Source organism: Panthera pardus, unplaced genomic scaffold, assembly GCF_024362965.1.
Source record: "Panthera pardus isolate Hobbes unplaced genomic scaffold, ASM2436296v1 HiC_scaffold_20, whole genome shotgun sequence".
NCBI lineage: Eukaryota > Metazoa > Chordata > Mammalia > Carnivora > Felidae > Panthera > Panthera pardus.
This window is the reverse complement of record NW_026526766.1, coordinates 6,835,823-6,899,050: the sequence shown is the minus strand read 5'-3', so window position 1 is coordinate 6,899,050 and position 63,228 is coordinate 6,835,823. Positions and strand designations below refer to the sequence as shown.

Genomic DNA, 63,228 nt, shown 5'->3' with positions numbered 1-63,228 from the left:
TATGCTGCCTTTTGGAAGAGACAGGGCATATGATATGTTTATACAGGCTTAGAATATTCCTAAAAGGATATGCTAGAAACACCTAATAGTGGATGTCTCTAGGGAGGGGACCTAGAGGAGAGAGAGAGAGAGAGAGAAAAGGAACTTCCTTTTCACTGAATATCCTTAGGTATTTTTTGAACATTTTTGCCAAGTATTTGCAGTATCTAATCCAAAAAGAAAACAAATTAAAACAGGTAGAAAACATAAAATAATAAAAAAGCTAAATGTGGCTAAATTAGGAGGACCAGGAACTGGATTCTTCAGCTCTTTGGGCTGTATCATATATACCGCATGCCATGGAAACATCCATGCAAGCGTGGTTGCTCTTCAGCTTCCAGTGCAGGATGTCTTATCTGGCGATCCCTGGCTGTCTCAGGGGTCCTACAACTCCTGGAATAATAGGCAACTTTTCCTTCATGTGCATATGTGCATTTTTCTGGGAAGACAGGCTGTCGTTTTTCTGAGTCAATCTGGAAGGGATAGAGTTAGTCAAACCAGGTTTTAGAATTACTGTCCCGCCCTCCAACCTGCCGTCAGTTCCTAGCACAGCAAAAAGAAGGGCCACCCGGCTTATCTGACAAAAGCAGCAAGTAAGGAAAAGGGGGCTCTTCTCTCCAGAACATTCATGCCCACTTATTAGAGCAAAGTGTCTCTCCAAGGGCAGCTGTATTCAATAACAAGTGAAAAAGACTTCCAAAGTCCTGTTCTGGGACATTAGTTTATGTGGACTCAGATCCATTTGCTAGGCCTACATTCTTTTGATACAGTGAGTTATTCATTAGCAAATGTGAATAACACTAGCAGATTGAGTTTCCAAAGTGAGTTGTTCATTAGCATTTGTGAGAAATGCCTGAAAAGCAGAAGAAAAAACAAAAACATCCAAGTATATGAAACAATCTGGATTATTTCAGCAAAGGTGCATTTTCAAATCACTGATTTTTTTTTTTAAAGCACAGACCCAGTCTCGAGACCCAAGAAATAATTGCTTTATATCTGCCTTCTCCAAAATCTTTCTCTGAAATGTCAACAATTTAGTTTTCTTACATACAGACGAGAAAAGTTTATCTTTCTAACTTTTACTCTGAATGTGTAACAGAGCTCAATGAACCGTGCTGGGCCCTTTCCTCATTTCTCATCAACTGCACAAAGATGAAGTTTATATTTTTTAAAAAGTTAATGAATGCACTAATTAATCTTAACGTCACTGAAAGTGACATCATGTGTCCCTATGTGATTGTAGAAACCACCCTATGCCAAGAAAGTTGATGTTGAATCTCATCAAGCCACTAGAGCTGCACTAATAAGATAGCCATATATAGCTATTTATGTTTAAATTACCTAAAACTAAATAAAACTTAAAATTCAGTTCCTCACTCACACTAGTCCCATGTAAAGTGCCCAATAGCCACATGTGGCTAGTGGCTACTGTATTGGACAAGGCAAGTAGGATATTTCCATCATCACAGAAACTTCTATTGAACAGTGTTGCTCTAGAGCTAACTTGACTTATTAAAGGAAATATGGTGGATACATCTGGAACGTAGGACATTCTACAGGACAACTGATCCAATTAGTCTACAACAAGTCAATGACATTGAAGAAGAAAAAAAGGAAAGAGTCAGGGGAAATGCTCTAGATTAAAAAATACTCCAGAAATCTGACAATCAAATGTAATACGTGGCCTTCATTGGGGCCTTGATTCAAACAAACCAACTTAAAGAGAATATTTGAGACTATTAGGAAAATTTGATTATGGTGTGGGCATCGGATGATACCAAGCAATTAATTTTGACAGGTATGGTAACATCTTTGTGTTTATGTAAGGCAAATTTCAACATTGTTTAGAGATGCATATTAAAGTATGTCGTAGCAGGGGTGTCTGGTTGGCTCAGTCAGTTAAGGGTTGGACTTCAGCTGAGGTCATGATCTCGTGGTTCGTGAGTTCAAGCCCTGCATCAGGCTCTGTGCTGACAGCGCAGAGCCTGGAGCCTGTTTCAGATTCTGTGCCTCCCTCTCTCTGCCCCTCCCCCCACTCGTGCTCTGTCTCTCTCGCTCTCAAAAATAAATATTAAAAAAATTAATAAAGTATGTACTAGTAAAATGATCTGATGTCTAAGATTTTATTTTCAAATACTCCAGCAAATGAAAAAAAGGAATGGATACAGCAAATGTAGCAAAATTTTCACAACTGTTAATCTGGGTGATGGATATATAGTGGTTATCATAATTCTATATTTTTGTGTATAAAAATATTCATAATAACAATTTAAAAATATTTAATATACACTTAAATAAGAAAAGCAATCACATCCTTATGTGAGCTTCCTTCTGTCCTAAAATAACTCGTCAAGAGGATTCTTAGTGGCATCACAATGAAATGCCCTACAGTAGAACTCGTACATACACTTAAAGAGATAACAGGTGGATCCATTTCCCTCAAATGCAGATAAGAAAATCATCGAGGTGTATAATACTTTCCAAATGATTCAGAGAGAAATCCACTTAAAAAAGCAGCACTGTATTACCAGAATAGCGGCCTTTGCGTAAATATACAAAACAGGAACTGGCAATTTGAGTATTTCTTTAAGTGCCCATACTTCTCCAGAATTTCCCCAAGTATCAGGAAAGCTTTCAAGGAAGGAATTAAATTGCAACTGCACAGCTTTTAACAATCTTGAAGTCATTTGGGATCTGAACTCACACATGGGATCTATTTCACAAACTTTATTAGAGTTTATGAGTCAGACTCATATGTTACTCTTTGGCTTCTACTTTGATTCACTGGCTTTTGTAGGCTCAGTACTTATTTAATACCACACAAACTCTTCCACAAGGACTGCCGTTGGGCATTCTGGACTACACAGTCCATATCCTTCCATTTTAAAGTAATTTCTTTTCAAGAAAAAGTAATTTGCTCCTCTGAGTTTCAGCTGACTAGTTCTATGTCCGTGGGGGCAGTAGACTAATTATGACCCAAAGCAGTTTCCAAGGAATTATATTTATTATCCAATATAAGAAAGTAGAAAAGAGTTTGATTTAGTTCCAAGACTTGTAAAATGTATCCACCGAACCTGGGCACGGGATTTAGGCCCCAAAGTCAGCAATGGCTAAGATGATGTCATTATATCCACCCCTTCTTCTCCTACCAAAATATACCTCTTTTCATTCCTTTTCACCCTCTTCTGTCTTTATCTAGTCCTACACCTTTCCTCTTATCCTTGTTTCCATTCATTCATTCCTCATGCATCTATCGACACATATGTATTGAATACCTACTGTATGCTAGGTACGGTTGTGGACAATGGAGGTACGAGGGTGAACAAGAAACAATCTATGCCTTTGTGGGCTTTATATTCTGGTGGGAGAAGACATATAATAAATAAGTGAACCTAAGATAATAACGGGGTGATAGATACTAGGAAGGAATTTGGGAGTTGGGGGTGAAAGAGAAGGTCATAGGTTAGAGAGGGAATAAGAACCTAATTTAGACCCAGTGGATAGATCGGCCTCTCTAAGGGCATGACATTTGATCTACGATCTAAAAAAATAAGCATGACCACTAGCCGGACTTTTAAGTACCAGAGAAAAAATATCCCAGTGCTGGGAGCAACAAATGTAAAGGGCCATGAGTCAGGGAGGGGATGGATATGTTTGAGAAACTGAAAGGAGGCCAATGAACATACTAAGAGAGATCTGGGCGGGGGGCAGAGGGGGTTAAGAAGTGACACCGAAGAGGTAGCCGGCATTAGATTACATGGGAACTCAAAGTTATAGCAGACAATGTGGCTACCTAATAGTCATAAGCCCTCTTCCTTGCTACTGGAGCACCGGTTTTGCTTGGGTGGCAATGCATCTAGCTCTGGGGAATGAATCATTTATTTAACCAGTTCGGGACAATGAGCTATAAGGGGAAGTCACTGGAAGCTTCTGAGAAATATATTTTTTAAATTTTAATGTTTGTATTTATTTTTGAGACAGAGAGAGACAGAGCACGAGCAGGGGAGGGGCAGAGAGAGAGGGAGACACAGAATCTGAAGCCGGCTCCAGGCTCTGAGCTGTCAGCACAGAGCCCGACGCGTGGCTCGAACTCACAGACCGTGAGATCATAACCTGAGCCGAAGTCCGACGCTTAACCGACTGAGCCACCCAGGCACTCCTGAGAAACATTTTTATGTCTCATAGTAGAGCCACAAGTAAGTAAAGCTGTTTGCCTCCTCCCTCTTCCTGCTTTGGCTGTTGTCGTGTTTCGATGTGACATACAGAGCTGTGGCAGCCATCCTGCCACCATGACAGGCCTGGGGATGAGGGTCAACAGACTTAGGATGGTGGAAAAGAATAGAAAGAACTGGAGTCCTTGATGACGTCGCCAAACTGCTAAACCAATCCTGAGAACACCCATCTTCATCCTTTTTCGCTAAAGAGAAAATAACTTTCCTTATGGTTTAAGTTTCCATTAGCTGGGGTTTCTGTTTCTGGGGTTGAAAGCATTTAAATGATAGAGCGGGGGTGTGACACGATCTGATTTATATACACGTATTTTTAAATCTCTTCGGCAACCGTGTGAAGAGATTTGTAAGGAGCAAAAATGGAACAGAGGCATGAAAGATTAGAGTACTAGTAGCGTGTAGTAATTCTGAGGAAGGATCCTGGTGTCCTGAGCTAGGGAGGAAGCATTACAGCCGGAGAGTAGACAGATTCCAGATGTGTTTGAGGGTAAAAATAACAAGATTTGCTGTTGGTTCAGAAATGGGAGGTGAAAGAGAGGGGATGAATGAAAGCCACCCTCTTTTGAAGTTGGTGGTGCTGCTGCTTATTGATATGGAGAAGATAGGAAGAAGTTTGGGGAAGGAATGGAATCAAGAGAGGTTTTTTTAGGGGAATGTTAAATTTAAGATGTGCATTCAAAGGGAGATGTCAAGTCAGCAAGTAGACAAATGAGTCTGAAATACTGAGGTTAGGTCAGGGCTTGAATTTCAATTAGTGAGTTGTCAATACACAGATGTTATTTAAAGCCACGGGAACAGACAAGGTCCTCCCCACTGGCCAAAAATTGAAGAACTTTAAAATTAGAGGTCATTTAGAAGGGGAAGAGACTGCCAAAGAGCCTGAGAAGTAGTGAGACAGGTAAGAGGAAAACCAATATTGAGCTTACTTTAAGCCAGGCACTGCTCAAAGCACTTTGTGCCTTCATGGAAACAAGGAGAATTTCTTCCTCCTTGTTTTCTCCTGTGGCTTTTCCTAACCCAAAAGGTTTAGGCACACTGCTTCTCAAATTTTATTTGTAATTATTAAGGTATACGCACTGAAAAATATTCAAACAGCTTAACACAGGAATGCTAAAAATGAAAAGCGAAGAAACTCAGAAACTTTCCTCCCCAGCCTGATCCACCATTAACAATTCTTGTTTACCCTTCAGGAATTTTCTAGTATATGTGCTGCCAAAGCGAGCACTACCCTCCAGGAATTTTCTATACACACGCACACAAATTGGATCCTTCTCTTGAAAGGTAGATGTAGATATACACACAAATATATATACATACATACATATATATATACATATATATATACATATATATATACGTATATACATACATACGTATATATATACATATATGTATATATATATATATGTATGTATATACGTATATATATAATACTGCAATTTTTTAAATTCATCACATTTTGGAGATTTCCTGTATCAGCACGTATATATCTACGTTTTAAAGACTGATAATATCGCGTTGTATCCATATACCATAATTTATTTAGGCTCCTCTATTGATGGGCAATTAGATTGTTTCCTGTTTTTTTTCTTGCCACACACACACACACACACACACACACACACACGGAATGTTGCAATAAACATCTTTATAGATAAATCATTGGATATTGGTACAAAAATAACAGTTGGGAGAATTCCCTGGTAGTGAAATTGCTGATTCAAAGCCCTTTAGTCACTGACATTGTCAAATTACTCTCTCCAAAAAGGTTACAGAAATCACATTCTCTTTGGACAAGCATTTCCTCGCATCTTGCCAACACTCGGTATTGACAAACTTCAAAGTCTGTGGATCTAGGAGATTGAAAAAATGGCGTCTCGTTTTTATTTGGGTCCCTGTAATCGCGGGTAGGGAGGGCAGCAGTGTGCGGTTGCTAGCCTTACACGCTTTGAAGTTAGACCCCCGGGGTGATCATAGCTTCTCTCCTTCAAATGTGTGACCCTGCGCCCCGTGGGTGTGTTTCCCCGTCTTCAGGACTAAATGAGATAACTTAGCAACACAAGGCTTCGTCCGCTATCACCTGCATTCGTCCTCATCAACCGCGCTTGCCCGGCTACTTCATCGTCGACGCGCTCCGCCTCCCAGCCAAGTTTCGCCAAACTCCTGTAGCTTGGAACTCGAAATGAGGGAAAACTTGGCTCTGCCTTTCAAAATCCTCCCCTATTTTCCGCCCACCCTCGCTTCAGAACTGCTACTTTGCAGACCAACGCAGAGGTAGGCGTTGCCGTCGGTAAACAACTTGCGAAGCGGACCCGGCACCTCTCGGCGTCCGGGACCCACGGTGCAGAGCGAAGGGAACGCTAGGCCACAACTAAACACTATGTCACCCGCAGCGCCCTTAGGGGGATGTTGGCATCGCTCAAAGGTTTCAGAGAGCACAGCCTTAAACACGAAGCCCTGACCCACCCCCTTCACGCACGCCCAGAACCTGCCCTCCCAGCCCCAACCCCCAAGCAGGAAGTGACGTAGCCAAGTCAGTCCGTCTTCTTCCGCCGTCCGCGGCCCAGGCCAGCGCGGGGTGTGCGTCGGCGTCGCGGCCAGCAGAGGGATTCTGGGTAACGGCCCCGGCAGGCTGGGGCGGCTGGCTCCGCGCAGCAGGTTCCGCTCACGCCAAGCCCGTTGGCAGTGGCGGCTCTAGGGCCGGGGGCAGCCGGACATGGAGCAGCCGTGGCCGCCGCCGGGACCTTGGAGCCTCCCTCGGGCCGAGGGTGAGGCCGAGGAAGAGAGTGACTTGGACGTGTCCCCCAGTTCTCCCCGCTGCCCGCAGCTGCCGGGCGGCGGCGCCCAGGTGAGAGGGGTCCCGCGTTCGGGGGCGGGATGGGGAGGGGCCGGCCTGGGGACCAGCGCGGCCCTGCCCCTGCGACCCTCCCTGTACCCTGTTCTGCGTCCCCATCTCACTCCCGGGGGTCAGGGGCTTGATGCCATCCCGCGGCTATTGTAGCATCTTCTGAGGGCTTCTGAGAAGGGCTGGCCGTGTATTCCCAATTTCCACCTCCACGCACACCTTTTCACCTTGGCTAATTTCTTCCCATCCTGGAAAGATGTTCCTCCCCCTTCCCCGCCCCCCCCCCCCCCCCGACAGCACCCAGATTTGGGGCGGCTAACGCTCTAACGTTGACCCTTTGTCTCCTCGTGCGTGTTTTTACCCGAGCACTTTATTCTCTTGAAGGCCCTAATACTTGTGCCCATTTAATAGTTAGGAACAGCGAAGGGTTGGTTGTGTTTCAATAATTCGCTGAGCTCCTGACTTTATACAAATTTAGGATCCAATTTCATTGACTTTGGACATCCGAATAAATTCCGTAAAACCTCGCTTTTGAGGGGGGTGTAAACCCGTCCCATTAATGTGACCATTTCCCCTCCAGTTAGGTTTTTAGTTTTGCTCCACATCAGTCTCCAGTGAAAACACATAGGCACACGTTTGCCCTTTTCTTCGGAGTTCTTCCTCAGATTCCCGGTGCTACTTGTGGGTTTCAATCCAGCCTTCTTTCCTCTGAAACTTACCCAAATGAGGTACCCTTTGGGATTTTTCTGAGTCCTGTCTTAGGGAGTGCTTACCTACTCATCACCTTATCCCGGTTTTTCTCCTAATCTGGGTGTTTTGGAAGAATATTTTAAGAACACAGACTAAACACGAATATGTCCGGAGAAACGGTTATGGATGTCTCTACTTTCCAGGCTTCTTGCAGAGTAGGGTCCCTAAGAGCTTAATTGAATTAACAGCTTTTCTCTAGGCACATCTTGCTGTTAGCAAAGATGAGTGATTTAAATCATTTGCTAATAAGTGTAAGGTCCTGTGCCCAGTACACTGGGTTAGTTGGCTTCAGGGAGAAAAATGCTGTTTCATAACCATAGACTGTACTTCGGCCAGCCAGTCTCTGGGAAAGTGCAAGGCATTTTTTAGGAGGACAGAATGAGAGTCGACAGGTTAGTAGTCACCCCCTAATTATGGATCGCTAGTGTCATCTGTATATACAAAATGGGTTATGTGAGCATATAATGAATGTGTTATGGAGGGGGAAAAATGAACAGCAGCTGCTCTTGTCAATTTTGAAGGCATATGGAGAGAAAATAAAAGGTCTCCAGCATTTCAGCGCCTTGTGGTTGAATCACAAAAGTAACCTGAGATAAACTCTGAACTTCGAGAATATCTGTGAGGGGCGCCTGGCTGGCTCAGTCGGAGGAGCATGCGACTCTTGATCTCTGGGTCGTGGGTTTGAGCCCCATGTTGGGTGTAGAGATTACCAAAAAGATAAACTTGAAAATATCTGTGTATTAACTCTTTACTTAGGCACTTGGAATTATAAGCTTATTTAGCTGGAGGTATTTTCTAAGTAAACAGGCTTACCTTCTTCATTAAACGTGATTTCTCTGAGACTCTGTAGCCAGTTAGTGGCAGAATTAAAACTGGCACCCACTTCTGCCTTCTACTACAGTGTTTTTTCCTACCTGCTGCACTTGCCATCCTGTGATGTCACACCACGAGGCTGAAACTACCTTTGGCGTTACGTTTTGCCAAGTGACTAATGCTAAGTTTGTCCACGTGTTTATAACCTACTTACTTGTCTTGCTGGCTTTAGGACTTAAGTTTTGGGATTGGGATATTTGGAAAGAATAAAATGTTAAATTCAAATTATAAGCATTTTATAATCTTTTCAAAAAACAGCTTCGGTTTAATTTTACCAGACATGGGGAATCTAGACATCGTAATGTCATATGTGATGTACAGTTCTGAGATCCAATTAAAGTAAAAAGCAATTGGGAATTTAGAGATCCTGTTTGAGCATTTTTAATTGTAAAGTGATGTTAGTAAACCTAACGCCAGCAGTTCCTTTTTTGAATTTATGTTCATGAAAATATAGTCATGTTTAATGTTCCCCTAAAACCTCAATATGTTCACAGGTAAAATATGACCTTTTTTTTTTTTTTTTTTTTTTTTTTTTTAAATCATCTCAATACATGTTGGATAGTTTGCTCAAATGCCAGATGTTGTCTGTATAGTCTGTGGAGAAGAATTTAAACATGAATCATTTTTAGAATTTGGAAATAAGATTTCTGTGTTTGATTTGAGACATGAATATTTGCTCCCACACAATTTGAAAATGCAGGGCATTTCCATTTGTCCATATGCCTTTCTTCGTATACTTTTGTCTTTTCTTATAAGATAAATTTTATAGCTTCATTTTCTCCTTTTCCTGGCTCCTGCTCAAGCATAGCTAGGCTACAGTTATTCTTGCTCCTATTTTCAGATAGCAAAATATGTATATCTATATATATTACTTGGTTGGTTAGGGTCTTGTGATACCTGGGCTTCAAGCCTACTAAATGAGTAAATAAAACACCGGAATAGCAACAACATCCACATTTGCTGCAGTAGAAATCTAAGACTCGGCTCCAAAGTAAAGACCTTGAGTGCTATTTGCCTCAAATATTTGTAAAAATATTTGCAAAACGTATTTGCCACCACTAGTCTGTTACAAGAAGTGAAGAATCATTTATTCATCTAAGACTTATGGAATTCTAGCCCCTCGAGAAGCTGATAGTTGAGTAGACAATTAAGCACAATGTTGTGTGAAAACACCACTAAGAAGTATGCAGACCTTGGGTGGGAAAGGAAGGATTAGAGAAGATGTAAGGAAGTGATGCCAGAATCTGGAATGGAGATGGGAGTTGGGGGGGTGAGGGGTTGCCACGGTGAAAGGGGTGGGCGGTGGAAAGAAGCAGCAAACGAGGGGGAGAATAACTGGAACTGAGTCTGGAGAGATGGTAGGAAGTGAGATCACGAAGGACTGCGCCACGCTGCAGAGTTTGTGCTTTATCCCAGGACCCTAAGAACGAGGAAAATGATCGGAGTTGGTTTTTGGCAAGATCACTCCAAGTCCGGTGTGGAGTGGAGAATGGCTTCGTGTGAGAAAGACTGTATTTATATAATTGAGGTATGAAATTATAAGGACTTGAGCAGTGGTGCAGATTAGGGAACAGATCGAAGTAAAATCGTTCGGAGTACGTAGTTTGAAATTGTTCTGCGTTTTGGCTGAGAAGTCTTAAAGAACGAACCTTCAGCTTTTGTTTTATAGAGCTGAGGTATATAAGGAATTAAACACTAAAGTGCCCTACATGTAGTGGTTCGGTAAACATTATGACTAATTCCTGTTGCTTATGAGTGGAACAGAGGCAGTCATCAGGGTGGACCAGTTTTGTTTTTTGTTTTTGTTTTTGTTTTTGATAGCTCTGCCTGTTTTGACTAGGATTAAGTTAAAGACTATCTGTGTGATAGCGAACAAAACCCTAAAGATCTGGTTTTCAGCATATTGTAAGGTGAGGAACTAGATTTAAGCTTTTGCTCCCAAATATTGTGCTGTTTCAGTACTACGAAGCTGTCAATCGAATGTTTCTTGAGCACCAGCTATGTGTAGAACATTGTGCTGATGATCAGGCTTTTTGCCTGATGGTTGTCAAGGAAGTGGTATATAGATTAATAAAGGAGCTTAGAATCTAGTTGATGAAGAGAAGACCTATAATATAAAAGTATAACTCTGCATACACAGAAGGCAGAATACCTGTGTGCCAGAAAAGACTACAGAAATCCTTGACTGCAAGAAAATAAAACTGTGCTGCACAAACATACCCGTGGCCGTCTTCGTTTCTTACAATATTGTTTTGTTTCCAGATGTATAGTCATGGAATTGAACTGGCTTGCCAAAAGCAGAAAGAGTTTGTCAAGAGCTCTGTGGCGTGCAAATGGAATCTCGCCGAAGCTCAGCAGAAACTTGGTAGCCTAGCCCTGCATAACTCGGAGTCCTTGGATCAGGAACATGCCAAAGCACAGACAGCGGTATCGGAGCTGAAGCAACGTGAAGAAGAGTGGAGGCAGAAAGAAGAGGCTCTCGTACAGAGAGAGAGAATGTGTCTGTGGAACATGGATGCCATTAGCAAGGATGTTTTTAATAAGGTACGACGTCTGATTGGGTCATGATGAAAGAAGAAATTGAGTGTTTGTACAGACCAGTTGTGCGCATTTGGTAGCAAAGCGGCAGATTGCTGTGAATGGTGTACGGTTTTGACAGTTTATGAAAAGCGTTGGCTACAGGAAACCTGTATCCCCGTAGCGTCGAACGGGGGCGGTCGTGAACGCGACTGTGTGGCGCGGACCCGAAGCATAGCACGCCGAATGTGAGTGTTGACTGGAATCAGACCGCCTCAGACCTCAGCTTTGTCACATGCTGCTGCTTGTGACCTTGGGCAAGTCACTTAACCTCTCTAAGCCTCAGTTTCCTCAGCAATGAAGGGTGGGTATGAAGACTAAATACGGTAATGTCTTAAAAGCCCACGGGACGGGGCCTGGCATGTGGTAAAGCTCAGATGTTACGAGAGCTCTCTGCTGTTTCTGTCGGCTTGCTGTCCGCTGCGTAATGCTGACGTGCAGATGCGGAGTCTGTGAACGAGTGTTTCACTGTTACTTCCTGGTGTGTGTTTAGTAAACCTCGGGTAGTAATCCAGATTTAGCACTACCAACATAACCGAGAGGACTGGTACGGTACTTTTGCCAAGTTAGTAGTCATTAAGGGTAGTGTTCTGTTTCGCCCTCGATTTCGTGGGCTTTATTCTTTGTCGCGTCTGAAGAAGAAATGGGCAGTGAAATGCATTTTTACTACTGTGCAAAATAGTACTTCTTTTTCTTTGTAAACTTAACTCACAGCTTCAGGGATAGACTGTTCTTTCTTGTGTAAGTCCATATTCACTTTATCTTTAACCATCGTTACTCTGTAGACTTCTCAGTCTGTAACACTCTTGGTTTCTGTCCTAGCATCCACTCTCAACCTACCCTCTTAAGCGCTTTTAATTTCCTTCCCTTGGACCAGCGCTAGTTCTGCCGCAGCAAGTAATACACACAGGTTAAATGTACACGACTAGCTCGATCAGTGCTTTATCACGTTGAGAAGAATTGTGAGTGCAACATGTTTATTACAAAAGACGAAACAAGGGCGCCTGAGTGGCTCAGTGGGTTAAGTGTCTGACTCTTGATTGCAGCTCAGGTCATGATCTCATGCTTGTGAGACGGAGCCCTTCGTTGGGCTCTGCGCTGGGCATGGAGCCTGCTTGGGCTTCTCTCTCTCTGTCTCTGTCTTTCTCTCTCTCTTTCCGTCTCGTTCTCTTCCTCCCCTTCTCCCTTCCCCCCTCCCCCACTACTCTCCCCTCAAAAAAAAAAAAAAATTAAAAACAGAACAACACACGAGTATGTGAAATAGAATTGAAAGGCTTCCTTCACTTCCAGTTTCATTTCCCAGAGATAACCACTGTTAACAGTAAGTTGTATCTTTCTAGACTTTTTATGTGCTCATGCCAGTATATATTTATTTACCCCTGAACACATACCAAGATCATTCTTTATCTGAATGATTCACTGTGTCTGTCTATATATATTGTTCCAAGGGGTGTGTCTTCTTAGCACTTACTTTATTTCTGGTTTGCATTTATACACCATAACTATTTAAAATATTTTTTTTCTTCCAGAGAGAATGGTCAAGGCAGTGTTTCTTTGTTTTATAAAGTTAATGTCTCCTAACACAGTGGTCACAAAGAAAACATTTTCATTTGTCTCTGCTTTTAATTGTTTTTGTTGTTGTTGTTGTTTGTTTTTGAACTTGGGTTATAACATAGCCTACATTTATACCACATTTTAATTAGGATTATCTTTATGTTCCAGTCATTTGCTCAAAATCGTACATTGATTTTGTCTGGGAGCTTGAGACTTGAGAGGACTGGTCTAGATCTGCGCTGTCCAACTCGATAGCCGCTAGCCACATGTACTATTGAGCGCTTGAAATGTGGCTAGTCCGAATTGAGATGTGCTGTAAGTGTAAAATACACACCAGATTCTGATGACTTAGTACAAAACCGAGTAAAATATTTCATGAATATTTTTTTGTCTTGCTTACATGTTGAAATGATCATGTGTTGGATATGTTGGTTTAAATAAATGGGTTACTAATTTCATCTGTCTCTTTTTGCTTTTTAATGTGGCTAAGAGAAAACTTTATATTTGTGACTTGGATTATATTTCTATTGGACAGTGCTGGTCTAGATAGCAGGATATGTAAAAGAAAAAATGCTCTTATTTTGAAATATGTAAATTTGTGTGCTTTCAGATTATAAACTGGCAGAGCTGGTTTGCAATTTTCTTTTTTGGCAGTGATGATCTCAAGGTTTAAATGTGATCACAGAATGTTCTGAGAAACTGTCCTGCCAGTTTTTCTGGCTAGATAAAAACTTCATCTTGATCTGCTTTATGACTTATTTAATTGAAAATAAGCACTTCCTTAATAGAATTTGCACTTGATTTCAGAATCAAATTGTTTGGCCTTTCCTAAGAAAAGTTTAAAACCAAGGGTCTATATTTTAGGTTTATGTCTTAGCCAAGAAGTTATATCAGATATACTTCATTCTCTATATGCTTTGAAAATCTAAGTTTATTTCCAGCAAGAACTCCGAAGATTAGACTAGAGCTGCAAATATTTAATAGCAATGAATAATGCAAATTTACATGCAATTCATGTAAAGGATCTCTCTGTGCTTTAATAGGGAATTTGTATGATTTCTAAAGTATTTATAATTTTCACACATACATCACTTTTTAAAACTGTCGAAACTAGTACAGAAAATTTTAACTTTTTAAATGAGTTTAACAGATAAATTTAATGATATAATATCAGTATAATACTGTACCATCTTGTTATAGTGTTTATAGGAAGGATTGCTAGGCATTCAGTATCTGAGAAAGATTCAGTTAGAATATAAAATCTGATTTTAACTTAAAGAATTTTTTTCTTAGAGTTTTATTAATCAAGATAAAAGAAAAGAAATAGAAGATGAAGATAAATCCAAATCATTTATGCAGAAATATGAACAAAAAATCAGACATTTTGGTAAGTGTGCTGCTTAGTTTTCCTTCTTTTATAAAGTGATACCATAAATATGTGTACAAAAAGTGTCTGTATTATAATGGGTACCAAAAAGAAGGTAAATGACAAAACTCCTTTTGGATAGCCACTTCTGGCACAGTTGTACAGCTCTTGTTTTAGACCCTTTTTTTGGATAATAAATAGATTGACAGCAAACTAAGTTGTGAAGAGAAGCAAAATTCAGTCTATTATATAATGCTGCCCTCTAAGACCTAGTCTTTGTTTACTCCACAGCATCTTTCTGTTTCCCAACTGGTCTTTGCTTTTTCTCTTTTTCCCTCTTTGCTTCCATTGGCATCTGATTAGCATTCGTTATTTTCAGGTTTGGGAATAGTTGCTGTATAAGTCACGCAGATCCTTCAGCTGCTATTCGGATAAGTACAGTAATAGAAATATGTCTACAGGGTACTGAAAACGAGTTTCCTCTATTGAAGAAAGACAGCGGGCTTGGGGTGATGTAGTGAAGACTTCGCACAGGAGGTGACATCTGAGCTAGACTGAAGAACACATAGGAGGAGGTCCCCGTGTAGATGAGGGAGCAGCAGCGAGTGCAGAGTTGGGAAATAACATGTTGCACTGCGTAAGCAGTGTGGTGCTGCTGGGGAGAGAGTGCTTCTGGGAAGTGTTAGTGGTTAAGGTTCAAGGTCTGTATTTTGATCCCAAGTCACATGTTAATTTAGTCAACATAGTTTTCATTTATAGTATGTTCATCTTATTAAGTGACATTTGGAAATATACTTCCAAAGGTGTTTTTTTTCCCCTAAGCGTTTAGAATTTCATTCATCCTTCAGTTACGTTAAAACGGTTGCTGCTACTTTGGATTTTTCCCCTTTTTCTGTAGTTCATTCATAAAGGATTCATTTTTCTCACTCTCTTTGTTTTAAAAAAAGAAAGGCTGTGTATTCGAATTAAGTAAAGAATAGAACTTGACGAAGCGAACAGGGTTTACTTTTTACAATTTTGTAAATGAGTCTTGGTTGTGACAGTGTGATTTGCCACTCCTGCCTGGAGTCCTTGCTTCCATGTACTAGAAGAGCATCTTTTAAGGTGCTCTCACCCAGATGGCCTTCTGTAAGCTTTGGAGCCATGGGAAGCCTAATGGTGCAACATGGTCCCCTCGTTTTTGCTGCAGACAGAGCACTTTAATAAGCAATTCTGTGTGGGAGAATGACCCAGCCTCACAGGGTATTGTAACCCATCTGGCACTACGACTCTTTAAGTCCTCAGCAAAACATTTAACCATTCCATAATACCTGCTTCTGGGTGGTGATGTTTATAGGACCAGTGAATTTCGTGAGCCTCTTGTCTTCATGTCTTTTGTTGTAGAATGAATTTCTGGGTCAAGAAATAATGTGATGTGGGCAATAACTCATTTAGTAGGACCACAGACGTATTAGTGGTGGAAGCATGGCACCACCATGCGCTGGTTTCTGCTACTGGCAAATTAGGTATTGAGAGGCTGTCCTGGAATATCCTTAATGGGAGATCCCGTGCCATTGAATCTCTGCATGATCTCAAGTCTGCCACCGAGAGTCCTGAATTTATACAATATTATGCACACAGGGAGATGGCTGAGGAAAAAAGCTGACTTGACCTCCATACGTAGAGGACTGATAAGGAGAGGTTTTGCCATTGCGTGTTGGGGCTTCCATCGTCTCATCCCGTAAGACTAATCAGAGCCTTATTGTCTCCAAAGTCAACCAGACCTCATAGCCACTCCCAGATTCACACTGTGCCTGTTTTTTGATGGAAATGCACGCTGCCTTTTTCCTTTGGAGGAGATGTCCTACTTGCCGCAGTTCCTTGGATCCCTAGAAATGTTACTAAGGTAGTAGGCTCCCAAATTTTCCATGTGTTTTTTCCTACTTTCTGGCCTGCATATATCTTACCAAGACATCTGGGATACCTGCCACTTCCTGCTCACCAAGTTCTGTCAGCATGACGTGGACCAGCTTGCAGGCATGCGGGATGGTGGGATGATGGAAGTCCCTGTGGACTGAATTGTGGCACAGAGCAGCCAGAGACCTTAGGCAGCTCAGTGAAAGTGTAATGCTGTTCCTGCTGGGTGCAAGCAGATGTTTCTGGTGTTCTATGCTTATTATGGTGGAGAGTGAAGGAAGCATTTGTCAGGATTATGACTACATTGATACACTTCTTCAAAGTGTATCACATCTGGAATAGCAGCTGTAATTAAAGTTTCCAGCGGAGGCTTTCCAAACTTGGCTTGCATTCCCAACTCTTGGAAGGCACGAGCCTGAGACACCGAGAGCTGTGAAGGGCTCCGGTGACCTGACACCAGTTACTGCCCTGCGGTTTCATGTGTGCCTCACATTAACATTTCCATTGTGCTGTTTGTTGACCATCTTACTTATGTGACTTTACCATCTAATGATAAATGGTACAACCATATCGTGGAGTATTTTGAAGCAATGAAATCTTGGATTTCCCTCCCTACAGTTGAATTTAATTTGTTAATTTAGTTAACTCGTGTTTTATAAATATACCAATTTAGCAGCAAAGTCTGTTTTCTTTTCAGTTTCCCGGAAGTTTTATTCCAAGTCCTGTGCGTCTCTGACCTCATTTTCTTTGTGATCATCAGAGCTGCTTTTTGATGATCTAACACGGTTTTTCATGGTACATCAGCTTTTCACTTCCAGCCAAAGTTAGCTGTGATTTAACATCTTTGAATCTATGTGGGATGTCGTCACTGGAATTTTTACTGAAAGATGTAAATGTTTGCATAAATACTCTGATGGGATTTTTCTCATTTGTATTGAAGGTAGATATTCCATTTCCTCAATGTAAGCGCTTACACATTGCTTTTCGAAACCACATTGATACCCTGTTTTTTGAAAAACATTTAGTATAAAAACTCCTGAATAGAATGTGGAGTGAAATGACTAGAAAACTAATATGCATGATATGATTCTAATTTTTTTTTAAATTTGTTCAGTGTTTATTTTTGAGAGAGAGAGCGAGCACAGGAGCAGGGGAGGGGGGGAGGGACAGCAAGAGAGGGAGACAGAATGAGCTGTCAGCACAGAGTCTGCTGTGGGGCTCAGACCCACGAACCGTGGGATCATGACCTGAGCCAAAGTTAGACATTTAACCAGCTGAGCCACCCAGGCACCTAATTTTATTTAAGTAATTAAAAATAAAGCCCTGGGACCCCTGGGTGGCTCAGGCAGGTGTCTGACTCTTGATCTCAGTTCGGGTATTGATCTCAGGGTCATGAGTTCAGGCCCTGCACGCTGGGCATGGAGCCTACTGAAAAAAAAATTCCAGAAAGAAATACATTAAAGTGTTAACATTAACATTAATCATCTCTTGTAGTAGGATTGCAGATGATTTTCTGGATTTTTCAAATTCTTCACAATGAATGTACATCATTTTTATAACATGAAAAAGAAGTATTTTTAAAGGGTTTATCCTAAGAATTCAAGGATGGCTTAACATTGGAAAATTTATTAACATGATTCACCATCTTAACAGCTTATAATAGTGTCACCACAAGACTTGGTGATCAGTTTGATGTGGGAGGAATGGAAGTGTCTAGAGGAATTTCTAGAATTCTTGAGTGGGTGACATGGAGCCTGTGAAGCACTGCAGCTGGCAGGGAGAGAAAAATGGGTTTGGTTCCAAATAAGAGGAGTTTATGTGCAAACGTGTAGGTAGAAATAGTTGTCTGGTGGCAGGTGACTGGAAATACAGGTGATCTGGGACTCGGGAAATACAGAAGAAGAGGTTATTTAACTTCCACTGAGAAATTCTCAACCTTGTTGGGATGTTTTCAGCAGCTAGAGACAGGAAAATCATTAGTGTGATGTGAAGGCTTCAGATCTGGTTTTCTGTAAGTATAACGCCAAGAGGAAAGGGAAATCAGTAAGGTCGTGTGTCTTGGGCAACCGTTTTAGGAATCCGGTGGAATATCAAGAGCTGGTGGATGGACTGGGATTTAGATGTTCAGGAAAATACATACGTGGAAGCACACAATTAAAGCACTCTAATTCATCAAGATAAGGTTTTTCGAGCATTCAGAGATTGGCCGGCCGGTTGAAATGACTATATTAGTCTTCTCCAAAGCATCTAATATTCGCTGAAAGAGGGAATTGTTCCCTTTTGTGTTGATACTGCCTAGTATGTACCCTCTTGTCAGGCACTGTCCCCAATGCTTCGTGTGTATTAACTCATTTAATTCTCAACAGAAACCCTCTGAATGAGATACTATTTTTAGCCCTATGTTACAGAAGAGGAAAAGGAGGCATAGAGCTAGCCAAGGCATAGGAGATGGTAAGGCCAGTATTCGGACCTAGGCCGTTTGTTTCTGAGTCTGCTTGTTTCAGTCACCACGAGAGATTGTGCTACTCATAGTTTGTTTACAAATTGTAAAATAACGTCACAGTGATTTCAGGTATGTTGTTCCACTAAAGCCCTGGAGTTTCTTGAAGTATTTTGTTCATAAAATGCCACACTCTTTCCACGAAGGTGTGTGTGGGCTCTTGTAACCTGACGTGTCAGTTTCATGATAATCGGTATGCATTTTTGAAATCAAGTGATGAGAGGTATTTCTCAGATAAAGAAAAGCTGTGGTCAACCTCAAGTATTTTGTCTTAGGCATTAAATGGATAGTTTAAAATTTTTAACATTCGATGACACCCTCATGATCCTATAAATGTCACTAACCATTTCGTATTATCCTTCCTGTAAAAGAAACCAAAATGGATAGGATTTGGGTGCCTCAGTAAGTCATGATGCTGCCATGGAGAAGTAAACAGAAGCAGTGCTCTCTGTGTGGATGGTGGATAGAGTTGAAATACCTCCTCAGGACTCTAACAAAGCTAACGCAAAACTGCTTCATAGGATTTATTTTATGGCTTCAGGTATAAGAAATAAGGATTATGCTTTCTTTAGATCTGACCCTCAGAAGTTATTAGACTCTTTAACTGTAGCTTGAGAAGTAGTTTTAAGTAACTTTCAAAATCATTGTTTCTCAGAATTTAAAATGCCCTACTCACTCCATCTGAAGCATTGGGAAAATACTTAATAAAACTCTTTACGAGAAAATGCTAAAATGCTTCCTCCCTCCTTTATTTAAATGAGAAACAGTAATCATTTCTTTTCAGTCGATTCCCATGTGTTGCTAAACGTGTGTTTGTCAAAAAGACATTTGTCCTCAGTTTTGTTCTTCTTTGTGTTCTAATGTGGAACTTTAACATACAGAAGTTCAATTTGTATCTAGAGGAAAGATGTCACTGCCAAACTATTGACACCACCTTCTAAAATTTCCAGAATGCTTCAGTGACATACAGACTTCTTTGGATGAGTCTTAAGAGTCTAAAGCTAATGTTGTTCTACTTAATTTATTCATGTGTAAAGCTTACTGGACAAAGTTAAAAGCTGAACGCTTTGTTGGTTCCATGATGGTATTGACTTTTTGGCCAAATTTCTTATTAATTTGGATAAAGATACAGATACACCTTTAGTAGTATTTGGATTAGCTTGATATTTTGAAGCAAAATGGCATCTGCTTTTAAATATGCTTCACTAATTTCTAAAAGGTTTTCTGTGTGTTATAAACATGACTAAATGGTTAAAGTACATTTACTATTATCATACTTGATTGGTTTTCTCTGCTGTCAACATTTGACTTTATCAGCTTAGACATTTTTTAATAAATTAGAGATGATGGGGTTTTTCACTTTTATTATGTCTTTGCTAAGTATAGTTTCTTGAGGTTTTGCTTTCTTCTCCATCTTTCTAATAGAAAAATTTGTATTCTGTGAGTAAATAATATTGAGTGTCTTGAAATCATTTGTACGTACTTCCGCCTAGGATGACCAGCCAGTTTGCCTGGAATTTCAGGCATTCCTCAGCTGCAGGATTTTTTTTACTTTAAACCAGTCGCCCTATTTTAACCTAATTATCTGAAATGAAACTTTCTGTGAATTTTGGAAGCTGTTTCCAATATATTGGGTATTGCTTTAAAAGAGTTTTATTCTTTCTTTGCTCTTTTACCATAACCTATTGCTGTAGTAATGTGAATTGTCTTTAAAGAGAATCATTTTAAAATACCATTTCTTTGTTTAGAAGAGTATTTGACAATTGTGATTTAATCCTTTTTTTATAGGTATGTTGAGTCGATGGGATGATAGTCAGAGATTTTTGTCTGACCATCCATACCTTGTATGTGAAGAAACTGCTAAATATCTTATTTTATGGTGTTTTCATCTAGAAGCTGAACAGGTATTGTGTAAACCTTGAGTTTCTGGGACCCTTAATTTAATTCTGATATGTTTTTTTGGTTTTTTGTTTTTTATGTTACTTCCTTTAAATGAAAACAGGAAGGTTATTAAATAGAATTATAATTTTTTGTTTTTAGACCTACTTGAGTTTACCGTGGGAACTTTTATAGTTGTTTTAGTTAGCATAAGGAAATTTTGCCAGTAGGCTTTTTTTGCTGCCTCATTTCTTTGTTCCAGTATACTCTAAACCTTTTTCTTTTTTAGCCTATTTGAAAATCATGTTTTAAAATCCACATAGTAAGCACAATGTCAAATATATTTCCAGAGGTATTTCTTGGTAATTTTAATGTCTGTTTTCAGAAAGGGGCTCTAATGGAACAAATAGCACATCAAGCTGTTGTGATGCAGTTTATTATGGAAATGGCCAAAAACTGTAATGTGGATCCAAGAGGGTGTTTTCGTTTATTTTTCCAGAAAGCCAAAGTAAGTAGCTATGTAATATTTTTAAATGGGAAGATTAAGGGGCGCGCCTGGGTGGCTCATTCAGTTGAGCATCCGACTTCAGCTCAGGTCATGATCTCACGGTGTGTGAGTTCGAGCCCCGCGTCGGGCTCGGTGCTGACAGCTCAGAGCCTGAAGCCTGCTTTGGATTCTGTCTCCCTCTTTCTCTGCCCCTCCCCAGCTCGCTCTCTCTCTCTCTCTCTCTCTCTCTCTCCCTCTCCCTCTCCCTCTCCCTCTCCCTCTCCCTCTCCCTCTCCCTCTCCCTCTCCCTCTCCCTCTCCCTCTCTGCCCCTCCCCAGCTCTCTGCCCCTCCCCAGCGCTCCCTCTCTCTCTCTTTCTCTCCCTCTCTTTCTCTCTCTCTCTCTCTCCCTCCCTCTCCCTCTCCCTCTCCCTCTCCCTCTCCCTCTCCCTCTCCCTCTCCCTCTCCCTCTCTGCCCCTCCCCGGCTCTCTGCCCCTCCCCAGCGCGCGCTCTCTCTCTCTCTCTCTCTCTCTCCCTCCCTCCCTCCCTCCCTCTCTCTCCCTCTCTCTCCCTCTCTCTCCCTCTCTCTCCCTCTCTCTCCCTCTCTCTCCCTCTCTCTCCCTCTCTCCCTCTCCCTCTCCCTCTCCCTCTCCCTCTCCCTCTCCCTCTCCCTCTCCCTCTCCCTCCCCCTCCCTCCCTCCCTCAAAAACAAATATTAAAAATAAATGAATGGGAAGATTAAGCCTTAGCTGAGACCTCTTTGGTCCATATACATTAAAGGAAGCCACCCAACCAGAATGCCACAGGCTAAACCCTATAGATTTTATACCGGGGGAAAAAATTACATTGCTGATCTCATGCTAATTTAGACTTAAGGGAGCTCTATAAGAGGCCAGTAAGTATTGACTGCCTACGAATGCAAGGACTGCAGCTTGAGATGATGCGAGTATAGTGTAGGTACGGTAATCCTCCATGTATAGAGCTCACAGTTTAACAAAAATAAAATAAAAGAACTCACAGTTAAAGAGAAATGACTTTTGTAATGGAAAAAAACAAGAAACAACCTAAAAATTCAACAACTAGAGGAATGGATAAAAACAATCTGTGGTACATAAAATATGCAGACATTAAAATTTAAGAATTTTTAATGATGTGAGGAAATGCTTTGCTGTAAATCAAAAGAAGTGATATGTATTGGCCATATTAAAGAAAAATAGACAAATCTTGAAAGATTAAATCCATTTCACACTCTCTACTAGATTAGTAATGATTGAAAAGTTGTACAAGAAGAACAATTAAGAATTCACATTCACTCTTGTAGAGGTATGAATTGGTGCAACCACTTTGGAAAACTTCCTAGTAAAGTTGAACAAGTGCTAAAACCCAGAAATTCTAGGTGTATATGCTAGAGAACAGGTTTCTCAGCATGTGGTCCAGGGACACCCAACAGTCTTCAAGACCTGGTTTTGGGAGGCCTAGAGTCAAAACCGTTTCCATAGTGACACTAAAATGTTATTTGATACAGAAACAGATGTGGGAATCCAGCTATCTTCTGTTAAGCCAGACTTGTCAGTAAATATTTTTGTTTCAGAAATACGGTTGTTTTGTTTTTTTTTTTATAAAAGTGTTATAAATGTTTACATGTAATGAATTTGTTATATTTTAGATAATTTTTAAATGCCTGGGTTTTAGTTTCTAACACAGTGAACATTGACAAATAATGGCCGACATAAACAGGAGCTCTTCAGGTTCCTCAGTCATTTTCAACAGTGTAAAGGGAGTGGGGGTCCTGAGAGCATAAAGTTTGAGAACTGCTGCCCTTGAGAAGCAAGGCTACATGTGCAGATACATAATGTTCAGAGGAGAATTGTTCATAATCGCAAAAGCCTGAGAGCAACCCAGGTGTCTCTTGACAGTAGAAGGAATAAACTGTGGGATGTTCATTTGGTAAAATAGTAACCAGCGTCACTGTGGATGAAAAAGCAAAGAGTATCCTGTATTTTTTATGAAGTTTCAAAACAAGCAGAACTGAACAATATGCTGTTGAAGGATACGTGTGTAAGCAGTAAAACCAAAGAGGCAAAGGAGTGACTTGATACATTTCAGCATACACAATTAGATGTTAGAAGGAAATACACCAAAAACTTAACTTTGATAACATCTGGATGGGAGAATTATAAGTGATTTCCATTTTCTTTTTTATATACTAGAGTGAAAATATTTTCTTTTATAAACAGGGGAAAAATGTATTAAATGTATTGAACTTTAACGTATCAGAGTGATAGTAGCTCTACCTTAAATGTTGTAAACTCTTCTAAAGTGCAGCCTAAGTAGGACATTTCCCCGAAACAGTAGAGTTTTAATGAGTAATGATGGAGCTGGTATTTTAGTTACGCTTATGATGACTGTTCTAAATTTCACTTGACACATAGGTATAATAAAAGCCATACTTTCTTCTTTGCCTTACATTATTGGTTGTGTTTGGACTAGTGCTTAATAGAATAATGGAACATAGCCAAACCGTGTGTATCCTTTGAAATTTACTTTGTCAAAGTAGAACTGAAAAGTCTTTAATCGTAAACATTATGTTCTTCATAATTTTTTTTTAAGTTCAGGAATAACTAACTTTCATAGAGTGCTTACCTTGTGCCAGGTATTATTCTAACAACTTTACATGGATTAGCTCGTTAAATCCTCATAAGATTTTATAAGGTGTATTATTTTCTATTTTACAAGTTGGGAAAGCAGCATAGAGAGACGAAGCAAGTGACCCGTGGGTTACTTCCGGCAAGAATCAGTCCAGTCTCTCCAGACCTCAATCCCTAGGCCTTAGGCACGCCAGCACTTGTGCCGCTTGGTTCCTTTAATAGCAGTTGCATAACCGTTTGGGAAGGGTTACCTCTGGATGTGCAGGCTGACGTCCTGGGTGTCCACACAAGTGCCATACGCTGATTAAAGTGAAATGCTGCAATTAAAGAAGTGGCTGCTGGATTCATAAACAGATAAAATGGCGGCACGGAATGTTGTCTGCATGATTTGTATGGACATAATGTTAATAACTAATCCACAAGACCTAGACTACATGAAAGAAAACACAGCATTCCACACAAATGGGCCCAGTGAGATCATGGAATGAGATTTTGACAAAATCTCTTCCATCATTGAACTTAAAGCCTAAAGTCCTGTTAGTGTAGGGTATGTGCCATGTCGTTCTTTACCTGCAGGGGAGACTTAAGTGGAGGCAACTGCCAGTTGGGTGTTTTACATCAAGAATCTTGCTTGTATTACATACATCATTGGAGGGAGTTCCCCTCCTGCAGCATACTATTCATACTTTCTTCTCTCCATAATGTTGAAAAGGTATTTGCTTCACTAAAACACTAAGATGCTTCCGTAATGGAGGTGAATATTGAATTTTATTTAGTTTTCATGGTTTTACAAATAGGGAGTATAGAGTTGGAGAATTATTATAAACAGGTAATCGATGGAGAATTAGAACGTTTTAAGAATAGCCCTTGGTTGTTGCTTGGCAATGGGAAGGGATAGAATGAATATGACAGGTTAAATGAGACTTACTTTGGATCCTGTCAAGAATCTAGAAATACGGAGAATACCTACTTTCTTTTGTTATATTTGTGTGTGTGTGTGTGTGGTGTGTGTGTGTGTGTGTGCGTGCGTGTGTGTGTGTGTGCGTGTGCGCGTGCTGTTTATTTTGCTGGAGCAGAGGGAAATGGACGAAGCCAATTCTTCGTATTCCTGTGAAACTGGTAGTTTGCACAAATCTGACAAGGATCTTGGTGTTTCCTACATACATTTAAACTATTCACCTTATCTTTACTTCCTTCACTTCAGATCTAATATATGTTTGTTAGAATTTACTGTGTGGTCTGGAAGTCTTAAAAAACAGTCTTTGCTTCTTTGTGTTTTCTAGGCAGAGGAAGAAGGTTATTTCGAAGCGTTCAAAAATGAACTTGAAGCTTTCAAGTCAAGAGTCAGACTTTATTCTCAATCACCAAGTTTTCAACCTATGACAGTTCAGAATCATGTTCCCCATTCTGGTGTTGGATCTATAGGTTCGTTAGAATCCTTATCACAAGTAAGTTGGAAAAGCAAATACTTTATAAACTTATTAGCTCACACAATTTTTCTTCTTTTGGACTATTCTTCTTACATGTAATATATGTGAGGTCATTTTAAATATTTTCGCCTCAAAAGATAACTCTTTCATCTCATGCCATGTTTGGTCACTAAATAAATGTCTTCCCTCCCTTGGGGATTTAGACACCAAATTCCACTCCTTCAAATATAGAAGAGTTGTACCTGAGCATTTTTTTTCTAACGTTTATTGATTTTGAGAGAGTATGTGTGCGTGAGCAGGGGAGGGGGGAAGAGAGAGAGAGAATATCCCAAGGAGGCTCCGTGCTGTGAGCACAGAGCCCAACACTAGGGCTCGATCTCATAACCTTCGAGATCATGACTCGAGCCAAAATCGAGTGTCAGACGCTTTAATTGACTGAGCCACCCAGGCCCCTTGTACCTAAGCATCCTTAAGGGCAGGTGTTACCTATTGATCATCTCAATCCTAAACTTCTCAGCATGGCTCCTGAGTAGCCCCTCATTCTCAGTGGAACTATACTGTGAAGAATTTCTTAGGATGAGTTGGCTTCAGAGCATACATCTCAGTGGCAACCAAGGTGATTTGTTCCATGAGTTTATTTAACATTGTCTTATTAAATGTTGGCGTCGCTTAGCAGAGGTAGCATGCTTAGTATGTCAGTGCACCTTATGCTAAGCTGCTCTTTCTAGTAATATGCATCAACCGTCTAAGCCTCTGCAACAAGATCAAGATACAGCTGTGTCGCTTATGTCAGAAGGAGAGGTTAGGCCAGTGGTCTGATACTGTGGATTGCAATTTTAAGTTACCACAACAAAATTGCTGCCTGTGCTAATTGTAGTGGCACTGTAATTGAGCTCAGTCATCTCTCATTTCCAGACCCCAAGATTCTAAGACCAACTTTAGTCAGGTTAGTCTGTTGACTACATAGTGAAAAGGGAATTCTCATTCAGAAGACAATGTGAGGAGAGCCCTGTAGTTTTAAATCTCATAAAGCAGTAGGAATTGAGATTTTCAGTACCTATACCTATGACTATAATTTCACCATTTCCGTTACATAAATTGTAGGCCAAAGTGACAATTTAAGGACAAGAGTTGATAATACTCAACTCAGCCAGAAATATTAATTCTCAAGGATAGAAATAATGAAGATCTTGATTTTTACATAGTTAGTAATGTTACCTCTTAGATAGATAAGCAATATTCCCCCTTGATTTGTCCTGCAGAGTATCTCTTAATGTCTTTAAATATGGTAATGATTTCCTCTTCTTTGAGAAATAGCCCACATCTAACTAGTCTTTCCGAGGGAATTTTATGACTGTAAGACACCATCACATCCAATATATACAATATATAAATCCCCTAAAATGAAGATACCCCATAATGAATAGAAAGGAAAAAAGAGACTTGGAGGGACGTCATTGATTCTGAACATAAGAGGGAAAAGATCTACGTTAAAAGAGAACTGGCCTCTATTACCAAAGAGCTGCTTCTGGTCTGAGAGAACTAAGTTCTTATTGCACATACCGGTAGCAGCTGAGGCCTGCTGCTAGGCGTTCCTTGCTGTCACATTTGCGAGGTGCGGGGCTGAGATTGTACAGTTTTGACACTTTGAAATTGCTGATATTATCGGGGTCGTTCAGACTTAATTCCTGTGGGCTAACAGACTGTTCCTCGTGGTTGGAAAAGTTGAGCATTCTGCGCCAGTCCTCCTGAGGGAGGGAAGGGCTGTGTAAAATTTCAGCTGGATGCACCGAAGGACTTTTGACTGGTTGAGGGGAAGCTTTTGGAAGAAAAGCTCACCATAATGATAATATCCCATTTTTATTATCATCAGTCTGTAGATTGCAAAATACCTTCATATGTTGTTTCGTTTAATCTTCTCAAAACCCTGTGATTCCTTTTCATTCATTTTTATGGATGAGTGAACTGAAGCTCACGGAGGTTAGGCAGTCGGCCTCAAGTCAGTCCAGCAGTTGATGCGGCTGATCACTCCGGTCCCGGATCTCTGTCCCCTGCACTGCTCACTCACCTGCACTACAGACGGTTGCTGAATCGCACGCTAGGAGCAGGACGAAATACGCAGTCATGTCCCCTTGGGAGGAACCGGTCACTGGGACGAGAAATGTGTTGGGAATGCTACTAGATGAGAATATGGGGTAATCAGTTCAGTTGAAGTGTGGATTAGGTTAGGTGTGTTCATTGCTTTTTGTTTTTAAGTCTCTCCGTAGATTTTACAGTTCCTGGGGAGATGGATATTGAGTTCTGGAGGTCCTCTCCTGTCCAGTCTTGGTAGAGTAATTGTAAGCTCCGTTCTCAGGGCCTTTGGAATTGGGCTTGTGTTGTCAGTAAAGGTCTTAGCTCTGTTTCTTTGGAGAATGGGATAATGTGATGAGGGTTTAATAATTTTTTATAAAACTTAAATTTGGGTAACACTTTAGCTTTTCATTTTTTTTTTTCAGTTGACAACAATCTTGTCAAATAAGCCAAATCCCCTCATCCTTAGTTTTGAGAGAACTAATCAAGGCCTCTTAGAGGTGTTGTGACAGTTACCCTAGGTTTTTCCTGTAGACTAGCTTTTTAATCTACTACGGTGTGCTAAGTTTTCTCTTCCAGGATTACATTGCATTAGGTGGCGATGGCAGGACTCAAACTGAGGTCTAACATCACGTAAGTGTTCCAGACCTCACTCAGTTGTTAGTGCCGTTGCCTTCATCAAGACTTGATTGGGAATAATCCAACTTCTGGCTAGCTTTTTGACTTTTACAAATAATGGAATTACACATATTTACTTTACTAAGAGGATCTTCTGAAAACCCCACCTACTTATGAGATGGGAAAGTTTACGGCATCTATCTTCTCTTTGGGCTGTTTTCCTCATTGGTGTTCATTAAATAAACAGATGAGGGGCGCCTGGGTGGCTCAGTCGGTTAAGCGTCCGACTTCAGCTCAGGTCACGATCTCACGGTCTGTGAGTTCGAGCCCCGCGTCGGGCTCTGGGCTGATGGCTCAGAGCCTGGAGCCTGCTTCCGATTCTGTGTCTCCCTCTCTCTCTGCCCCTCCCCCGTTCATGCTCTGTCTCTCTCTGTCTCAAAAATAAAATAAACGTTAAAAAAAAAAAATTAAAAAAAAAATAAACAGATGAAACTGGGTGTTAACAGTAGTAAAACAGAGTAGCTGGCAGATATTCAGAACAACTGAATAGACAAAATTGACTCCTTAGGGAAGAATTTCCTAAAGTCCTGGGTCTTTAAGGGCTTGTGTCCCTAGTCATGGTGCTTTAACAAATAATGGTTTTGTTTTTGCATTTATTAAATAAGGTTTTCTTCTTAGCTTTAGAAACGAACAGATAGAATATTTAGGAACTACAAAAATTGAAATTAAAATGTTCTTTTATTCTCAATTTTTAATACATGGATCTAAGTACCTCTCAAAAGATTAATAATTTCTCATTTGAGTTTGTTTTTAATCTTTGAAAAACCAAAATACACTCTGAAGGTAACTAATTTTTACTCGGTAATTGTATTTTTTTCCTTATTCAAGTGTTTTGCATTTTTAATATTTACTGTAGTAATTAGATAGTAATCTTTAAAACACATTGCTGACTTAAAGTCATATCTTTTTTAAATTATCAATAGCTTTGTACACATAGTTACATGAAAGATGTACCCTTCTATGACTAATTTAACTTGCACCGTTTGTTAAAAGGGAAAAAACTGTTTATTACATTTCTGTTTTTTACGTATGTCATCTGTCTTTGCCACATCCTCTTTGGATGGTCCTATTTTTTTCTTTATCTTCTTGGGTTTCAACCCAAGTGTGACTTCTGAGCCCATTTTCTTTCCCACATACGTCGCAGAGAAATAGACGGTGTGAAACTGAACGTGTAGTTGTATATGCTGGCATAAAACTGGTTATCATCCATTGTTTCTTCCCTCTATTTATGTTTTCCAGAATCCAGATTATCTTCAGTATTCTGTCAATACAGCTCTTTGCAGTTTAAACTCAGTGGTACATAAAGAAGATGATGAATCCAAAATGATGGACACTGTATGATTTGGTTAAGACTGCTGAGGCCAAGTGCTATTTTGTTACAAGAAAGGAAGAACTTGGCTATTTTCTTGACACTTTTATGGGTGCTGCACTTTATTTTTGTTCGGTTTTGATGGAGGGGAAAAAAGAGTACTGAAACGTTTTGTAAAATTTTTTTTATGTGCTGCTAGGTTTTTTGTTTTTTTTTCTGAAGAGAGGAGAGTGATACCATATGTTGTGGGACGTCAAACTGGACTTTGGGTTTTTTTGGTTTTCTTTGGCTACTAAATTTGCCTTTAATCTTATTGTACTCAATTTTGGAATCAAAGTAGGAAAATCTGCACAAATGCAATGTTTACAAGAACCGGTTGATTCTAGGAGGCATCTGCTACAGTCTCTTTTTATATGGGTATGTACATGTCCTACGCTACAAAAATAATTAAAGATAAAATGTACTTGTATCCTGCTAATTTAGCTGTCAAATCTGGTGTTTCATCATATTAAAAGCAATAAATCAGTAGTGGATAATCTACTTTACTAAATAAGCTGGGTGGTAAACATTAAAACAAAGTCTTTCCCTTTAAAATAATATTACATTTGTATTTTCGACACCATCAGTTAAATCTTTGCGTACAATACCATTTTTATATAGATACTGACTTTACCCCCTATGTATTCTTCAAGACTGTATTACTTAGAAGTTAATTTTATCCTGTTGACTTTTTAATATTAAGGGTTATAGTAATATAAAAAGTGATAAAGCTAACCTAGATTTTTTTTTTAATAAGATAACTTCAAGCTCACTCTTAATTTCTTTACTTGACATAGTTTGGGATCTCTCAGGGAGCAAGTTTTAAAAGAATACTAATGGCCTATAAGAACAAACAGGAAGAATATTCTGATTTTTAAAATCATGGTTGTTTGTTTCATTCTTTATGTAGCCCAAGGACTTTTTTAAAAGGCAGGAGAACTCTTGAAGACCTCACTGCCTCGAGCTGCCCAACTACTTACTTCTAAGAATTTGGTGATCCTTGTCGGTAATGATGGCTTTTACCACATTTGTCCTCGCTGTCCTTAGGTCAGTTACCATAGAATGCTTCTGAGCTTTACTACTTCCTATATAATTCACTTCAGATGTGCCAGGGCGTGTGATGACTCGTTTTATTTGGAAGTAGATGACAGTGCTACTTGTGCTGTCCTTGTTATTGAGGATGAATCTTCGGACTTAGGGGAATGTGGGCTTCGGTGTGTATTGAGTGTGGGCTGTGGCTGAGTCCCACTGAGAGCAGCAGCACACATCTGGAAGACGGCTGACTGGGATTGGGAGTCCGTGTCTCAGTTTGAGAAACCGCTAATGCTAAGGGACCCGTACGGTGATCAGACCTGTGACCGTAGCCTCGTTTGCACCTTGGTTTGGCTGAGGTGATAAGGCACGTGGCACCAGTAGAAATGGACTGGAATTACTGACTCACACTTCTGGAACATCACAATCTTCCTGGTTTTCAGAATAAAACTTTCTGTGCTTTTGATATAAATATATACACTATAATAAAATGTTTGACTAATTTATACGGTAATATTCATCAGCCTGTAATTTTTTTTTTTTTTAAACTAATGACCTAGTTATAGAAGTTTTTTCTTTTTTTCTGTTCTGGAGCAAGCTCTTGTTTTCCCTTCCTGTCAAATAGAGAATAGACACAGGAGCGAAATCCCTGATTTCACTGACATGTTTCTAGAGCCGTTACTTTCCATTCCTTAACTCCACTTTTCCCCAGGATTTGCCTGGAAGCACCCAGATTGTTTTGGATTTCATTTGCCGCCTTTAAGTTAAAGGTATTAAGGACTGACTACCGGTAGGAGAGAAGTGATCAGCACACTGAATAAGCTACTCCTGAAGGGTTGTTCGGTTTTGTTCTCTGAAACAGGAATTCTGGAAGAGCTATTTAAGGTGTAACTTGCAGGTGTGTGTGTGTATGTTTTTTTTTTTTTTTTTACATTCCAAGGGAAGTGTTCTGGGTTTTGAATGTAAGTGTGACTGGGTTTATTCTGGGAACCACTGAGGAGTGCCATAATTTGCACTTAAAGACTTTAACTTTCACATATTTAGTAGTACGTTAGTACAGAGGTTAGTACTGAGCACAATAAATTGACACTTTTTATTTTTCTTTATTTTGCTTTAGTACCACAAACTACTTTTAAGAAAAATGTCCTCTTCTCTGTTCCTTAAGAAATAATGAGTGTACTAAGCAAGGGGATAATTCACATTTCAAAATGAACTTTGGTGGGCTGTCCAGACAGATGAAATGTCCCAACAGATGATTGAAAGGATCCATCAAAGACTTTTGTTTATTTGGTAAAAGTAAGCTTCTAACAAAAGATTTTTTTTAATTGGGTTGCTACCACTCTATTTACTGCCTGTTAACTCCGTGTCATTTTATCTATGGTAGTGGGGAGAATACGAATTTAAAATTCTTCTCTGCGAGATAGAGATGGGTAACATTCTCATCCAGTTACACCATTAGTGGGCTCTTTCAAATTTTGTGTAATAAGCTCACAGTGTCCTATAACTTACCTTTAGGAAAACTGAGTGTTCTTCAACAGTCCTGTTCCCGCTTTAAAAGTGAATTAACATGACGTGGCGCCTGGGTGGCTCGGTCGGTTAAGCATCCGACTTCGGCTCAGGTCAGGATCTTACAGTTTGTGAGTTCAAGCCCCGCGTCGGGCTCTGTGCTGACAGCCCAGAGCCTGGAGCCTGCTTCGGACTCTGTGTCTCCCTCTCTCTCTGCCCCTTTCCTGCTCACGCTCTGTCTCCCAAAAATAAATAAACATTAAAAGTGAATTAACATGGGGTGCCTGGGTGGCTCAGTAGGTTAAGCATCCGACTCTTGATTTCTGCTCAGGTATGATCTCATGTTTCCCGGGTTCAAGCCCCACATCAGTCTGCGCTGACGGTGCAGAGCCTGCAGGGATTCTCTTTCTCTCTTTCAAAATAAATAGACTTAAAAAAAAAATGAATAACGGGCTGACCAAAGAACATGAATCTGGTTTAATAAGTGGATTTTTTTTACAGGATGAAAAAACTGTAGATTGAGACAAAGTGATCCTGAAGTTAACCTTGGGGTATTTTTTGAGAAAAATAAAGATGTCCGTTTACTATTCTCAAAAATCAGTCACGTATTTCAATTCTTAAATTGATTCTGGACAGAGATGCCCTTGTCAGATTTAAGCTTAAGGCTGTTCATTTTGGTTTTGCATCAATGTGATACGCGTTTTAAAACCCTGAAAATCCTTTGCGTTGATTTCCGTAGTGGACATTTGTTACCACGTCACAGGTCTCCGAAAAGCAGACTCCTCGAAGAGGTATTTGCTTGCTTGCTTAAGCTGATGGCGGGGTGGCGGGGGGTTGGGGGGGGCGGTTACAAACATGAATAAAATGTTGATTATGAATTGCTTAGCGTCTAATAGTGAAGTCAAAACCATTCTCATACGCCTTGAAGAATTAGATTTGAACTTTTTTCTGAGTATGAAAATGATAAAATGATTGGATCGTTCACTTGGTTTCTTAAAACAGTATGGTTCTTCCTGCTGTTTACTATTCAAACACTTAAGAGTCTTTTGGTAAAATACGAAACATCATCAAATTGATTTCCTTGGGTAAAATCCTTTCAAAATACAATTTGGCATGACAATTTAACTTTACCCAGTGCTACGTATATGGGAAAACGTGATCGTTAGTTTACAAAAAAACAAAAACAAGGAGTCAGGTATGCAGTCTACTGAGCATATTGGCTTTTACCGTGCTTTAAACATTTTAAACTAGTAACTTCCAAAATCAAAATCTTGAATTGCAAAGTTAAGAAAGCTATTTATTTTGTCAACGAGAAGACACAACTTACAAACATGTTTTAAATACAAATTTATTCTTGATGTTGGTTGCGGGTACTAACAGCAATTTCAGGTCTGTAATCACCATGATTTGTTGTTAACATAAGTTTTGTCACAGACTATTGAATGTCTCAGATGTTTTGCTGGAATGCCATTGTAAATACCTGGCTGGAAAATAGCTATGGACTGGGGTTTAAAAGTTTGAGCCAGTATTTAACCCATTTCAAAAGAGAAATGGAGAATATTTGCAGATGGTGTTGCCAATTTGCATTTCCCACAGCACATTCTGCTTACGAAAGGTGAACCAGAACGACGGGTACCCCAGAACACAGGGTCGTGGGCTGAGGTACTGTCCTCACCAGCCTTTTAACTAAGGCACGGCAGCTTCTCCTCGCCATGGCATTCAGCTCTGGACATGCTTCCATGTGGCACTTAAATCACGACGACGGTCACTGAGCTTTTCAACAATGACAGTCTTCATCAGAACTGTCTATGACATCAACTCGGCATAAAACAAGTTCTCTTTATTTGCTTTAATAAAGCAAAAAAGTAATAGTGCGAGCATTTCCCAAAGTAATGGACGTACGTGCAAAACCGGTTACGTGTTCTGAGGTGGGGAGGGAGTGGTTACAGGAAGAGGTCTTACTTTCGATAGCCGTGTACTTCTGCCCCTTTTTGAGTTCCAAATCCAAGTGTGTCCAGTATGCCTGCAATACTACAGCAGGAGATCTAGCTTAAAATGAAACCAGCCTCTGTACTGGTTTAAGACACAGTTTTAATTTTAAGACAATTATTAGAAAGTAGTCACTAATTCGGAAGCGCGGGAGACATCAGGGCAGCAGAACAGAAGGGTGGGATGGAGTCAGCCCTGTGGAATGCTGGACACAAAGTAATACCCGCAGTTCTAAAATTCACTTTTATTGTAGAACATTAATACTCATGTACCTGCTAACCCAGTGGTAATTCCTAAGCTTAGTAGTTCACAACCGTTTTAGAAAGCACATAATATTAACATTCAAATAAAGCATCGTAGAAACTTTTGTAAAGAAATGCTTACTATTTTTAAAAGCCTTGGTCCATTCTGAAAGATTAACATTGAATTTTTAAAAATCGGAAGAGAAGAGTTTCTCCCTACAGAATAAAGAACAACTTGCTGGCATGTGTATTTTAAGCGCCTGGAATAAAATGGGCCAAATGTTCACAGGCAGTTAACCGCTTGTACGAGGACTCGTTTCGTTTGACTCAGCACCAGGTAAATAAGAGTAAATATGCCCTTGAACATGTGGTTGGGTTTCCCCTCCGCCTCGTCGCCCCGCTCTTCCCAGCAGGCCACGGGACGGAAGCGTGCATCCTTCCTGCCCCGCTAAGAAACCAAACTGTCGTCACTCCTAGATGGCTGCCCAGCATGCAAACACAGTTCTCCTGCCAGACGACGGGGCAGCAGGGAAAGCGAGGTGTCCGCTTCTCTGATGAACAAAGAACTTCAGCAAACTCAGTTACCTTCCCGGTCCTTTTCAGCCTTTCAGGTAAATCCTTCTTCATTGCTACACCTGATTACTAATTAGGGTTGTTCCCTCTGTCAAGGGAATGCTCCCCAGGCACACCTGTTCCTACTTCCTGATGGCCACGTATGCTTGCTTCACTTCGGGCCATGGCTTGGCTTTTCTTTTTGTACTTTAACTGGTTACTCTTCAACGCAGAAGTTACACACTGATCAGAAACTGGCAAGTAGGTCATATTTCTGGCAAGTAGCACATATTTCTTAACCTGAGTAACACCCAAAAACATAAGACTGTAATGACATTTTCTGTGGACAATTCAACTTCGGTGCTTCTGCAAGAACTTCTAGGGTCACTTTCTAACATTTTCCTCAGGACACGTATTCTCAAAAGACAACATGTCATAGGAAAGTAGTATTTTCCTATATGCTAGTTTAATACAATTGTATAGCAGACTGAAAATTCTGAGTAAACTGAAGGTATGTTTAACGACAAAATAAATACAGCAAAAATGGCTATGCTTGTAAGTTTCTTAGTATAAAGGCAGCAGTGAATTTGCATCCTGAAACTAATGCGCGTTTCCTGTTGTTTTCTGGAATTTGATAGACCTAGTGTCTCAAAAAACCATGTACCATAATGCTAGTGATGCCGTTTTTTGGGCAACAGTCTATGCAAATTTCTCTGATGAGATACTTTTCAGAGTGACGTGGAATTTTTTTTATTAGCTTTTCCAGAGAAATAAAATTTGTATCACTTGCTCTTCTGAACAAAACTTACGTTATTTCCGATTGCTCTTTTAATTATCCTTTAGAAAAATTTTCAGAAGTGAAGACATATCTGATATTTTTTAATTGCATGCCCATAGAAGATAAGTGGATAAAACACACTGGACGGAAACATGAATCTTCGTCATTGGACATATCCTTAATTTCCAGAATAAAATCAGTACAACTGAAACTAATACAATTTTCAAAAAAACTCATACATGGCAGGCTCCGGACGAGGAGCCCCTGCTCATCTTACTGGTTTTATGCACTTTTCCTCATGGAGTAACTGATGCTTTCTGGTTTACTTGTGGAACCCTTGTTTGTAGGAAAGCATAGACATAGGGCCAGATCTTGTTGGTTTCTGTTCCGGAGAATGTTTCCAACACCCCCTTTTTCCTAAAGATGACAAACAAAAAAACACAGGTCTGACTCTTCCTAATGAGCTTTTTCAAAGTGATTGTTGTTGTTGTTTTCTTTTTTTAAATGTTGATTTATTTTGAGAGAGAGAGAGCAGGGTCCGACACGGAGCTCAAACCCACGAACCATGAGGTCATGACCTGAGCAGGAACCAAGAGTCAGACGCTTAATGACTAAGCCACCCAGGTGCCCCTCAAAGTGATTCTTCAAAGATGATGATGTGAGGGGCGCCTGGCTGGCTCAGTCGGTAGAACATCCAACTCTTGATCTCAGGGTGGTGAGTTCAAGCCCTTGAGGGGTAGAGTTTACTTTAAAAAAAAAAAAAAAGTGGGTTTAGGGGTCTCAGTAAGTAATCTGTGATCCAGAGAAAGAGGCATTGGCTTAGCGTTGGTAAACCTAGACTTTAGTTTCAGCTGTGCCCTCTGGCTTATGGAAACAGTCACTTGAAAAATAGTAGCACTTATTTATTGAGTATGTGCTCAGTGTTTTAAATATACTGGCTCACTTAATCCTTTCTGGAGCTCAGATTCCTTTTGTTACTGATACAACTGTGTGTTTAGAAAGTAACAGCCCAGATCACACACGGAGTAGCTCCCCAACACGGGGCCTGTCAGATACCTTTCCTTGCCTCTATTTCCCCACTTGCAAAACTGCTGTCTAATACTTGCTTGTGCTTCCTTCTTTTTGCCTAGTTTTATTTCTTCCTCTATGCTATCCTTTCACGTTTTAGAGGAAAAGGGAATACAAAGTTTTTATTGAGCTTCCTATTGTGTTTCTCCATTTTTCCCCAGGCAGATTTGTCTGGCTTGCCATCAGACCAGCAGCCAGTGTCTGTTTACTCCTGGGGGTGAGATCAGAAGCCCAGGGTTGCTCCTCAAAAGACAGACTCCCTCCAGACATGCTGGCATTCCTCCCTTTGCTTACCCTCCTCCTGCAACCCACACGCACACAGTGTCTTCAAGGCTGAACCCTGCTTTCTTCCTGAAAACAGGATCATCGCACCTCTGCAACCTTTCACCTGGTTTTCAGAGGCTTCCCTGGGGACAAAAGCATTCCTCTCTCGATACCTCGTACGATTGGCCAGAGTTAAGACTAACTTTGAGTAATTCCCACTGTTTTCTTGGTTAAGAAACATCTGCTAAGGAAAGACACTATGCAAATAGTGTAGTCTCTGCATATTAGAAGCCCTCCTAAATTCACAGGCATCTTGTCAAGCTTTCAAGAGAACAAGTTTCTTAACTGCTGTGGCCTCCTGAATCAAGCCAGTGTTACAAGTGAGTTAATTACTGAGGGCACAAGTGCAGGCACCTATTGTATACAATTGTATACAATCCTAAAGCTGTACCTTGGATGAACGTGTGCCCTTTTAATTTCTATGTAATAAAACCTACTTCAACTGTAGGTCCTTTAAAGAGTAAGAACATAAAGCTGTTTGTTAACACAGACCTAATTACTCTGTAAATGTCCCACTGCTGAAAGAGTTTTAAAAACAAATACAACTGTCAGTATTTAAAATCTCAGTGCAGGGGCACCTCGGTGGCCCAGTCGGTGAAGCATCTGACTTTGGCTCAGGTCGTGATCTCGTGGTTCGTGGGTTTCCGTGCTGACAGCTTGGAGCCTGGAGCCCACTTCAGATTCTGTGCCTCCCTCTGTCTCTGCCTCTCCCCTGCTCACGCTCTGTGTCTCTTTTTCTCTCTCAAAAAATAAATAAACATTAAAAAAATTAAAAATAAATAAAATAAAATATCAACGCATATTGATATTCCATATACCACTCTTAGTTTTTGGTTAAGTCCAGCCCTAGTTCTGCATGCGGGCGTTCAGAAGGAAAAGCTTCAATTAATGGCAAGAGGTAGCAAAAGCCGGAAGCCTGGAAAGACCAGGTTTATCTCCTAAGACAGGGACCTGGATCCTTATGTTTCCTCTCTGCAGCTTTCCCGACCCCTCTTCCCACATCGGGAGAGAAGTAACTGGTGGTTACCTCCACGAATAGGCTCGCAGGGTTCTTATCTGCTCAGCAACAATGCCTTCTCCCTTCTGCTTACTTTTGAGTGAATAACAAAACCCCTTTTGGGAAACACCACCTTCACCACACCAGGTCCATGCGATTTGGGTGGGACTCTCCCCACTTCCCAGCTTCAAGAATGGACGTGATCGGGGCCCATCAGTGCCGACCAGAGGGCTTTTGCTGCCAAAGACGCTCTCTTTTCTGCTCAGTAGCTCAACTGGTAGGAGATAAGCTGGGGTGTTGAGAGGCTCACGGAGGGACAGCCCGCCTGAGATCGAAGCCGCCAACATGGAAAAGTAGAGCCGAGTGTGACCGGGGCCTGAGGACACTGTCTGAACACCGGACGCAGGAACTATCGTTGGACCTTGTGGTTACAATACATTCCCCTTTTGCTCAAAGTTAGTGTGAATTAGGTTCCTGGCTGATAGCAGCACACAGCACGTTGTACGGTAACCACGATCTACCCAGCTCTCAGCCTCCCCCACGTATGGCAGATACACAACTTCCTGGGGGCCCGGCCTTGATCCGTGTGGACCAACGTTTGGCACGGTGTCAGCAGAGGGAATAATAATAGCAGCTACCACGGAGTGGTTTATTAGTGCCAGGGCCGCGGGAAGTCTTCGTGTGGATTCTCTCAGTTCCCTTAATAACCCTATACGGTAGGTACTGTTTACTATTGCTCTGACTTGACACACACAGAGAATGTGTGCCACAGAGGTTGAATGCCTTGCCCGGGGCCACACACGCACAGCTGGTAACCAGTAGAGACGAGCTCATTCTAGGAACCACGGAGTTACGGGTAACAGCGACCCCAGAAAGTGCCCTTGTAATTTCGCCCTCCAGAAAGTACTACTAGAATAGTCTGGAGACTGCTGCTTCAGATTTCGCTGCGTACCTGCCCCATTACAACAACACCACTGATTACACAGGGTTTACTATGGGGCAGACACAATCCTAGGAGTTACACACACTTAACTCACCCTTTCGACCCGCTATTCTTACCCCCATTTAAGCAAGAGGTGAAGACCAGGTGAATAAACAACGAGCGGGGATTTGGACTTGGGGAGTCTGGCTCCAGAGTCTGCTCCAACCACAACACTGTGCTGTCTTGACTCTGAAGCACCGTTCAGGTAGTGCGTGTGGGAAGGGAAAGGGGATGGGAGGGATCCCTCCTGCGTAAGTGGAGGGAAAGCCAGACTAAGGAGACCGGGTCACAGATTTATCCAGGAGAGTTCCCATAGGTGTTGTGGGATAGGAACTTCCTGAAGAGCGGACGGAACCGTGTGAGAATATAAGCTTTCGAACACTGTGAGCCAAACGAGGGGAGGGGAGGAGAGGGAGCCGCCTGAAGCTTCCATGTGCCCTCCAGTGGCACAGGTGGCGGGCATTCCTGGACTCGCCGCCCCAGCGCTCATGGCAGCCCGCCCTTTACCTGCCAGCAGAGTTCGGGCGACGTCGGTCCACTCCGAGCTCCAGGTGGGGACCGGCCAGTCTCCTCCCTCCCAAGCAGGGGCCGGCTCCAGAACGAGCGGTCACCTAAGCCTAAAACAGTTGGTGCAAGGTGCTCCCTGACCACAGCGGCTGCTCAAATTGGTGCAGTCTTCACGACGTGTGGGGCTTTTGTCCACTGGGGGGAAAGCTGACCCCTCAGCCCTCCGTGAAAGAGGACGCCCTGCCTGTTTCCTGGCTACTGTGTGTGAGCACGCGGGGAGTCTAAGGACAAAGCCCACAGGAAGCCGGGAGAACGCCAACATTCTGTCCAGACCTCGTGGTGACCGAAGCCCAGCCTACCTCCGGGACTTCTCTGTCACACACGCTACATTTCCCTTACCGTTCAAACCAGTTTGAATCGGATCTTCTGGTATGTTAGCATTCCAGCTGGAAAGCATGGGTTAACTGAAAACCGACTTGGTGTTTCATCACGCAAGAGAAGCTCTGAAGAGCGACAAACTCACTGGTAATATTCCAGGACCGGCTCTGTTTGGACTTCGTACGCCTTCAGTCTCCTGACAACTGTCTCTGGCTTATCGTCCTCACGCTGAATGAGAGGCTCTCCAGTCAGGTCATCAATGCCCTATGGAAGAGTTACGAGAGGCTGGTACCAAACATCTCAGTTTTGAAGCATAGTTTTATAAGCAGCTAAGTGATTTTTAAACATCTGTATGCAAGTACGAAGCACAAAAGCGTGCTTTCCAGTAAACAGAAGCAAATCCAAACATAGATCATTTTGCAGCACAGGGCCACGAGACCCCAGGATCATCTCAGCCTCTAACTAATTTCGTACGTACGCAGAATGAATCAGCTGTAGACCGGGAATCTCAACTGCAAACCCTCTCAAGTGGTCACTAATCCTTATCACCCCAACTCCTAACACACCGCCTGGCACGTAGTAGGAAATCCGCAAATACTTCTGAACGAGTACCAAGCCCCCTGTCGCTCCTGGGGACTCCTTTCCCAACAAGCTGAGTGGACTGGACTCGTCCACTGCGCCAAGTGACCCCAGAGCGTCCCCCTGGAGCTTTGGTCAGGCGTCACAGAACTTCCGTCTGTGAGGGCAAGAGGAATCAGAGACCGTCCGCTCCGTGAGAGGCCAGGCCAGTGCCACCACAGCCACTCACCACGGTTTTGGGAGGGTTGAACTCAATGTTGTAGACTCGGCCGCTGGCGGGATGAATCCAGCGAGCAGTGAGACGCTGCTTAATGACCTCAAAGGGCACGTTCAGATTAATCACCGTGTCTATCCGATAAGCTCTGTCCAGGGCTTCTGCCTGTGGAAGTGTCCTTGGAAAACCTTTACAAATTCAACAACAACAATGACAAAAGAATAAGGGGAGGAAGGGAGTGGGGGAGGAGGGGAGAGAAGGAAGAGGATTCATTAATGTTGAACAGTCTGAAAACAAAGCAAGAATACCAGGCAGGCTGATCACAGCTGTAGGGCAATTGGGATGAAGGTTAATTCTGTGAGTCAACTCGCCTGGACCAGGGGGTGTCCGGATACTTGGTCAAGTGTTACCCTGGGTGTGTCTGAGAAGCTGTTTTGGGACAAAAGTAACATTTAAGTCAGCGGACTAAGTGAAGCAGACCGTTCCCCTGATGCGGGTGGGCCTCGCCTAAGCCACCCAAGGCCTGAACAAACCAAAAGAGCTGACTCTCCCCTCCAAATAAGGGGGAGTTCTTCCTGCCTGCTTGCCTGCCCTGGAGTTGAGACTGAGACCTCGGTTTTTTCCTGCCTTCGACTCCAACTGAGGCCAGCTCCTCCTGGCTGTCAAGCCTGCTGGCCTTAGGACTGGAGCCACATCGCCCATCGGCTCTCTTGGGTCTCTGCACGCTCACCCTGAAGATCTTAGGACTCTTCAGCCTCCATCATCATGTGAGCCAATTCCTCAAAATAAATACCTGTCTCTCTCTCTCTCCCACCCCCCCAGACCTGAGTATCAACCTGCCCTCAAGGATTCCACCACACCTCTGGCTGGGGAACGTTCACAGCTGGATTGTAAATTACTCTCCACCGTTCCTTCTCCCTTTTGTCGTGACCCTCCCTCACCATAAAATATTCTCGAAGGAGGGGGAAGGAACGAGTCACATCTAAAAGGAGCACAGAAATCGTGTAGTCCACTTCTGTCGTTCCCTTCAGATGAACAAGCAGGTCCAGAGAAGACGAGTGGCCCAAGTCTTCAGGGTGCTGGATGGCGGCATTCAGGCCCCTGCCCACCAGACGTGCGTCCATAGCCACGAAATGCTCCTTCTCTGCCCACGCTCCTCTGGACAGATGAGGCGCTCCCAACACCACTTACCGTCCAACAGCCAGCTGCACTGAGTGAGGTTTTTCAGCTCGTGTAGAGCCAGCCGAGTCATGACATCATCTGGGATGAGCTTCCCTTGGTCGATGAAAGTCTTGGCTAACACGCCGATTTCTACAGCAGGGGAGGGAGACAAAACCTATCAGCAGGTGTATTTGTTTTATCCCATTCCAGACCCCCTAGGAAACCGCTAAAGGGGACCTCTGGATAGCACACTCATGTGATAATGTGCATTGTCAACAGAAGTTGCAAAATAATCTACACCTATTTCAAATTCTCTATTATATAAAAATATATAAATGCAAATGTATAAACAGAAAAAAAAAAATGGAAAGCCACTCGCAACTCGTTAATAGTAGTCCTCACTGGCGCCTGGGTGGCTCAGTTGGCTGAGCGTCCGAGTCCGACTTGGGCTCAGTTCCCGACCTCACGGTTCGTGAGTTTGAGCCCCGAGTCGGGTTCTCTGCTGTCAGTGCAGCACTTCAGATCCTCTGTCCCTCTCTCTGCCCCTCCCCTGCTTGTTCTCTCTCTTTCTCTCTCAAAAATAAATATTAAACAAAAAATAGTAGCCATCTCTGTGTGATATAAGTGATTTTTGTACATATTTACACTATTGGGTATTTTATAAATTTTCTATCAGAAAAAATATAATAATAGAAATTATTTTTTTAAGTTTATTGTGAGAGAAAGAGAGTGGGGGAGGGGCAGAGAGAGCTGGAGAGAGAATCTCAAGCAGGTCCCCACTCAGTGTGGAGCCCAATGTGGGGCTCAATCTCACACCTATGAAATCAAGAGCCACCCAGGTGCCCCAGAAATGATTTCCTTTTTATTTTCTTTTATTAATTTATTTTAATGTTTTAATGTTTATTTTTGAGAGAGAGAGAGAAGCAAGGGAGGGGCAGAGAGTGGGGGGGGGGACAGAAGATCTGAAGCGGGCTCTACATTAATAGCATACAGCCCGGGGGTGCCTGGGTGGCTCAGTCAGTTGAGCTTCCGACTTCCGCTCAGGTCATGATCTCACAGTCTGTGAGTTCGAGCCCCGTGTCGGGCTCTGTGCTGACAGCTCAGATCCTGGAGCCTGCTTCAGATTCTGTGTCTCCCTCTCTCTCTGACCCTCCCCCATTCATGCTCTGTCTCTCTCGGTCTCAAAAATAAACATTATAAAAAAAATTTAATAGCAGACAGCCCCACGTGGGGCTCAAACTCACAAACCGTGAGATCATGACCTGAGCTGAAGTCAGATGCTTAACCACTGAGCCACCCAGGTGCTGCTATTTATTTTTTTAAGTTTATTCATTTATTTTGAGAGAGAGAGAATGAGACTGTAAGCAGGGGAGGGGCAGAGAGAGAAGGAAAGAGAGAGTCCCAAACAGGCTCTGCACTGCCATCACGGAGGCCGCTGCAGGGCTCAGTCCCACGAACCGTGAGTTCACGACCTGCACTGAGGTCAAGAGCTCGACGCTTAACCAACTGAGCCACCCAGGCACCCCTAAAGTGACCCAGCTTTTTAAATGAACACACTATAATGTTCATAAAAGTAAAGGTTTGGTGTGCTAGTTGCTTTTCAAATATACTTTGAAATTAAAAAATCGTGTCTACCTAAAATTATTTCTTGAATGTCAATACCGCATGAGGGTAAGTGTTTAACTGGCGCTCGAGGAGACCTGAGTGTTCATCCTGGTCTCCCAGCAACTGTTGTTTATTAGTGAGCGAATTCTTCAACCTCTCCTGAACTCAGTTTCTCATCTTTAAGTGAGAAGGCTGGCCTAATGTCTAAGGGTCAGATTCAAGTCTCCTGACTCCAGGGTCAGGGCTGGCCCACCATTACTACAGGTTTGCTACTGTCAACAGGTTGTCTTGTGTCTCCAGGGTCCTTATCACATCCTCTGGGCTGATTTTAAACTTTTTAAGCTTTAGCTATAGGGGCGCCTGGGTGGCTCGGTCGGTTAAGCGTCCAACTCTTGATTTTGGCTTAGGTCATGATCTCACGGTTCCAGAGTTCAGGCTGGGCGTTGGGCTCCATGCTGACAGCTCAAAACCTGCTCAGGATTCTCTCTCCCTTTCTCTCTGCCCCTCCCCTGCTCACACTGTCTCTGTCTCTCTCAAAATAAATAAACTTTAAAAAATAAAAATGAACTTTAGCTATAGATGACAGCCGTAGGTTATAAAACACAGCACCCTCGGGGCGCCTGGGTGGCTCAGTCGGTTAAGCAGCTGACTTCGGCTCAGGTCGTGATCTCGTGGTTCGTGGGTTTCTGTGCTGACAGCTCGGAGTCTGGAGCCTGCTTCGGATTCTGTGTCTCCCTCTCTCCCTGCCCTTCCCCCGCTCATGCTCTGTCTCTCTCTCTCTCTCTCTCTGTCTCAAAAACAAACATTAAAAAAAACTTAAAAAACAAAAACAAAAACACAGCACCCTCATGAAATACCGTATTTATAGAAACTCCACAACAGGGACTTGCTATTGGAAGGACATAAGTATAGGCAGAGATGCTACGAAACATTCATGTACAGGGATAGTCATAATGGTATTTATTATGGCAGAGAATGGTTAACAACATAAATGTCCAAATAACAGGGAAATGTTAGAAAATTAAATATATCATTGTTAAGACCGCTTCGTGGCATGTGAGCATGCTCAAAGTAAGTGAGAAAAAAGGGTATATAAACAATCATTTAGAATGCAACAATTTTGCAAATACAATAGAACCTTGGACTGCACGTAACTTGTTCTGCGAGTGTTCCGCAAGACGAGCAAACATTTCTAATGAATTCTAACTTGATAAACGAGCGATGTCTTGCAAAACGAGTAGTATATGATGCCAAACGTCACATGATCACAATTGCACCCATGGTTCTTGAAATTCACTTTGATTATGAGTGCTTTGAATCGCAGGCATGTTTCTGGAACAAATTATGCTTGCAAACCGAGGTTTTGCTGGACATACAAATGCAACAGAGAAAAGAGAAAGAAAAAAGCACATAAGGCACTAAAGGATTAATTACAATTGTATCTGGGTGTTGTAATTAGGAGGACTTTAATTTTCTTTTGTATAGTCTCGTGACGTGTTTTTCTTCCTTTATAGTAAGTATAGTTCACTTCTAGTTTTTTTCAATAGAAGACAACACCTCTTTTCTGGCTCTGATCCTGTGGGAAAGATCCAATCACACACACAAAAGAGAGAACGAGAGAGAGAGGGAGAGGAAGGAGAGAAATATTCAAAGAGAAAACTATTAGAAGAGAAACATTTTTATTGAGAATATGTTCTTAGTCCTGAGATACTGAACATCTGTAATAACAATCTCCTGAACGCCTCCCTAAGCTCCACTTTGTTTTCTTTGGTAAAGAACTGTGCTTTTTAAAGACTTATTAAAAATGAGCAGATGCCTGAGGCAAGCTGGACGCCTTTTCCCATGATGCTCTCTTCCCTCCCTCCAGCCTCCTTTCTCCCTGTGGAGCCAGAAAGAGGACAGCAGGCCCGTCAAGGGATGTTAAGGATACACAGAGAGCAATGTTTCTTCATTTTGAAAAAAAGTTTACAATTAGGTGAAGCCAATTAAGGCTTTAAACTTAACTTTAAAAAACCTTTTATGTTTTCACAAATTAAGGTAACTTGAACTCTCTGCTGAAGGTGTTCTTTAAACACATCGTTACACCTCACTGCTCGAGTTATTTTTCAGAGGGCCCCTTAAGGATTATGCCTTCCTGGTGTGCCATTCCGGAGGCTGTTTATTGTTACCTAACTACTGAAGTATGTTGCATCAAGAACATTTAGCAAGCAGGCCAAGCAATTTAACCTTATTTAGAAGCGTTAACTAATGACAAAACATTTTGTATGTTTTAAAGGATCAACGTTAGAAGAGAAAAATGAAAACAGCAATTCGCTAGACTAGGTGCTGAACAGAGAAATCCAAGAGAACTAAAAACATTGAGGTGGTTGTTTTTCTTCCCGTATTTGTCTGCATTTCGAAACAGACAAAAATCCCACCGAAAAATAAGCTAAATGCTCATCAGCAGGGGATTAAACAGACCTTAATATTCAGCAAATAGATACCTAAGTAAGCATTACAAGAATGAAACAGATTTTTACGTTTTGATGTGGAAAAACATCCTAGATATAAAGTGAAAATACGCTGGTGCAGAATACATACACAGTATGATTGCGTATTTCATAAAATAAGAGATATGTAGGTTATACACACACCTATATACACACATACCTATACACACGTATGTGTGTGTGTTATACACACACATTTTTTTTTTTAATTTTTTTTTTAACATTTATTTTTGAGACAGAGAGAGACAGAGCATGAACGGGGGAGGGTCACAGAGAGAGGGAGACACAGAATCTGAAACAGGCTCCAGGCTCTGAGCTGTCAGCACAGAGCCCGACACGGGGCTCGAACTCACGGACCGCGAGATCGTGACCTGAGCCGAAGTCGGCCGCTTAACCGACTGAGCCACCCAGGCGCCCCTACACACACATTTCTAAAAGGAAACACGAGATCCTGTTCCCCTGTGAAGAATGGGACTGAGGCAGGAAATGAGAGATTTTACTTTTCATTTCATGTACTTCTGTCCTTTTTCCAATTCTTCTTTTACCTCTGTAGGCATTACTTCTATAATTTTTTAAAAGCAGGTTCAGGGGCATGTGGGGTGCCTGGGTGGCTCAGTCGGCTAAGCATCCAACTCTTTAAAAACTTTTTTTTGTTACTGCTTATTTTTGAGAGAGACACAGTTTGAGTAGGGAAGGCGCAGAGAGAGAGGGAGACACAGAATTCGAAACAGGCTCCAGGCTCCGAGCTGTCAGCACAGAGCCCGATGCGGGGCTTGAAGCCGGGAAAGGCGAGATTATGACCTAGTCTGGAGTCGGGTGCTCAACCCGCTGAGCCACCCATGCATCCCAGCATCCAACTCTTGATATGGGCTCAGGTCATGATCTCATGGTCTGTGAATTCCAGCCCTGAACTGGGCTCTTTGCTAACAGTGTGGCCCCTGCTTGGTATTCTCTGTCTCCCTCTCTCTCGAGCACTTGCTCACTCTCTTCCAAAAATAAATAGATAAAACTTTAAAAAGATGAATGTGAAAAGGAGGTTCAGGGGCACCTGGGTGGTTCAGGTGGTTAAGCCTCAGACTTTTGATTTCAGCTTGATCTCATGGTTCATGGGATCAGGCCCAAGACTGGCTCTGGGCTGACAGCGCAGAGCCTGCTCGGGATTCTCTCTCCCCCTCTCTCAGCCCCTCCCCTGCTCTCGTTGCATGCGTGCACTCTCTCTCTCTCTTAAAATAAATAAACATTTTAAAAAAAAAAAGGGTTCAAAATGAGTTTTTTGGAAAACAAAGGTCAACACCTTTGAGGAAAAAAAACTCATCCTACTGCTGACTTTTTAAAAACACCTTTCGTGGGGCGCCTGGGTGACTCAGTCTGTTAAGCATCTGACTCCTGATCTCAGCTCAGGTCTTGATCTCAGGGTCATGAGTCCAAGCCCCGTACTGGGCTCCACCTTGGGTGTGGGGCTGACTTTAAAAAGATAAGTAAATAAAAATAAAACATAAATACATAAAAGCAGGTTTCTTAAGAGATGATTTGCACTGACATAAAACTCATCCACTGTACAGAATTTGACTGGATTTGGCACTGAGTTATCAGAATTTATCTGGCACGAGAAACGAAACTTCCGATAACTATGCCCAAGAATAGCTTTCCTGTCTAAGAAATCTCTGGGGTATCAAAGATCTAAGCCAATTTTTGTGACTACAAGGAGCCTAAGAAAAATACTCGGGCCTTCAGATTATGGAAGAAACGTCAGAACCAGAAAATCCCAGTGTAACAAAAAAAAAAAAAAAAAAAAAAAAAAAAGGAAGATCAAACCCTTCAGGTCAAACTTCAGTCCTCCAGGTTAAAGGGCACGTGGAGATCAGGCCACAGCACCCGAGGGAGCAGCAGCGACTGGAACTGGACGTGCTTCTCTAACAAACCAAGCAAGCGGTTTACTTTGATCTTTGAACTTCGAACTCGTCCTAAATTCCTAATCTCTTTCACCAATAACCCGCCGGAAGCGGCCCCCGGCCCCCGGAGGCTGGAGCCTTCGGGGCGCAATTGCTCAGCAGCTAAGATCTGCCCCGCTGGGCAGCGGGAGGGGGTGCCGCGTCCGCGTCCCTGCGCCCGTAATCCCTGCACCCGCATACCCGGACCCGTATCCGGGGGTCTCGCTTCCGGGGGTCTCGTTTCCGGGGGTCTAGCTTCCGCGGGACCCGCATCCCCGCCAGCAAATCCCAACCCGGGCCACGCCCGCGCCGCCTCCGCTCCGGCCCGGGCTCCCACCTGTGCCCCGAAGCATGTTGTCTCGGAGCAGGTCCCCGCTGGAGAGGTGCTTCAGCGCGAAGTGCTTGGTGATGCGCGACGACACGGTGCCCTTGCCCGAGCCCGGCGCCCCCATGATGACCGCGCGCAGCAGCCGCGCCGACGCCCCCATGGTCGGAGGGAGCGGCCCGGGCCGCGCGCCCTGGGGAGTCCGGCCCGGCTGCGCGCTCGTCCGGGTGTGCGGTGTGCGGTGCGCGGTGCGCGGTGCGGGGCCGGCCGGCAGAAGGCGGGCGCGGCGCCCGGGCGCTCCCGGAAGTGAGGCGACGGCCACCGCTGCCGCCCCGCCCGCCCCCGGCCGGCCCCAGCGCCCGCCCCGCGGCTCCCCGGCGCCCCCGCCCGCGCGCCCCGCCCGCGCGGCCCTCGCCGCGGCCTCAGCGACCCCCGCCGGCGCGCCTCCGCGCCTCCGCGCCTCCGCCCCTCCCCCGCCGCCGCCGCCCCCGCCCCCGCCGGGCCCGGGAGGTCTCGTCGGCGCCCCCGCGTGCCCTCGGCCTCCCCCAGCTCCGCGCCCGTCCCGCCCCGGCCCTCCCTCGCGCCCCTCCCCACCCCTGCGCCCCCTCGCCCCCTCTCCCGGGTCTCCAGACTGTCCCCTCCTCCCCCACCCCCAGCCCGCACCTCCCCCGCTCCTCTGCGGCCGGGCGACCGCTCCTCCTCCCCGCTTGCTTTCGCGCAGGTTTTAAGGTACGTTGTTGTGCGTAGAATCACAATGGGTGACTAGGCTCGTTTCCTTCCCCCCACCACAGGAGGGGACACCCAGCCGAAATTCAGTGAGGTGCCCTGAGTCCCAGCCGTGGAGGGGTGCCTCTGATCTCCCAGGATCACGCTTTCAGATTCAAGAGTAGCTGTTGTTACTTTTAGCGGAGTCTCGAAGTGCCGGCTCCTGCACAAGCTCCAGTCTCTGCTTTCGGCAACGCATTGATGCCACGGGTATTTCTTCAGTGAAGCCTCGGCAATGCGGTGTTGAACAACACCAAGTTTCTGTTCCTGGAAGTTTAAGTTTAGTGGTGGAGGCAGGTCGTCTCAAGGAAACAAATAAACGAGCAAGATAATTTGAGATCAGTGTTAGGAACAAAATAGAACGTGTGAAAGTGTGGAGGGAGGCTGTGTTAGATCAGGTGGTCAGTGCTTTAGGAACCTTTACTTTGCAGAGATGGCATTTGCTCTGGGTGTTGAGTTAGAGGACGGAGGGAGGAAGGCACGGTTAGGGGGCAAAGCCTTAAAACTGTTCAAATATTTCTATTCCAGGAAAGGAAACACAAGACTGACTTTTTTTTTTTTAAGTTTACTTATTTTTCTTTTTAGTAATCTCCACACCCAAGGTGGGGCTCGAACTCATGACTCTGAGATCAAGAGTTGCATGCTGTTTTGACTGAGTCAGCCAGGCATTGCAAGACAGACATGTGAGTGCTTATTTCACCTGTAACACGGGCCTGGAAGATTGGTATGAGTTGTTAAAATAACGTGTGTCCACTACAATGCCAGCCACAGGGTAAGTGTATCTGAGCTGGGGGACTGGATGGCGGGGTGGGGGCTGGGGGGCTGGAGGGGGCATTTAATGGGTAGGAGGCACTGCACTTAGATGGGGCTCCTGGGTGACTCAGTCTCTTAAGCATCCTACTTTGCCTCAGGTCATGATCTCACAGTTCATGAGTTCGAGCCCTCATTGGGCTCTATGATGACAGCTCAGAACCTGGAGCCTGTTTCAGATTCTGTATCTCCCCCCCCCCCCCGGCCCTCCCCCACTCTCAAAAATAAACATTTTAAGGAAGGAAGGAAGGAAGGAAGGAAGGAAAGGAGGAAGGAAGACATTGAATAGCTTGTGATATTTATTCATGATTAAGAAAGAATGAAAACAGGGGTGCTTCAGTGGCTCAGTGGGTTGAGCGTTCAACTTAGGCTCAGGTCATGATCTCGTGAGTTCAAGCCCCGCCGTCAGGCTCTGTGCTGACAGCTCAGAGCCTGGAGCCTGCCTCAGATTCTGTCTCCCTCTCTCTCTGCCCCTCTCTCGCTCACACTCTGTCTCTCTCTCTCTCTCTTTGAGAGAGATCAAAGATAAACATTTAAAAATTAAAAAAAAAAAAAAAAAGGAATGAAAACAAATGACTTACACATTCAGTTCACGTAGTTAGACAAAGGCCATCAAAATAACCCAAGGAAAGCCAAGGAAGGGATTACGTAAGGAAAAAGAACACAAACGAAAGGAGTGGAAAACTTACAAAACAGAAGTGACAAAAGAAGGGAAAAGTCTGCACAAGTCCACGTGGGGAAACACTAGAAAACCTGAAGGTGTAGAGAAAGTACTTCTAATCTCCAACGCCGGGAACATTTGAGCTTTTAGCTGCAAAAGGGCCCTAAAAGAAAATCTTGAGGAAGTTTGGCTTAGAAAAAAAAAAAATGTTTAGACAAATAAACAAAACAGCAGAGGAATCATCCTGTCATCGGGGAGAAAAAAAGCTGAGTGTTGCGGTCACATCAACAGGCCCCACAAAGCTGTCGACTAATTGCAGCTTTGGTAAAGTTCGTTGATGACAAATGAGTAAGTAAGTGCTGAGCTGTGGGAGGTGTCTGGGCCGCTGGGCCTAACGGGGGCATTTCTCCATACACAGGCATTCGCGGGGCCTAGTGCGGTAAGGGCTCTGAGTTCACGGTAATACCTCAGAGGATGTACGTGGACAAGAGATTCAGGAAGGGCTTGTGTGCTGGGGCTTGCCTTCTAGGAATCCTGCAGAAGTCAGGGTCTGAAGAAGCCTGAGATAGACCCTGTGGCGGGACGCCGGGCCGTCACAGTCATTCCGGCCTGGAAAAGCTGAGCTGGTGATGAGAGAGCATCAGGCGAGCCGAGGGGGAAGCACAAGCTGGCATCACCCCCCTCCCCCGCCCCAGGTTGGGTACTGGTGGCATTCCTCAGGCACCTTGGCTGCCCAAGGACAAAGGGGAGGAAAGAAAACAAATAGTTAACTGATGGAGACCCCAGTCCTGCTGACGGGAGTCTCCATCAGTTTACAAATATCTTAGTAAATTCCAAGAAAAAGGCAATCTTATCAACAGCCTAATCTCCAGAAACCTCATATCCTGGAGCCCCAACGTCACCCTCCCGTCCACAGTGATGTGGGAACAAAGGCAAGAAGGAAATTGCAGGTAAGATTAAACTTCCTTATAACCTGCAGCCCATTGGCAAATACTTGAGGCACATACACAGTGGAACATTTCTCCAGAAACCCCCTGCTGTCCTGATGTTAATGCCTCACTAGAAGGAAAACCACCTTTGCTTGAAGACGGCAAGGCCTCAGGTGTCCTGGGAGTCCTCCTTAGCACATCACCGTCCCTCTGGAGGCCTCCCATTTGACTCTGTCTCCCCAACTCCATAGTATATAACTGGTCACTCTGCACAACCCTCGTGCAGCTCTTTCTGTCCTTGAATCCTATCCCTGTGCTTTAATAAAATGGCCATTTAAAAAAAAAAATTAAAAAAAAAATTTTTTTTTGACATTTGCTCATTTTAGAGAGACAGAGCATGAGTAGGGGAGGGGCAGAGAGAGAGGGAGACACAGAATCTGAAGCAGGCTCCAGGCCCTGGGCTGTCAGCACAGAGCCCGATGTGGGGCTCAAACTCACAAACTGTGAGATCATGACCTGAGCCGAAGTCGGACTTTTAACTGACTGAGCTACCCAGGCGCCCCAGTAAAATCACCCTTTTGCACTGAAGACGTCTCAAGAATTCTTTCTTGGCTGTTAACTCCGAATCCCCACCAGTCCAAGACCTCATCACTGCCACTTGTGGCCACATGGATGAACCCAGGGATAGGTGGATTAGAGAGTGGACAAAAAGTGCCCCCCCCCACCAGCTGCTAGAAGAACAGAATTGTCATTAACTGAGATGATTGGGAGGACCGCAAGGGAAACAGGTTTGGGGGAGAATATTAGAGTTGTTTTGGGATACATTAAAGTGGTAATATCTTTGAGACGTCCAGTGGGAGTTGATAAGGAAGCAGTTAGGTGTACAGATTTTGAGTATGTAGTGCAGGTCTGGGCTGGAGATACAAAATTTGGGAATGTTTATTTATTTAAATTTGGGGGGGGGGATTACAGGGGAAAGGCAGAGAGAGAGAGAGAGAGAGAGAGAGAATCCCAAGCAGGCTCCGTGCTCAGCGAGGAGCCTGACATCGGGTTCTATCCCTGGGATTAGGACTTGAGCCGAAACCAAGAATCTGACGTGTAACCGTGTCACCGACTGAGCCACCCAGGCCCCCGGGAGTCATCCTTTAAATTCTGAAGATAGTATAAACTCACTAGGGGAGTGAATTTAGATGAGAGGAGAAGAGGTCTGAAATCTGAGTTCTGGAGTCCCCCCACTTTCTAGGCTGAGGAGGCAACACTGAGGGAGCCTGAGGGGGAAGGTAAGTTAGGGTGAGTGTGGGGTCAGCTGGAAGTAGCCACTTGTGTTCCAAGGAGGGAGTAATTAAGTGAGTCAAATTCTACTGACAGGTAGGACTGAGAACTGCCTGAAAATTATTTCTAATTGCACAAAACAAACCCCCTATGAAATAGGTTATTTTTTATTTTCAATGTATAGTTGAAAAAATCTGGAGATGGTTTTGCCCCCAGATCCCATAGCTACTCAGGAACAGAATTAGTGATTCACAATGCTAGATGAAGTTTACATAATGCTTTCTGTCCGAGGAAACGTCTGTGAGTAGAATTCACCTTATCCAGGACAAGAACATCAGGGGAAAAAGAAAGAGAAGGTCTCAACTAAAGTAGGGTTATGGACCCTACAGAGGAGGCAGAAGTCAGAAAATACAAGGCCATGTTGTTGTTGTTTTTTAAAATGTTTGTTTATTTTTGAGAGAGCGACAGAGCGAGAGTGAGGGAGGGGTAGAGAGAGAGGGAGACAGAATCCGAAGCAGGCTCCAGGCTCTGAGCTATCAGCACAGAGCCCATTGCGGGGTTGAACTCGTGAACTGTGAGATCATGACCTGAGTCGAAGTTGAACGCTAACCGACTGAGCCACCCAGGCGGCCCAAGCCCATATTTTTTTTAAAACACTTTGCAAAAGCAACAGAAGAAGGAGCCTTGGAAAATTAAATCAATGAGAATATTTGGGAAAGCTCTGAGAAAGAAGAAAATGAGGCCAGCCCTACCAGTCATTAAAACATTATAAAACTTGGGGCTCCTGGGCGGCCCAGTCGGTTAAGCGGTTGACTCGGGCTCAGGTCATGATCTCAGGGTTTGTGGGTTCGAGCACCACATTAGGCTCTGTGCTGACAGCTCGGAGCCTGGAGCCTGCTTCGGATTCTGTGTCTCCCTCTCTCTCTCTGCCCTCCCCCACTCATACTCCGTCTCTCTCTTAAAAGTAAATAAACATTAAAAAAATTTTTAAAAAAACATTGTAAGCTTGTACAATAAGATGATGGTATTGGGACATGAATACATAGATCAATGAAACAGAGTAGAAAATCCAAACATAATTGCATCTGGAAATTTAATATGTGATAAAGGTCGCATCTGAAATCAATGGAGGAAAAAGTCCTTCTTTGTAAATAGTATTGGGGTAAATAGGTAGCCAGACAGTCATATCCGTTTCTCTACACAAGATGAATTCCGGATGGGTCAAAGATTTAAAAACTTTTTAAAGAAACAAAGCTGTATACTTACTAGAAGGAAGTAAGAGCGGATTCCTCCGTAATTAAGGAATTGGGGAAACTTCCTGAACTCAAAATCCGGAGGCAATTAAGGAAAAGACTGAAATTTGGACTATACAAAACAACAGTGACAATAAAATTTTTGCATTAGCGAAACACATCATAAGCAAAATAAAAAGACAAGTTAAAAACTGCGATAGGTATTTCCGACGTACAAAGGATTAATGTTGTCTGATTGTGTTCTGGAGAACAAGGAGGACTCCTGGTTCACAGTCTTTGCCAGTCGCCATCGTGTAAACCCTCCCACCACAGTAGATTTTAAGTTGCCAAAATGCGCTCACCTGTACCCATGTGACATCAGCTGGGTCACAAAATTCCTGACGATTTAACAATCGGCGCTTGTAGGCGGGCTCTCAGCACATCACCATCAGTATCCTTCATAAATAGACGAAGGGCTTCATCACTTGGAGAAGAAAAGGAAAACCATCACTTTGTGGAAAATAGGAGATATACACACACAATTCACACACACACAATAATGAAAATAAAGGACCTTTAAATATGTGAAAAGATGTACAGTCACACTTAAAGGAAATGCAAATGAAAACTGCACGAAGATACTATTCCCCACTCTCAGATTGGCAGAAATGTAAAAGTTTAGACGGCAAAACGTGTTGACAAAGCAGTCAGGAAACAAGCACTTTAATTTTTTGCTGGTGGGAACGCAAAAATGGTATAATCCAGGGCGAGGGGAATTTGGCACTATCTAGTAAAATTGCATAGATATTAACCTGTCGATCCAAATATCCCACTTTTAGGCCTCAAGCCTAAAGATCCACTGACAAAAATACAAAAAGATGCATAAGGTTACTCAGTGACCACTGTTTGCAAAACCAAAAAAGTGGAAACAACTTCAACGATCATCCATCACAGAATGCTTTCATAAACTAGGACCCATTCACATACTAGAATTAGTACATAGCTGTAAAAACAAGTAAGAAATACCTCTATGTACTGCTATGACATGATATCCAGTGGAAAAAAGCAGGATTGCCAAACTAAGGTAATATACTACCGTTTAACTAAAAGGGGAAGAGGAAATGAGTATCCCGTATTTTAAGATTTCATCTTTTAATAATCTCTACACCCAACAAACGTGGGACTCGAATTTACAACGTTGAGATTAAGAATTGTATGCTCCACTGACTGAACCAGGCAGGCGCCCCTACCTTATATATTTTTTAAAAATACATAAGGGGTCCCTGGCTGGCTTAGTAAGTAGAGCATGCAACTCAGGGTCATGAGTTCGAGCCCCACCGTGGGCACAGAGATTACTTAAAAAAAAAAAAAAAAAAAAAAGAAAAAGAAAGAAAGAAATTGAAATAGAAAGATAAAATAAAAACAAAGTTAAAAGAACAAATTAAAAAACAAAAAATGCTGATTACCTCTAGGGGGAGGAATGGAACAGAGATAGAGACGGAGATCAGACTTCTCTCTGATTATGGTGTAACGGTTTGACTTTGTTAGTTATGCAACAAGATTTAATTTTTCAAAAATATTTTCAAAAGCAAGACCTATAAGTCAAAGGCAAAAATGAAACAAATGAACTTGGTTGTGTAATGACCTTGTTCTATTTTTATAAATTGCTACTGATCTTGTTTTATCTTTTTTTAATGTTTATTTATTTTTTGAGAGAGAGATACAGTGCGAGCAGGGGAGGGGCAGAGAGAGACACACACACACACACACAATCCAAAGCAGGCTCCAGGCTCCGAGCTGTTGGCACAGAGCCTGAGGCGGGGCTTAAACTCACGAATTGTGAGATCATGACCTGAGCTGAAGTCAGCTGCTTAACCAACTGAGCCACCCAGGCACCCGCTACTGCTCTTTGAATAATTTGTAGAAATATGAGTAGCTTCCTTTGCTCTGAGGTAACCCATGTCTGAAGTTTCCTCCTGGAATTTTCTATACTGTCTCACATATCTAACTCTGGAGTTCCTTCCAGGTGACAAATACCATAACCTTGCTGGAGGGACATACTTCCCAGCCTATTTTCTCCTAGCCAGAGGCATCTCCTGTCCTTTGAGACAAAACTACTCCCATCACAGCACTGACTTCCCTTCAGAAACAAGACACTGTGTTATTCTCCTAATAATCCCCCTTCACTGCTGGAACCGTGGTCCATCCAGGGTATGTCTGTCCCAGGACCGAGGAATAAGGTAATCATACACCCATGAGGGTCATTCTTCTCCTTGAAATTCGAGTTTCCTGGACCACGGGATTTGTAGTTGCAAGTAGCTAAGTTCGACTCTCACAGGTTGGGGGACCTCAAACAAAATAATTAACTTCTCTTAGCTTCAGTCCCCTTATTTTTGAAACAGGGGAAAGGTAACACCAATCTTTTGGGGTCGCTGTGAGATTTGAAAAAGATTATGTAAAATGTCAGGCATAAGCTTGGTGCTTCCCTCCTATCTCCTCCCTCTGCTTCCCTTCTCTTATTTCCCACCTTCTTTTTATTCAGTCTTCTCTCCACATCCTTCTTTCATAAAATGAACAAGACTAAGAAACTTTGAAAATTCTTTTCAAACCCTGAGATCAGAAACACAGGGCGCAGTGCATTTAGATGGGGGCTTGGCTGTTGAGGATTAGAAATCCAAAAATGCGCATAGTAGAAATGAGTTAGAGGCCGGTAGCGACTTTAACTGAAGAGAAGTTTAGGATCTAATACGAGGGAAAGGGTTCCCGGGTGGAACTATTTTAGGGTCTCAGTAATATTAGAAATTCTGAAGAGTTAAGAGCGCCAAGGTGGCTCAGTCGGTTAAGTGTCTGACTTCAGTTCAAGTCATGAACCTGTGGTTCGTGGGTTTGAGCCCCACATGGGGCTCTGTGCTGACAGCTCAGAGGCTGGAGCCTGCTTCTGATTCTGTGTCTCCCTCTCTCTCTGCCCCTTCCCCACTCATGCTCTGTCTCTCAAAAATGAATGTGTTACAAAATATTTAAAAAGAAAAGAAATTCTGAAGATTTGTCCAAATGAGGGGAGGAAATAGAGAAGTGAGTGAAGGAGGTAGGGAAAAAGAAAAGTTGGAAAGTAAGAAGGTTACAATGAAGTCAGATCACACAAGTGTTGGTGAAGATGTGGAGGAACTGGGATTCTCATGCACTTCCAGTGGAAATGTAAAATGGTGCAGTAATTTTAGAACAATCCGGCGATTTCTCAATGAAACATAGTGTTACCATATGACCCAGTTCCAATGCTAGGTATATACCCCAGGGAACGGAAAACTTAGGTCTACACAAAAACTTGGACGTGAGTGTTTACAGCAACATCGTTCATAATACCCAAAAGGTGGAAACAACTCAAACCTCCTTCGACAGATGAATAGATAAACAGAATGTAGTATATTCATACAATGGAATTTCACTTTCGCAAAGAGGACATACAGATGGCCAACAGGTACATGAAATGATGCTCAACATCATTAATCGTCAGGGGAGTGCAAATCAAAACCCTGGTGAGATACCACCCATACCTGTTAGAATGGCTGTAAAGTGAATGGCTAAAGACCAGAAACAGTAAATGTTGGCGGGGATGTGGAGAAAAGGGAACCCTCGTGCCTCACTGGTGGGAATGTAAATTGGCTCAGCCACTCTGAAAACCACTATGGAGTTTTCTCAAAATATTAAAAATAGAACTACCGTACGATCCGGCAACTCCACATTTGGGTATTGGTCAGAAGAAAACGAAAACCCTAATTCGAAAGGATACGTGGACCTTCATGTTCATTGCAGCATTAGTTACAATAGCCAGGATATGGAAACAACTTAATTGTCCATCGATGGATGAATGGATAAGGAAATTGTGGTGTAGGCAATGGAATGTGGTATATACCAAGAAATGTTACTTAGCCATCAAAAAGAATAAATCCTGGGGCGCCTGGGTGGCTCAGTCGGTTGAGCGTCCGACTTCAGCTCGGGTCATGATCTCACAGTCTGTGAGTTCGAGCCCCGCGTTGGGCTCTGTGCTGCCAGCTCAGAGCCCGGAGCCTGTTTCAGATTCTGTGTCTCCCTCTCTGTCTGCCCCTCCCCCGTTCATGCTCTGTCTCTCTCTGTCTCAAAAATAAATGTTAAAAAAAAAAAAAAAAAAAAAAAAAAGAATAAATCCTTGCCATTTACTGCAACATTGATGGACTTTGAGGGCATTATGCTAAGTGAAATAAGTCAGAGAGAGACAAATACCATGCTTCTCTTTTCTATGTGGAATCTCACACAACATCAACAACAAGCCAAGCTCCTGGATACAGAGTACAGACTGCTGATAGCTGCCAGAGGCAAGGGTGGAGAGTGGGAGAAATGAAAGGGGTCAAAAGGTTAAAAAGAAGAAGAAAAGGGAAAAAAAGAGAGAGAGAGAAATTTGCCTTCCTGATTAAAAAACAAAACTCCCAAAACAAAAAATACCCCTCAAAGTGGGATACACTGGTTAAGTCAAGTGTGGTCCATCCGTATGATGAAATGCCACCTAATGGCATTCAGAAGGAAGGAGGAAGAAAGCAGAATGAGGAAGCCTTTTTATACTGATAACTAAAGTTTTCCAAGATGTAAACAAAGTTAATTAAAAAAAAAAAATATATATATATATATGATCTATTGGGGTGATATAACTCTAAGATGTTAATGTAATACGCATATAAGACATGTGGGGAAGTGTTAAAATGAGAAAATGTAGGAGATCTCAATAGATAGATAATGTTCTTTTCATTCACATGTGAGATATTTACAGTGACCATGTTCTGAGTCACAGCAGGATTTAACAAGATACCAAAGCATACAGAACAAAAGAAAACAAGCCTAAAGCTAACATCATACTTAATGGTGAATATATTCTTCCGAAGGTAAGGAACAAGACAAAGATGTCTACCCTCATCGTGTCTCTTTCACATTGTTCTGGAGGTGCTGGTCAGTGCAATAAGGCAAGGAAGACTGGAAAGGAAGAAACACAACTGTCTCGTTCACAAATGGGGCTGTATGTGAAAAATCCTAAGGAATCTACAAAAAAGCTACTAGATCTCTCTGCCCTTCCTCCACTCACGCTCTGTTTCTCTCCCTCTCTCTCTCTCTCTCTCTCCCCCCCCCCCAAAAATGAATGAACGTTAAAAAAAAATTTAAAAAGCCACTAGAACTAATGAGTTCTAGTTGCAAGATTCAGAGAAACAATGGTATTTCTATACACTAGCAACAGACCATTTCAAATAAAAAGTTTTTGCAATCAAAAAGAATGAAATCTTGCCATTTGCAACAACGTGGATGGAACTAGAGGGTATTATGCTAAGTGAGATTAGTCAGAGAAAGACAAACATCATATGATTTCACTCATATGTGGAATTTAAGACACAAAACAGATGAACAGAAGGGAAGGGAAGCAAAAATAATATAAAAACAGGGAGGGGGACAAGACATAAGAGACTCTTAGATACAGAGAACAAACTGAAGGTTGCTGGAGGGGTTGTGGGTGGAGGGATGGGCTAAATGGGCAAGGGGCATTAAAGAGGAAACTTGAGATGAGCACTGGGTGTTATACATAGGGGATGAATCACTGTGTTCTACTCCTGAAATCGTTGTTGCACTATATGCTGACTGACTTAGATGTAAAATAAAAATAAATAAATAAAAAGCTTTTAAAATGCCATTTGAAGTAATATTTTTAAAAAATACTTATTTATTTTGGGGAAAGCACAAGTGGGAGAGGGGAGAGAGAGGGGGACAGAGGATCCAAAGCGGGCTCTGTGCTAACCGGCTGACGGCAGTGAGCCTGATGTGGGGCTCGAACTCATGAACCATGAGATCGTGACCTGAGCTGAAGTCCAACACTCAACAGACTAAGCCACCGTTGTGCCCCTGTAGTAACATTAAAATAAATATTAGGGGTAAATCTAACTGAATGCAAAGACCGAATATTGAACATTACAAAATATTTCCAAGAAAAATTATAGAAGACTTAAATAAATGGTTAGATGTATCATGTTTATGCATAGAAACTCATTATTGTTATGTCAATTCTCCCCCAAATCATCTATAGATTTAACATAGTCTTGGTCATGATATCAGTAGGTTGTTTGGGTTTGTTGTTTTTTTGTTTTTTTTTAATAGAAATTGATGGGTTTATTCTAAAATTTGTGGAGAAATAGAAAAAATCTAGATCAGCCAAAACAAACTTAAGAAAGAATAGGAATGGGGAACTTTACCAGATTTCAAGATTTACTGTAAGGCTATAGTAATTAAGACAGCGTGGTGTTGATGTAAAGATAGGCATATGGATGGGACAGAATAGGGAGTCCAGAAATAGACTTACATATAATAATGTCAATTCATTTTTGACAAAGAAGAAAAGGATGGTCTTTTAAACAATATTGCTAGAGGAGCGACTGGGTGGTTCGGTTAGTAGAGCATGTAACTCTTGATCTTGGGGCTGTGAGTTTGAGCCCTATGTTGGGTGTGGAGATTACTTACAAAAAATAATAATGTTGCTAGAATAATAGGATATCCTTGTGGAAAAACATGAACTCAATTCTTACCTCTCATCATGTGCCGTAATTAATTCAAAGTGGATCATACGCCTCAATGTAAAAGTTAAAAATCATAAAACTTTGGGGGCGCCTAGGTGGCTGAGTTGGTTAAGCATCTGGCTCTTGATTTCAGCTCAGGTCATGACCTCACAGTGCGTGGGTTCGAGTCCCACATCGGGCTCTGCACTAGGAGTGCAGAGGCCGCTTGGGATTCTGTCTCCCTCTCTCTCTGCCCCTCCCCCGCTTGTGTGCTCTGTCTCTGTCTCTCTCAAATAAACTTTCAAAAAACTATAAAACTTCTGACAGAAATGTAGGGGAAAACCTTTGTCATTTTTTTTTAGGTAAAGATTTCTTAGAACCCAGAAAGCATGAACCATAACAGAAAAACCTTATAAATTAGACTTTATTAAAAATAAAAACTTAGCTGGGTGCCTGGGTGGCTCAGTCGGTTAAGCATCCGACTTCGGTTTAGGTCATGATCTCACAGTTCATGGGTTTGAGCCCCGCATCGGGCTCTGTGCTGACAGCTCGGAGCCTGGAGCCTGCTTCGGATTCTGTGTCTTCCTCTGCCTCTGTCCCTCCCCTATTCATGCACACACGCATCTCTCTCCCTCTCTCTCTCTCTCTCTCCCTCTCTCTCTCAAAAATAAACATAAATAAATAAATAAATAAATAAATAAATAAATAAAAACTAAAAACTTAGGCCCTTTGAAAGACAATGTTCAGAAAATATGAAGGCAAGACAGACTGGAAGAAAATCTTTGCAAAACATATACTGAATGAAATGCTTATACCTAGGATAGATAAAGACCCCTTAACACCTCAATAATAACAAAACACAACCTGATAACAAAAAGGGAAACAAATGTGAACAAATACATCATCAAAGAAGACCTATGATTAACATGTAGGCACATGTAGGAAAGATGCTTAACATCATCAGGAAAATGTAGGGGTGCCTGGATGGCTCAGTTGACTGAGCACTGGACTCTTGATTTTGGCTTAGGTCATGATCCCAGGATGGTGGGATTGAGTCCTGCTCATTATGGAGCCTGCTTGAGGATCTCTCTCTCCCTCTCTGTCTCTCCCTCTGGCCCTTTCTCCCACTTGATCTCTCTCTCGCTCTCTGTCTCTCTCTCAAAAAAAAAAAAAAAAAAAATTAAAAAAGAAAAGGAAAATGTAAAATAGTACCATAATTAGATATCAGTATATCCCACCAGGATAGCTAAAATTAAAACAAACAAAAAACAAAAAAGCAAAGGCCTCACCAGGTAACACCGAATATTGACGAGGATGTGGGGCAACTACAGCTGATGTCAACACGAAATGATGCAGCGACTCTGGAAAACAGTTTGGCAATTTCTTGTCAAGTTAAATACACACCTACCATAAGACCAAGGAATCTCTCTCATAGGTGTTTACCCAACAGAAATGCAACCTGTATTTCAGGAGAACCTATACAGGAGAAGCGTATCCTGTATTTGTCTGCTCCAGTGGCCACAAAATGCCACAGACTGAGAGGCTTTACTTTTTGTTTTCTCACAGCTCTGGAGGCTGAGAGTCCCAGATCAAGGTGTCGTCAGGATTGACGTCCGGTGAGAGCCCTCCTCTGGGCTTGCACACGGCCGCTTTCTCACCTGTCCTCCCATGGCCTCTGTTCTGTGCGTGCCGTCCTAATGCGTGTGACGTGTTCATTTGTTTTTTCACTTTTCTGTTTCATTTGAAAACGCTGTAATGAATCTATATACTTTTTATCCAGTCATAGAATAAAACAAATCCAATCTAACATAACTTCACTTTATTTTATCTGTTTACTTATTTTAGAGAGAATGTGTGTGTAGCAGGGGAGAGGGGCAGAGAGAGAGAGAGAGAGAGAGAGAGAGAGAGAGAATCTTAAGCAGGCTCCACACTTAGCTCAGAACCTGATGCGGGGCTTGACCCCACGACCCTAGGAGCATGACCTGAGCTGAAATCAGGAGTCGGATGCTCAACCTACTGAGCCACCCAGGCGCCCCCATAACTTCACTTACAAAGAATAAAATAAGGGCAGTGGATTTTTCTCAGTGTATTTTTTTTTCAGCTTTACTGAGGCGTAATTGATAACATCACCTTTTTATTATTCATATTGATTCATTTTTTTGTTTGCTTGTTTCAATTAGTACTTACGGAAGGTCAGCCATGGTTTCAGGAACATAGCGATCAACACAGCAAAACCTCTACACTCTGGAGTCTTCCTTCTGGAGAGCAGAAGAGGGTAGTAATGACTGCTGTGAACAGTAATACCAAATAATAGTAATTGAAGGAAAATTTTAATCTGTGAACAATTCTTTTCAATTATCAATATCTCTTTTCAGTCAGTATTTGCAGCCTCTGCCTCATCAAATATTCTCTTCAGAAGAATGGGGGGCACAGCAGAAGAGTTGAGTCCTAGGCCTGGTTCTACAGACCTGAGCGAATACGAAACCTTGCTGGGCCTCCCTCTGCTCAGTAAGCGGTGATCACACGGCCTCCAAGCAGGCGGTGAGGCTCTTAGTAAAATGGGAACACTTTATCATTGTGTAAATGTAGGGCTCTTTGTGTAAATGTGTAATAATCTCTTTAGGCAAATCTTTTTATTAGAAGTGGACATTCTCTTTCTTTCTTTTTTTTTTTTTTTTAATCTCTCCACCCCCAGTCTTTGGCTCAAGATTTTAAAGATTGCTATTAAAAGACAAGTGTGTTAGCACATTAAGATACTATCAGGTAGCAGATAACTTTTAAAAAGTTAATTACTCAAATTTGTCCCAGTAGATGGAACTGTGATGCCTTGGGGCACCGTGAGGCTTTGCATAATGGGAAGAAGGGTTTCAGGAACAACCCGGTCCTTGGCTCTTGGTGCTTAATACAAAAACAAAAGAAAACCAACAAAACCCTGTGCAGAAAGGACCCTCGAGACAAACGCTCTTGGCAGTCTCGCCTTGGGCTTGTAATTCACTGTCTGGAAAACAGCACAGAGTATGTGGATGAGCAGGTGAAAAATATTTATTTCTCAGCAAGTACTAACTGATGAGCCAAACAGGAAAAGACGAACTCTGTTAGAACTTAATCTGTCCTAAACAGGAGAGGCCCACAGTGAGGAATGGAGCCCCGCAGTGGGATAAAAAATGATC

General features: G+C 42.5%; 2 protein-coding genes and 1 long non-coding RNA gene across 4 annotated transcripts; 2 read left to right on the top strand and 1 right to left on the bottom strand.

Moving 5' to 3' along the window:
- Window positions 1-6,819: 6,819 nt before the first annotated feature.
- On the top strand, window positions 6,820-29,659 carry CDC37L1 (cell division cycle 37 like 1, HSP90 cochaperone). The gene is made up of 7 exons (XM_019463715.2): window positions 6,820-7,116; window positions 10,999-11,280; window positions 14,161-14,254; window positions 20,418-20,533; window positions 20,893-21,015; window positions 24,925-25,089; window positions 29,062-29,659. The coding sequence occupies exons 1-7, from the start codon at window positions 6,985-6,987 to the stop codon at window positions 29,161-29,163; spliced, it is 1,014 nt and encodes a 337-aa protein (XP_019319260.1). The 5' UTR covers window positions 6,820-6,984; the 3' UTR covers window positions 29,164-29,659.
- Window positions 29,660-32,984: 3,325 nt separating this feature from the next.
- AK3 (adenylate kinase 3) lies at window positions 32,985-48,094 on the bottom strand. Its single transcript, XM_019463721.2, has 5 exons — window positions 47,842-48,094; window positions 41,510-41,629; window positions 40,334-40,506; window positions 39,671-39,789; window positions 32,985-35,686 (listed from the first exon to the last, which is right to left on the bottom strand). Exons 1-5 carry the CDS (start codon window positions 47,990-47,992, stop codon window positions 35,566-35,568), a joined length of 684 nt encoding a protein of 227 aa, XP_019319266.1. The 5' UTR covers window positions 47,993-48,094; the 3' UTR covers window positions 32,985-35,565.
- A 243-nt stretch (window positions 48,095-48,337) lies between these two features.
- On the top strand, window positions 48,338-61,868 carry LOC109275490 (uncharacterized). Of its 2 annotated transcripts, none has more exons than XR_008424115.1 (3): window positions 48,338-48,558; window positions 49,180-49,366; window positions 49,506-49,641. It is a non-coding gene; the product is annotated as an uncharacterized LOC109275490 (long non-coding RNA). The 2 variants fall into 2 exon arrangements; XR_002084192.2 differs by lacking the exon at window positions 49,506-49,641 and adding an exon at window positions 61,625-61,868 and having other exon boundaries at window positions 48,339-48,558.
- The last annotated feature ends 1,360 nt before the right edge of the window (window positions 61,869-63,228 follow it).

Excerpts from the sequence above, each read along its gene's own strand:
- CDC37L1 (XM_019463715.2), top strand. The coding sequence starts at position 6,985 with ATGGAGCAGCCGTGGCCGCCGCCGGGACCTTGGAGCCTCCCTCGGGCC. Across the intron at positions 20,534-20,892 it reads TTCATCTAGAAGCTGAACAG|AAAGGGGCTCTAATGGAACA; the intron begins GTATTGTGTAAA and ends GTCTGTTTTCAG. Across the intron at positions 25,090-29,061 it reads CGTTAGAATCCTTATCACAA|AATCCAGATTATCTTCAGTA; the intron begins GTAAGTTGGAAA and ends TATGTTTTCCAG.
- AK3 (XM_019463721.2), bottom strand. The coding sequence starts at position 47,992 with ATGGGGGCGTCGGCGCGGCTGCTGCGCGCGGTCATCATGGGGGCGCCG. Across the intron at positions 41,630-47,841 it reads CAACATGCTTCGGGGCACAG|AAATCGGCGTGTTAGCCAAG; the intron begins GTGGGAGCCCGG and ends CCCCTGCTGTAG. Across the intron at positions 39,790-40,333 it reads TCAACCCTCCCAAAACCGTG|GGCATTGATGACCTGACTGG; the intron begins GTGAGTGGCTGT and ends ACTCTTCCATAG.